General features: G+C 54.7%; 3 protein-coding genes across 5 annotated transcripts; all 3 read right to left on the bottom strand.

Annotated features, from left to right (window-relative positions):
• Positions 1 to 14,297: 14,297 nt before the first annotated feature.
• MRPS23 (mitochondrial ribosomal protein S23) lies at positions 14,298 to 16,914 on the bottom strand. The gene is made up of 5 exons (XM_066333570.1): positions 16,784 to 16,914; positions 16,515 to 16,682; positions 15,858 to 15,935; positions 15,629 to 15,752; positions 14,298 to 15,146 (listed from the first exon to the last, which is right to left on the bottom strand). The coding sequence occupies exons 1-5, from the start codon at positions 16,834 to 16,836 to the stop codon at positions 15,009 to 15,011; spliced, it is 561 nt and encodes a 186-aa protein (XP_066189667.1). The 5' UTR covers positions 16,837 to 16,914; the 3' UTR covers positions 14,298 to 15,008.
• A 3,846-nt stretch (positions 16,915 to 20,760) lies between these two features.
• Positions 20,761 to 40,670, bottom strand: CUEDC1 (CUE domain containing 1). The gene is made up of 11 exons (XM_066333569.1): positions 40,577 to 40,670; positions 27,338 to 27,796; positions 26,720 to 26,847; positions 25,795 to 25,906; positions 24,214 to 24,382; positions 23,589 to 23,672; positions 22,738 to 22,827; positions 22,224 to 22,317; positions 22,003 to 22,061; positions 21,635 to 21,705; positions 20,761 to 21,414 (listed from the first exon to the last, which is right to left on the bottom strand). Exons 2-10 carry the CDS (start codon positions 27,626 to 27,628, stop codon positions 21,638 to 21,640), a joined length of 1,095 nt encoding a protein of 364 aa, XP_066189666.1. The 5' UTR covers positions 27,629 to 27,796; positions 40,577 to 40,670; the 3' UTR covers positions 20,761 to 21,414; positions 21,635 to 21,637.
• Positions 40,671 to 45,192: 4,522 nt separating this feature from the next.
• On the bottom strand, positions 45,193 to 60,084 carry VEZF1 (vascular endothelial zinc finger 1). 3 transcript variants are annotated; one of them, XM_066333566.1, is made up of 7 exons: positions 59,801 to 60,084; positions 53,783 to 54,480; positions 53,013 to 53,076; positions 51,841 to 52,024; positions 50,164 to 50,388; positions 48,098 to 48,142; positions 45,193 to 47,742 (listed from the first exon to the last, which is right to left on the bottom strand). In XM_066333566.1, exons 1-7 carry the CDS (start codon positions 59,831 to 59,833, stop codon positions 47,315 to 47,317), a joined length of 1,677 nt encoding a protein of 558 aa, XP_066189663.1. In that variant the 5' UTR covers positions 59,834 to 60,084; the 3' UTR covers positions 45,193 to 47,314. The 3 variants fall into 3 exon arrangements, with proteins under 3 accessions (XP_066189663.1, XP_066189664.1, XP_066189665.1); XM_066333567.1 differs by lacking the exon at positions 59,801 to 60,084 and adding an exon at positions 58,469 to 58,720; XM_066333568.1 differs by lacking the exon at positions 48,098 to 48,142.
• Between the last annotated feature and the right edge of the window lie 5,140 nt (positions 60,085 to 65,224).

Genomic DNA, 65,224 nt, shown 5'->3' with positions numbered 1-65,224 from the left:
ACAGAGCAAACCCACCTGGAACACACCGAGGAACTGCTGCATTTCTTCTATTTTTTTGTTTTTAATCCAGAGATGCTTTTCTGTCTGTGATGGCACTTGAAGAAGAGCTTTAATGAGCAGCACCTTCTCAGTTCTGAGAGGCAGAGGCAGGCCAGATCACACCAGTGATCCATTAGCACCCCGTCCCATCAGCAGCCCCCGTGTTCCCCAGCCATACGGGCAGCACGGTGTGCTTCCAGAATCTGGGACATCTACAAAGGCTTTATCAGCAGCAGGCAGCACTCTGGAGCAGCCTGTGGTTCCGTGGAGAGGGAGAACATCTTATTTCAGGATCTGCTGGGTGTGAAGGACCACGGGCCGGGGGACAAGGTGACTTTGGGGACATCAGCGTCCCTCCTGCTGCAGGCAGGACTTTAATCGGGATCACCCTGAGCAAAGCACAGCTCCAGAGTGGATGCACACCCCAGCAGGGACTGCTGTCTGCCCAGGTGGGAGGCACAGCATCCTCTTTGATCTCCCACCAGATAAATGCCCCACGTGAGTGACCAGAGCTCCCAGGGACCTCAGCCAGCCGTGGAAAACAGAGTCCCTCTCCCCAGCCCCACCAGCAGCAACATCTGGGCACGGCGTTAGGTGGCCAGAAATAGATGTTAGGTGACCAAAAATAGACATTGAGACACCATGTGCAGCCTCTGAGAGCAGCAATCTGCGCAGGAGGCTCCTGGCCCTCACCAAGGCACAAGGGGGGAAAGACCCCCCAAAAAATAAGTGTGGGGAGCAGCAGCACCCCGAGGTGCCAACAGCCCCTGGGGGGTTTGTGGGCCTTGGTGGAGCAGCGGGGAATTTGGAGGGTGCATTTGGAGCAGCCCAAAGAGCTGCTGGTGTCCTTGGAGAGCCCAGGGGGCATCTCCCATCCCTGCTGAGACCACCTCCTCCTCTGCCAGCACCACCAGGAGCTGCCCCCGGGCTCCCAGCACCTCACCCCTGTTTTCTAACAAAAAAACCTCCCTCCTGACCCCCAGCTCTGCCTGCAGCTCGGTGGGACCCGGCGGGAGGGTCTGTGCTCCCTCTGCACTCACCAGCCTGTGTCAGCAGTTTGTTCTGCAGCCCCGTGGGTTCTTGGGCTTAAAAATAAAAAATAGAAAAGAGGCGTTTTCAAAGCTTTAATGGCTTTGAAAACAACACGGAGAGTTCTCTTTACTGCGGGAGAGGTTAATGATCTCCCTCTGCTACAGAACCAAACCGGACATCATAATAAATAACCATAATAAGATATAAAGTATCACCCAGAGCAGTTCAATGCAGGGCGCAGGCAGGAGTTGGGATGCATTTCCATTATTCAGAGTAACGGGTGGGAACCCTTCAAAGTGAAGGCAGTCAATTAAAAACTGAAAAGCATGATTTAGAGAGGCACTGGATCTTATCCTGCCTGCCACCACCGTGTGCCCCGGCTCCTGGTGCGGCTGCAGCCCCGAGGAGGTCCCTGTAGGGCAGCAGGGTGACACCGTGTCATGGTGCCACCACAGCCCACGGTGGCCCTGAGCTCCAGGGGACACTCACAGCAGGTGTGGCAGACACAGAACCAGGGAATGGGGTGGGTTGGGAAGGACAATAAAGCTCATCTTGCTCCAACAGCTGTGCCAGGGATGGGGACACCTCTCACTGGAACAAGCCCCATCCTTAGTTGGGTCACAGAACCCAGGAACACCCTGCTCATCCCAGCCCCATTTGGGTTCACAGAACCCAGGAATTCCCTGCTCATCCCAGCCCTATTTGGGTTCACAGAACCCAGAAACACCCTGCTCATCCCAGCTCTGGTTGGGTCACAGGACCCAGGAACACCCTGCTCACCCCACAGCTGCTTTATCCCATCCCTATTTGGGCTCACAGAACCCAGGAATTCCCTGCTCACCCCACAGCTGCTTTATCCCATCTCTGGTTGGGTCACAGAACCCAGGAATTCCCTGCTCATCCCACAGCTGCTTTATCCCATCTCTGGTTGGGTCACAGAACCCAGGAACACCCTGCTCATCGCATCTCTGGTTTGGGTCACAGAACCCAGGAACACCCTGCTCACCCCATCTCTGGTTTGGGTCACAGAACCCAGGAACACCCTGCTCACCCCACAGCTGCTCTGCCCCATCCCCAAAGAGGAGTGAACACGTTTCACCCTTCCCAGAGCCTGCCGTGACTCCACCAGTCCCGGGACACCTGGACAGCAAAAACTCCATCAAAAACAGCAGCAGGGCAGTGCCAGGACCTCACAAACCTGGGGACAATCTGGGGTGACACCGCGGCTGCCCTGTGCAGGAGCCCATCCATCAGAGCCCCGGAGGAGCCGGGCAGGGGAGGGGTCGGGGGGGTCTCACAGGGCATTCATCACCTTCCCCGAGGCTCTGCAGCCTGGACAGACCTATTAATCAGCGGCATATCAGCCCTGCAGCCCCTTTGTGTGGGTCCCTTCCCATCACGAGCTGATAAGATTATCAGTGACGAGCACGACACCCATTGAGGAACACCTGACTGGAAGAATGGGATTTTATTTTACTTTTTTATTTATCCCCCTGTCTCAAAGATGAGCTGTTTCTATTCTTGTCAAACCACATCCTTTTCTTGAAAGAACCAGCTTTAAGAATCCAATTTGTCAAGCTGGACAATCATTTGAGAATCCATAAAAAGCCTCGGTGACTTTATCAAAAAAAATAAATCAGAAGGTTTTAAATGGTAACTGAAAGGGATTTGAAAATAGGTTGAGTGGCCTACATCAATTAATCTTCAGAGAGCTGGGGCTTTGTGAAGCTAGAGTGGCAGAGAAGTGTCAAAAACTAGTTACTGGCCTTGAGGAGATGGAAGTTATCGATATTTCTCCTCTCCTTTTTTCCCTTTTCCTCTTTCTCTGACTCGGCAGAGCCCAGTGAGCCAACATCCCCCTGCTCAGGGGGCTGAGGAGGGCTGGGTGCTGCAGCCAAGAAGGGGCAGGAGCTCAGGACCACCCTCCCCTGGTGATATTTTCCCACCAACTGCTCCCAACACCAGCCAAAAGAAGGGCCAGACCTGCTCTGCCCCATGGCCCTGGGGCTGTCCCTGTCACACGGGGACACTGCTGGCACACACAGCACTCCCGAGACAGACAGCCCCGTGTTCTGGAACCTGCTGCTGAAGGATTTCTAGCCCAGGGTAAAGCCTGCGCAAGCTGAGGACCAAAATTAAAAAGCTGCTTTAATGAACACAGAGCTCAGAAGGGGCTGGGAGCAGAAGAGGCTCTGGGATATTCCCCTGGGGATAACACAGCCCCAGGGACCAGCCCCGGGGACACCTGGATGGAAACCACGGGCTGGACCATTTCCCGCACAGATAAAGAGCTCAGGAGGAATCAAAACGCTGCAAAGGGAAGGGCCACGCTGCTGCCGAGGATGTGAGGGGCTCCAGATGGCTCCGCGCTTTAGTGCAATAAAAAATTCCATCTGACAGGCAAGTGTGGGGCTGGAGAATAATAATAAGACAAATAATTTCCTTAAAAAAACCCGAAAGGAATCTAACAGCTCAAAGATATCTTCATTTGCTGCGAAGAACAGAGACCATCGGTTATTTACTGCAGTTGGGAGCACATTCACGAGCTCTCAAACGGTATTTTGTTGCAGAAGCATAATATAAGGACACTTTCCTCAGCCGGGGGAAATAGATCTGACTTGGAACTCGGCCAGAAGGGCTGCGAGTTCGGGCTCTGAAGCGAAGGTGATAACTTTACCAATTAAATATGGATGTGATTTTTTTCCCCCCCTTCTCCTTCCCCGGAATACTTTTGCACTGCCATTAGGTGATGATATAAAGACACAGGCCTCCTGGTGCAGCTTAATTGCTCCTATACAGAAAAATGATGAGCTCGATTGCGCTGCACAAGGGCTGCTGTGGCTACTTGCTGCCTTATTAATAGGTGAGAGCGACGTGGGTTTAATTCTTCAGCCCAAGGAAAAACAGGGAGACAGCAAAGCCCTGCTCAGCAAATACCTCAGCACTCTCTAAACTGCTCCACTGAACAGCGAGGGGCTGAGCAGAGAGTTTATATTTAATCACACACTTAAAGTGTTCTGCTGAGTTGATGCTCCGTGCAGGGGAGACAGGATGCACTCCCAATTAAGTGATCTTTTATTCCCATATCCTTGTGTTTTTCCTTTTTATTGATACACAGAGCAGACAACCCTGCGTTTGGCAATCTGCTGCTGAAGGATTTCCAGCCCGGGGTGAGGCCTGGGCAAGCTGAGGACCAAAAAAAAAGCTGTTGTTTTACTGAACACGGACCTCAGAATGGGCTGGGAGCAGAAGGGGCTCTGGGATATTCCCCTGGGATGGGGAGGGGACAGAAATCCCTTCAGCACACAGGGATGAGCAGGGACACCTCGCTCAGAGGTGAGCAGGAGGGAATTTGCAGGGCAGAACATGAGGAGCTGGAAAGATGGCCAAAGAACGCTGCCTGGTATCTACTATCATTATTGTTATCATAGAATCATGGAATGGTTTGGGTTCAAAGGGACCCTAAAGCTTATCCAGTGCCACCCCTGCCATGGCAGGGACACCTCCCACTGTCCCAGGCTGCTCACAGCCCTGTCCAGCCTGGCCTTGGACAATCCCAGGGATCCAGGGACAGCCCCATCTGCCCTGGGCACCCTGTGCCAGCCCTGCCCACACTCACAGGGACAACCCCTCCCTAAGATCCATATATTACTATTATTATCCACCCTTTGGGAAAGCAGTATTTACTACTGCACGTTTTCAGTCTTTACTCCCAGTCCCTCCTAAAAATCCCCATTTTTCCTCTGCTTTCTACCAGTCTCTCTAGGAAGGAGGTTTTTTGAGGGACTGACTCTGGCAGAAGCCATTGGGGAGTCCCGGCCGCATGAGGAGCAGGGGATGAGCGATTGTTCCTGCCGAGGCTCGGAGCCTTGACTTTCATCCCTGAGGCTGCGGGGAGAGGCCGCCGCTAAATTGATGGCAACAGAAAAAAGCTGGAGGTACAAATGGCTTGAGAAAAGGCGTGATGAGATGTGACTGCTCTGGGTGCTGGGACCGGAGAGAGCAAAATGGGAAAAGACCACCTGGACGAAGAGAAAATGCTTCTGATTGCTCGGGGAGAGAAAAAAAAAAAACCCAAACGGGAGTTAAAGATCATTGGAAGGGACAAGGCAATCTGGCGGCGGCGGGATTGATTCCAGGGCGAGCCCGGGCGGGGGCTGCAGCATCCTCAGCCGGGGGACCGGGGACACAAGGTCCTCCTGCCCTCCACAGAGCGCAGAGCCCAGCCCAGGGGACAGGGACCTCGGGACAGGGACCTCGGGACAGGGACCTCCCTGCCCAGCGCCAGCGAACCGGGGCAATTCGGGGAAGCGCAATTCAGGGGGTGACACGAGTTTTGGGGTGGGACCTGCCCCCGGGGGATGCTCTGTGCGCCCCGAAATGTGGAGTCACACGGCCCAAGGTTTCTCTAAAGGTTGTGCGAAGGTTCCCACCCCGATTAACAGAGCGGCAGCGGCTCTGATTCTCATTTCCATGTCTCATTGCCAAACCTGGAGGCCACCGGGCAGCTCCCCCCGCACATCTGGCCCCTCAATCCTGGAGCACATCTGTACTGATGGTCCCTCACTCCCGGAGCACATTCCAGCGCTGGGGTGACGGCACAGATGAAGATAACAATAATGATGGATCCGTTCCCTCTACCTTGGGCGTTTTTAAGCCATCTCATCTCAGAAATGAGCCAATTCCAGCGGTTTTTTGGCATGATAACCTGTTGGGCGCTCCCAGGCACAGGCAGATGGTGGGGTTGTGTTCACACATCACCAGGCAGGGCTGGGACCCCACACCGCTCTGTTTCAAGGGCACAGAATCACTGACCGGTTTGGGTCGAAAGGGACATTAAAGAGCATCGAGTTCCCACCCTCTGGAACTCCCTGGATTCGAGGAATGAAGGTCACAGCCTGACCCAGCTTCCTCTCACTGATCTGCCCCACACCCCTGTGACCCCAGAGGGGAGGCAGAGCCCCAGGGAGATGATTTTATTTGCTCTGGGTGCTGAGCAAACCTGCAGCAGGTTCTGGAGCCCAGCCTCCAGCCGCAGGGTGACACTGAGCACAGGCAGAGCCGGACCCTCACAAAACAGGCACAAGACACATTTCCTCCAAAGCCCCTTCTCATGTCACTAATTATGTCTCGGGCTACTAACCACAAGCAAATTAGGATTATTTCCTTCCCAGCATCAGCAGCCTGAGGTTTGCTATTCCCTTTCTCTCAGGTCTTCCATTAGCCTTTATAGATGATTTCCCTGTCAGGCTCCCTCCCAGCTCCCGGCATTCCAACCACCCTCACCGCAACTCCAAGTGCTCCGCTAATTCCTCTCCTCGTGTTGCAATTTCACGTTCCCAAATATTGGGTGGAATGGCAGCAGCTCTCCTGCCGCTGCCTCCAAATTAAATGAGCCAGGAGGAAAAAACATTCCGAGACGTTTGCAGCCGAGCCTTCGTGGTTTGAAGGACGTTTTAAAGACAGGGAACAAAACCTGGCTCCTGAGGATGCTCACCAGGATTTAATCACCAGATATTGCAAACGGGGGTTGGAGCAGAGCAAAGAAAGGGGTTAGGAAGACGGGATTTACTTTTCCAACCCTCCCAGTGTCCCACAGAGCAGGGCTGGGCATCTCGGCTGTATTTTTGGGGTCTGGAGAAGATAAAGAGCCAAGCAGCAGCAAAAGATGAGGCTCAAGCGACCTTTTTAACCCAAGGAATTGTAAAATCAAGCGTATTTTTATAAAAGCTGCTGTTTTGGGGAGCCCCTCGATAAAGGCACAAGGGAAGCACCCGGAGAAGAGGCTGTGGCACTACAGAAATTCCCCCCGGGGTCCCCCAGTGCCCACAGCGCCAGGGAGGAAAACAAACAGCAGCAGAAAGCAGAAAACTTCGTGTCTCTCCGCTGTTAATTATGATCTTACTTTGCACAGAGAAGCTGTCATTCAGGCGCCGGTAATGGATAGTTTCTATTTCAATTCTCCCTCCACCCTATTATCTTTTATAAAACTCAGCCAGGCCGGTGATGGATTGATAAGGGCCGGTCCCGGCGGGAGCTCGGAATGGCTCTCACACACACACCCAGCCCCTGTATCTTTTTAAATATTTCAGTTGTTTGAGATCTTTATTTCACATTTCGATTTCCTGTAGTACAGTAAATTTATCTTAGTCACCCCAGTCAAGTTCTCTCCGAGTCCCTTATCTTCTCCTCCCTGTACAGCCGAGGGCCCCTACACTATCAGCGCTGCTGATAAAACCCTGCCGAGCCCCAGACCCGCCGAGCCCGGCCCAGAGGAGACCTTGGAGGGCCCACGGTGGCCACCAGCTGGAAATTCAGTGTTCACATCCCACTGAAGCATCTCCAGGGCGGCTGGAAAGAAAAGCTCCCTGCAGACCCAAGGGACAGTGGGGCCAAGGGCAGCTGCTCCCCGAGGAGAAGCAGCGGGGACCACCCGGGATGTCCCCGGTGCAGGGACTGTCCCAGCCCGGCAGGCAGAGGTCACCAGCACAGGGATGTGTTTTCCCCCCGCCTAAAGCACAGATTTTTAAACCTCTCCGCAGCGGGGAGCAGAGAGAGCATTGCACGGGAAACGCGCCCCACCAGGAGATGGGAGCCACCGAACGGAAATAATAATGAATAAAAACAACAGCAAACAGGTAAAAACCCGAGTCACCTTCTCGCTGCTCGGCCGCCGGCAGCGCTGAGCGCGATCAGGCAGCACCACCTGGTGCCACGGCACCGGGAGCGGCACCGGAGACCGGGACTCTGCCCGGGAGAACCACAGAACCGGGACATCTCTGCCAGGGAGAACCACAGAACCGGGACACTTCTGCCAGGGAGAACCAGAGAACAGGGACACCTCTGCCCGGGAGAACCACAGAACCGGGACACCTCTGCCAGGGAGCGGCACCGGAGACCGGGACACTGCCCGGGAGAACCACAGAACCGGGACATCTCTGCCAGGGAGAACCACAGAACCGGGGACCGGGACACTGCCCGGGAGAACCACAGAACCGGGACACTTCTGCCAGGGAGAACCAGAGAACAGGGACACTCTGCCCGGGAGAGGTGGGATTCGATCCCCAGACAATGATTTTTTCACACTCCCGGGTGGATGCTCCGGAGAGGCACAGAGGGGTGGCGGGGAGAGCAGAGCTCCGCTGCCTCACTCCGAGCACAAACGCTGCTTTGGAGCCTCCCCGTGCCTCCTGCCAGCATCCAAGATCAAGGGAATCCAGGGGATTCCACAAGTGGGTGTCACGGCAAGACACGGAGCTGGGGTCCACTCCTCTCCCCAGCTCTTGGGGTGATTCCATCCCCCAGGATCCAACGCAGCAGCAGGGCACCCAATGAATACATCTGCAGGAAGGTGATTTATCTGTAGGGGAAAGCCATGGAAATTCCCAAACCCTCTTAAAATATCCGTTTCCTGGCTCTAAACCATCAGTAAGTTGCCAGCTGGGGAATGCATTTGTCTGCTCCCCTCTGTGTATTTTCTGCTTTTCATTATAATTTGCTAAATAATAGATTACAGTGAGTTATTTATCACGCTCAGCCGTCTCACAAAGCCTCCTCCATGCCGGGGAATTTCAGCCATAAATCAGACACACAACTATCTGCTGGCACGGCTGCAGGTTTAACCTTGCACCCAGCACCCTTCACCTGCCCCAGCAGCTCCTGGGCTCTGCTGAGAGGTGGGATAAGGGACAGGAGCCCCGGGGAGTGAGCAGAGGCACAGCAGGGACACCTGCAGGCCTTCTCCTGGTGTCTGTGAGCAAGGAGCTTGGCCAGCTCCGGGCTGTCACTGCTGGGAAACGAGACAGGGACAGTGCTCATCTCCAGCCCCAGCAGGAACAACAAGAGGGAGGGTTTATGATTCTTCCTTTCCAAGTCGCTGTACCCCTCCCCTTTGAAAGAAACTGGTTTGCAAATATGGATCAACTTAACTTTACACCATCCATCCTACATCAACAGTATCTGGGCCCACAGGTTGGGAAATCAAGGCGTGGAAGGGAAAAATTAAAAAAAAAAAAAAAAAAAAAAAAAAAAAAAAAAAAAAAAGGCAGAACTAGGAACAAAACCCTCTCTATGTGCTTTAACTACAAAATCATCTTTCCTCATTAGCAGCTAATCAGAACTACCAGAGGGGAAGAGATTACAGACAGGGCGGAGAGAGGAGTAACTCACAGAAATACAGACATCAGAACAGATTTTCATTTATTTACTCATTCATCACAGTGAGTCACAAGCTTCGAGTTCATGAGTCTGCATTAGCCTCGCAGGATTTTGGGATGCAATCTCCAAAATCTCCCAAGTGAACGGGTCACAGGCACGTGCCATCTCGGGAAGGAGAAATCAGCAGTTTGGGGTTGGGCTGATATTGCTTTGCCTGGTGGATTATAAGAAACCACTAATCTTCCCTCGCCAGCCTCCTAATCTCCCCGGGAGCCCAGATGCCTTATCTGGAAGGGGCTGCCTGGCTCTGGGATGGATTCCAGGGCTCTGGGAGCCAGGGAAGGGCAGCCAGGGGCGCCCTGTCTGTCCCAGGAGCAGGGTGGGCAAGGGCAGCACCAATGCCAAACTTTGGGTCTTTGTTCTTCAACTGAGCAGCTCCAGAAGAAGCCAGGTTCTGTCAGGGCTGAGCCCCTGCAGCCCTTCTGCTCCTCCAAACACCTCTGGGCACACTCAACCCACCTCTGTGGGTTTAAACACCAGAATTAACCCCCAGCACTTCAGGGGATTTTCTTCCCCTCCCTGGTTTTCCTCAAAATCATTTGCAAGAAGCCAAGAGTTTTATTTACTCCAGGCAGGGAAATGTCTTATTTCAAGCTTTCCTTTCTCTCCTTAGTTCATCCCAGCTCTCCAGAAGTGAGGAGAGAGTCCCACACCTGACCACCACGCCCAGACACTGCCCCGGGCTGTCCCCAGTGTCCCCAGAGGGGACACAGGTCACAGCAGCCCCGGGATGTCCCAGCAGGGCTCTACCTGCACAGAGCATTCCCTCCAGCATTCCCGGCCCTGCTCACAAGCCCACGCTGGGAAACCAGGAACATATTTTTAAATAAGAGGAGGAAATGGTGTCTTTGTGTCAGGCAAGTGGAAGAAATCCAGGACCAAGAGACGCAGAGCCTTTCCACTTCAGACAGCAGGTGCTCTCCAAGATGTGGTTATGGCAACAAAATAAATGATGGATAATTGCTTTTGTGACAACTTGCCAATTAAATTAGACTCAGCAGAATAACATAATGACAATTTGTTATGCTCTGGTGGGCACTAACACACCAATCATAATTAAATGCTATGACTGAAATAGAATGCTGCTGTACACAGGAATATATAACCCCAATTCCCTCCCAGTGAAACATTATAGGTTCAGACTTGATTTCAATTTCTGGAGGATAATAGCATTAGTGCACATCAGAATGAGCTTGCAATATGCAGAGAGGCAGCAGCAGCACAGGGACAGACAGAGCCAAGGGCAGCTGAGGCACCGGGCTCCTGCAGGGACCCCCCCAAAGCAGCGCTGATGCTCCAAGCAGTGGGGGACATCCCAAACCCCCAAAGGTGTCACATTCCTGCCTCGGGGCAGCAGCTGTGGGAGCGCCCCTGGCCCAGGGGAGCCAGAGCTCAGCGGGATGGGGCCACAGGAGCTCCTTGGTGAGGCACATCCCTTCCTGCCAGCAAAGCCCTCCCAGCCAGGGTGAGCCGTGGGACAGCACACAGCCTGCCCTTCCCGGAATGGATGTCAAAATGTTCATTAAACACACTGTCGTGCCCAAGAGTGAGCTCAGCCCACAGCTGGGGTCCCTCAGGGACTCAGCCCCACTGGCTGACCCGGCCAAACTGGCCCTGGCTGCCATCCCTGGGTCAGAACTGACCAGTGAGGGGCTGCCAGGACTTCACATTTACTGGTAAAACAGCAGCAGCTTCTTCAGCCACTGCTGAGCTCAGCCTGCTGCTCTCACTGGTTTGCTCTGACCCTCCTGCTTGTCCTGTATCCTACACATCCCAGAACTCTCAGGCTGGGAATTACTGTGCCATGGACATTATGGTGCTGCAGAAGCAAAACACTGCAAAGAGCAGCAAACCCAACTGGATAAAAAGCCCCAGTTTAGGACCAGGCAGGAAGCAGAAGTGACACTGCCCAGGCTTTGCAAAGCAGGAGCCACTCAGTGCCATCCCCTCTCCAGTGTGCAAACAGCCCATCAGGGCCAGCACCCTGCTCTGAGTCCACATCCATCTTCCTAACAGCCACAGAGGTCTGGAATATTCCAAAGCTCAGAACAAGGCAGCCTTGGGCAGAGGCAAATCCCAGAGGATTCCACAGAGCGGTAATGCCAACAATTTTATATCTTATTTGGAGCCGTGCTCCTTAAACATTAAACCCTTTATTATCTGCCTCAGTGAAGCTTGGCATTGGCAAGGTCAGATCACCTGTTTTTCCAGCAAAGCTGCTGAATTATTTTGGCTGCTCTAGACATTAGACCTGATCCTATTAAATCCTTAGCTCCCCTGCCCTCAACACATACCACGGCTAATCCACGGCCCAGGAACACGTGAAGGGGCTGAGCAGGGCTCTGGGAGCAGCTGCCTGAGGGTTAAAGCAGCTCCCAAGCTCCGAGCCCGGCTCTGCAGCCCTGACCCTGGGACTGGAGGTGTTTGTCCCAGCAGGACACCTCCTGCACTGGCACTGCTTGGGAGAACAGCCAAGGGATGCTGCAGCATCCCCGGGAGATCCCTCCAGTCACCCAGGGCACCGGTGTGGGCAGGCAGCTCTGCACCCCGAAACTTTCTGGTGAAAGTCTCACATTTTTAGGAATTGTCCTTGGAAAACCTTCAGCCTCCTGGCAGAGCTGTGGGAGGTGTCACTGCCCGTGCTCGTCTCCTCTTTGATAGCTCAGGAAGGAAGGTTCTGTGTAAGGGCTCCTGGGCCATTTACTGTCCCCTAAAACACTCCGGCAAACGGCGACAGCAGCCGCCACAGCAGCACCAGGAAGGTCGGGAATTCAGCCCCGGGAGCATCCCTCGCCTTCCCCGGGGCAGGAATCCCGGCAGCCGGGGCTCCCACCGCCGGGACTGCCCCGGTTCCCTCCCAGGAGAAGCCACGACGCTTTTTAAAATATTTTCCTGGCGCAAGCTCGGCCCGGGGCTCGGGAGGAGCCGCCGCTCGGCGCCGGGAGAGCGGAGCGCGGCTCCCACCTAGCGGGGAGCGCCGGGGCTGGGACCGGCCCCGCTCACACCGCCCCCGGCTCCCCCATCGCTGCCGAACCTGTCCTCAACCCAATCCCCCCGTTACAGCCCCGTCCGCACCGCCAGCGCCGCCCGCCCGGCGCGGCTCACACTCGCTGGTTTAACCGGTTTGACGTGAATCGCAGCGAATGCTCCGAGCTCAGCCCCGTGGGCTCCCCGTCACCCGGCACACCCCGAACCCACGGCACAGTGTCCCGAGCGCTGCTCCATCAGCCACAGCCCGGCCCGGCCCAGAATTCCCACATGGGCAGGGCTCCTGCTCTCCCTCCCCTCCATCGGAACGCGTTCCCGGGGTATCCCGCACACGGTCCCCGGGGGTGGCCCGCACACGGTCCCCGGGGGTGGCCCGCACACGGTCCCCGGGGGTGGCCCGCACACGGTCCCCGGGGGTGGCCCGCACACGGTCCCCGGGGGTGGCCCGCACACGGTCCCCGGGGGTGGCCCGCACACGGTCCCCGGGGGTGGCCCGCACACGGTCCCCGGGGGTGGCCCGCACACGGTCCCCGGGGGTGGCCCGCACACGGTCCCCGGGGGTGGCCCGCACACGGTCCCCGGGGTATCCCGCACACGGTCCCCGGGGATATCCCGCACACGGTCCCCGGGGGTATCCCGCACACGGTCCCCGGGGGTATCCCGCACACGGTCCCCGGGGGTATCCCGCACACGGTCCCCGGGGTATCCCGCACACGGTCCCCGGGGGTATCCCGCACACGGTTCCCCGGGGGTATCCCGCACACGGTCCCGGGGGTATCCCGCACACGGTCCCCGGGGTATCCCGCACACGGTCCCCGGGGTGTCCCGCACACGGTTCCCCGGGGTGTCCCGCACACGGTTCCCCGGGGTATCCCGCACACGGTTCCCCGGGGTATCCCGCACACGGTTCCCCGGGGGTATCCCGCACACGGTTCCCCGGGGGTATCCCGCACACGGTTCCCCGGGGGTATCCCGCACACGGTTCCCCGGGGGTATCCCGCACACGGTTCCCCGGGGGTATCCCGCACACGGTCCCGGGGGTATCCCGCACACGGTCCCCGGGGGTATCCCGCACACGGTCCCCGGGGGTGGCCCGCACACGGTCCCCGGCGCATCCCGCACACGGTCCCCGGGGTATCCCGCACGTTCGGCCACTTACCTGCCCGGTCACAAGGGGGGCACAGGGCCTGGAGCACAAACTGCTGGCACAGGGGTCAGGAGCACACACACACACACCCCGTCCCGGCGCCGTGCTGCTCCATAAATCCAAGGCTTTCTGCCCTCCCCGGCTCCCCGAGCACGAGGCCATCAGCCCGTAACCACCGACACCTGCGGCACGGGAATTAACCACCTGCAGCTGACCACCATCAGCTCCCCAGGTGTTGGAGGGCAGGAGAAGCCCCCGGGGTCACGGGTCCCCCCCCCGGGGTCACAGGTGCCCCCTCGGGGTCACAGGTGCCCCCAGGTGACAGCCGTGCCAAAGCCAAGGCTCCAGGTGACAGCACTTAGGGAAGTTGGCTCAGCTGGGAGGGATCTGCCCTCTGTGACCTCCTTCAACACGAAACAGAACCAATTCCAATTTCTGCTCACCTGCTCTGCACAGCAACCGGTGCAGGGCACACCCCAAGGCTCTGGGAGGGCTCTACATTCAGTATTTATGGCTGGATTAATGCTAAAACAGAGGGATTTTTGCTCTTTGTAACAAAACCCTGTGCTCCTCTGCAGCCACAAAAGCAGGACTGGAAATAAAGTTTGACCTTCCAAGGATAACAGTAATTCTGCTGTGATCACAGCACTGCCAGGAGGGAAGCAAGGCACAGAAACCAACCAGGGGCATTTTCACTGCCTCTGAGCTTCCTGCACCACACGCAGCAGCAGGAACACCAAACTGGGCAGGGAGGGAGAGATCAGACATCATTTACACCTGCTGGTGGCAGTCTGGTATTGAAAAGAACAACAAATCAAAGAAAAACGCACACCAAAAAAAACACAAATAAAAAGAAAAGAGACAAACCAAACTGTTTGTTTTTCACACAGCCCAAGCCAAAATGTTTAATGAATGATCAGCCAAGCCACTGGATTTGCAGCCACGGGAAGAACTCCCTCCTAATCCCAGGAAGATTGGTTGTTATTTTTTTTTTTCCATGCCAAATTTCCAGTGGCTGTTTCCCTAAGCAGCATCAGCAAAGAGCTGGAACATCCCACTTCCACACTTCAAAGGTGACCAATTCCATCAGGAATCACTAGAAAACTGCAAAGCTCCCAATTATCTGCTACTGCCACACCTCCCCCTGCCCTGAGTTTAGGCAAATATGGAATGGGAAGAGCACATTCTACCCCTTCTATAAATAGCACCTTTCCTCAATCAACTATAAAAAGATGACACTTCAAACAGCTGCTGGAATACATCAAACAGGATCTGCCATTCCCCCAGCAGGAAACATCTTCACTTCTGCAATCCAGACACCTGAACAGGCAGAACTTCCAGGGTTTAAACAAAATGTTTTAATTTTCCACTTCTACACTCAGCATTTTCCAACTGGATTTCAGAAAACAGTCGTGAACCCTAAAAAATAAGATTATCTGTGATTTTATCAGTGTGGAGCTGGACAGAGGGGAACATGTGTGACATGGAGAAGCCTGGAGGGCAGCAGGATCCTGTTCCCTCAGGGAAATGTCCCACAGGAGGGCTGGAGGCTGGCTCTGGCAGGTGACACAGCTCAGCAGGACTGTCAGGAGGGCCTGGGATTCTCCTGCTGTGTCCCTGGCTGCTCCTGCCTGTCCTTCCTCTTCTCCTGCAGCTCCTCCAGCACAGCGTGGAGCTGCAGCTGCAAGGCAGGATCCCTGGATCCAGCACCCTGCTGCTCCACCTGCAGGGAAAGGACAGAAAAAGTCACATGAAACAGGGTGGAAAAAGGGTGACAGAGGACACCCACAGCCCCCTGAGTGTCCAAGGAAAGTTCAGTTCATGCTGAGATTGTTGTGGAGGCACAACACGATGTCCCCAGGGCAGGACATTCCCTGAGAGGGTGCTGGCCTCCAGCTAAGAAATGGAAAACTTCAAGACACAACAACAAATATGCACAGTCCCAAATGCTTTAGACAGATACACCATGCATTTTTGGAATGATTATTCAATTTCATCAGCAGAAAAACACCTTTTCTGACCCATAAGCCCCTTAACCATGGCCGAGAGGAAAGGTTTCTCTGCACAGCAAAGACAATTTAGGAGCATCAGGTGTGTGACTGTCTTGCTGAGGATTTAGTTCAGATCAACTCAGCATTAAAGGCCTGGGAGTGGAGCTTTCTCAATTTCTCAATCCAAGTACCTCTGTGAATATTCAATACTCACTTTAACCACTCCTCTTCTCTGTAAAATGATCCCACTGGCTAAAAGGGCTTTTCCCGTTTCTTCAAACAATTTCTCCTCTTCGATTTTCCCTTCTTTCTCCAGTTCATTGTACTTCTCAACAAACCTGGGTTGCAAAGTTGCTCTTTTACACTCACAGTCTTCTGGTTCACAGAAGGAAGGGGAGAAAGGAGCAGTCTCAGGAACATTTCTGGTTTAATTATCACCTTACCTCTGGCAAGTAGATTTGAAGTTTAACTGTGTCAGGTTGAAAGGTCTGGGGCCATTGCCATAAACTTTGTAAAACCTCCTGCTCGTGAAAGGAAAGGGTTTAGATTTTGCAGCTAAATCAGGAGGAAACAGACAACAGCAGAGACAGTTAATTTAGGGTGCAATAAGAGCATTCACATAATTATTTCTCCTTTTCACATGAGTCTTTATGAACACTTGGAGTGTCCAAGGCCAGGCTGGACAGGGCTTGGAGCAGCCTGGGACAGTGGAAGGTGTCCCTGCCGTGGCAGGGGTGACACTGGATGGGCTTTAGGGTCCCTTCCAACTCAAACCAGCTCGGGATTCTAGAGATTCGTTCCAGCTTTTTTAATTGTATTGATAAATTCCGGTTAATCACCACCAGCCACGGGGCCGAGCAGGTCGGGAGCTCCTTCCCGGGGGTTTCAGCCCAGCCTGGAGCTGTGCGCTGGGCAGGGATCTGCCCTTACAAACATGTCATAAACACGGGGAAGAGCACAAACCCCACCCCATTTATTCCAAAAAACCACAAGAGCTAAAAGCTGGCGGCTGCTTTAGGAGCAGCCCGGGAGGGGTAACAATGGCGTTAAGGAACACCGAAGGTGCCCTGTGGGTGCCCGCGGGGCCGGGCCGGACTCACGCTCGCACGGTGTCCTCCCGGTAGAAGATGGGGGCGATGGGGTCCCGGGCGCTGCCGTGGCGCGGCCGCGGCACGCGGTACACGGGCTCCCGCAGCGGCGGGAAGGCGGCGTACACGTCCAGCCACACCGGCTTCTCCAGCAGCCCGATGCGCACCAGGTTCCGCGCCCTGCGGGCGACAAGCGGCGGCGGGGGGAGGCTCAGAGGGCCGCGGGAGAACCGGGAACCCCGGCTGAACCCCGGCCCGGCTGAACCCCCGCCCCGCCGCACCGGTTGAACACGCTCCCGGTCTTGTGCGTGCGGCTCCCGGCCACCGCGGCCATGGCGGCCCCGCAGGACGAGCCCCAGACCCGGCCCGGTGCTGCCCACACCCGGAACCGGAACCGGAAATGGAACCGGAGCGGAACAGGAACCGGAGCGGCCGCCAGGGCACGCAGCCGAGTGCCGAGCGGCGGCGGGAGAAGGTGCCCAGGCAGCGCCAGCCGATGGCCGAGCGCCGGCGCAGCCGGATCGCCCCCATCAGTACCGCGGTCGCCCCCGGCGCTGTCGCGACAGACGGGACCCGGCCCGGGTGTGTCCCGGCACCCGCAGCCCAGCCCGGGCAGCACCACAACTCCCGGGGCTCGTGGGAGCCCCGTCTCCTCTTGGCCGCGTCACGGAATCGCGGGATCGTGGGATATCCCGGGCTGGAGCCGCAGCGACGACGGAGTCCCTGTGTCCCTGCACAGACTCCAGGGGGCAGTGGGAGCAGCTCCAGGGGGATCAGCTCCAGTGGGATCAGCTCCAGTGGGATCAGCACAGATGGACAGTGGGATCAGCTCCAGTGGGATCAGCACCAGTGGGATCAGCTCCAGTGGGATCAGCACCAGTGGGATCAGCACAGATGGACAGTGGGATCAGCACAGATGGGCAGTGGGATCAGCTCCAGTGGGATCAGCTCCAGTGGGATCAGCACAGATGGACAGTGGGATCAGCACAGATGGACAGTGGGATCAGCCCCACTGGGATCAGCCCCACTGGGATCAGCCCCACTGGGATCAGCTCCAGCCGTGCCCGGGGCTGCCCCCCTGACCCCGCCCTGGGTCCCAGCAGACAGAGGCCGCTGTGTGTGTTTCAGCTCGGTGTATAAAATGCTCCATGTCCGTGGGGACACCCGTCCTGCAGCCGGCCTGTCCCGGCGGGGAGCAGCGCTGGCGCTGGGTGCAGCCCTCAGCCCGGCAATGAGCTGAGGATAAGGAAAACTCGTCTCCGCTCCCATCTCGCAGCCTGGCGAAGGAAGGGGGCAGTGCATTTCCACGGCAGGGATCCCGGGGACATCTCCAGCCCCGGGCTGCTCTCAGCCGCCTTAAAACGCCGGTGGCGGAGCGAAGCCCTGTCCCCCGGAGGAATTCCAAAGGGAGTTGTGGAGCTGCTCCAGGGGCTGGGCAGGCACTGGGCTCTGCGCTCCCCAGGGCGGCAGCCAGCCTTTTCCAGCGTTCCCATGCTTTTGACATTTAAGGCAAGAATGCCTTGACTTTTTTTCCTGGCTTTTCTTTTGCAGGGGAGGTTTCTGAGCCACACACGTGAGGCTGGAAAGCTCCAATCCCGCCTGGCAATGAAAGGTGGGTTCTGTGTCATCCCTGCAAGTGAGGGGGATGCTCCGTGTGGCCCTGGCACGGTCCCCAGGGCTGCTTCCCCAGGAATGGGTCACGGAATTCTTGAGGAAATCACTGGGCACAAGTTCAGCCCCATCAGGAGCAGGGAGGCAGCAAACCTGGACAGATTTGGGGTGTTTGCATCTGAGGGGCACAGCTGGAGCTGCGCCAGAGCTGCCCCTTTCCTCCCCAAGCCCCCTTTCTTTCTTCTTCCCCCTGTAAAGAATAGAAAAATTTTAACAGTGTTAAAAAATACAGTCTTAAGAGTACAACAGGACTTTATTATAGGAATTACTATTAAACATCTTTAAGAAAAAAAATCACTTATGGAAAGAAATTCTAAAATAGCCACACTCACAAACGTCACAGATAATTTTGTTTTGTTCTTTTGAAACCTTTTTGTAGAGAAATGATACAAACATCACTGAGAATTGTACATTTTTATGTCAGAAATGCATTTTGGCTCCCAAGCCAGGTTTGTGGCCTTCCCACTTCTCAGACCTGACTTTTTTGTTTTTTACAGGACACAGAAACAAACCCCTCTCCATCTCCATTAAAATGATGCTTTGTGCAAGATATTTTGACAGGGCTACAGAGTGACATCATCCAGAGGCTGTGCCCGGCCTGGGATGTTTAAGGACAACCTGTTGGGTGGTGGTGGTGGGCTCTGGGTGACCACGGTGTTTTTGGTGCAGGACCCCCAGCAGGGTCAGAGCCAGCAGGGCTGGGCACTGGCACCCAGCTGTCCCCTCCCCAGCTCCCACCCTTCCTTGCTGTCCCTTTCTCAGCAGGAGCAGAGGGTGCTGGCCACCTCGGGGACGAGCTCAGGCAGAAAGCAGAGGCAGCTGCTGGCCCAGGACTGCTCCAGCAGCAAACCTTGGCCGGGTCACAGAGGTGACCACAGCCTGAGAGGAGGGACAGTGTCCCCCCCTCCTTGTCCCCAGCAGGGCTGAGCTGTGGCCCTGTGCCAGCCTGCCCAGGAAAGCTCAACCCATCCCCAAACCCTCCTGCCAGCACCTCCTGGCCTGGGAGGGCAGAATTCCCTTCCCCTCCCGTCCCTCGGTGCTTCCTGTGCTCATGGAAACTTCGCCGGGGCCGCAGCCCTCGGTAGCTAAGAGGCGCTGGAACGGTGACAAGCTGATCCGCTTCCAAGTTTGACTTTCTTCCAAATATGCAGAGCTGCTTTGGACTGGGAAGGAGGAACTGCAGCCTCCTCCGGCCCCCAGGGCCAGCAGAGGGGAGGGAAGGAGCCTTTCCTTCTCTTCAGCACTCTCAGAATGAAGTCCCACCCAGGCACTAAAAGATTTTCCGTTCCCTGATTCACCCTGAGCCAGGTGCTCCTCCAGAGCCACATCCTACCCCGGGCAGGGCAGGGCAGGGCAGGGCAGCCTGCGGCATCCTGTGCCCTTGCAGCACCTCCTGACAGCTGGGCACAGCACCAGGGGTGCTGCCCATGGTGTGGGACAACCAGCGTGGCTTAGGGTGGCCCAAACCTGTCACTGTGCTGCCACGACCAGGACACGCTCTTCGATCCTTCACAAGCAAAGGAGAGGACACCAAAACCCGCTATGGGCTGGGTGGGATGGGCACTCTGCCGCTTGGATTTTAGGAACCCAAAGCTTGCTGGCATCCCGGGGTGCTCCCAGCCCTGCGCATCCTGCCCTGGGCCTCGGCACCCTGGGACTGCTCTGAGCGCTGCGGGACAGGTCTGTGCTGGGCAGAGCTCACCCAGGCCCCGCAGCCACACACACACCTGGAAACAGCCGCAGACACCTGGAAGCAGCCGTGCCCCTGGCCAGGAACCAGAGCAAAGGGGAGCTGAGGGATGATGCCCAGGACGGCTGCAGGGGACCAGAGCAGCGCCCAACAGGTGCAGCAGCTGCGGCGCTGGCGGGGGAGGAAACCTTGGCGTCCACTTCAAAGGCACACGGGCTCTGTTGGGATTGAAGAGGAGCCTGCCGGGAGCCAGCGCCTGCGACGGGGGACTTTTGTTAGCAAACCCTGCCGAGAGGCAGGGAAAACAGTTGCGTGAGTGTTTGATGGCTGGGGCTCCTGCGTCTGCCGCCTTCACAGCTCCCATCCTGCAACATTTGTGCTGGTTGGCGGGAGCCCGAGAGTGGAACAGGCACGTCTAGAGCCACCTCCTGCATTTGGCAGGGAAACGTTGTGCTGATAAAGGAGAAGAAAATGTGCTGGCGGGAGCGAATTCTGACTTGACGCTCGTCACTCGTTACTTACACAGCGAAGGAATTTGTTTATGTGATTATTTTGAGCCTGACAGCATCTCCGAGAGCTGCAGGATTCCGGCGCCGTGGGCATGAGGAAGGGGCTCTGCTCCTGCCCCACACCAAACCCAGCAGTGTCCCCAAGCCCTGGGACAAACTCCGTGCTGAGAACACCTCCTCCACCAGCCCTGCCAACCCCTGGCTGGGCCTTTGCCTCTTACCTACAGCGAGAGCATCCATCCCTGGAGCTCCCGGCCTCCAGGAGCAGCCCCAGCAGCCCAGAGCCAGGGGGATGTGTCCTTGCTCCATCAGTGAGGGTTAAACTGATGTGAAATCCAGCCCTTGGTGCTGCCCCGAGGCCGCACAAAGCTCCCCGACTTCAAGGCAGTTGTAGCAATGCCGAAGGCAAAGGTTTAATTCAAAGTGAAACGCCTAGGAAAAGAAGGCCTTTCCTTTATAAACAATTTATATTATTTGACTATTACCTGATCTGAATCTCTGCTCATTACTCCTAGCAATAATAGACAAACGGCTGTTAGCTTCCCTTTCTCCCGTGGTTTTTGTTCCGCTGTGCGCAGAGTGAAGTTCCATCAGACCACTACAGATATGTTCAGGAGTGCTCCGGCCAGGCAGAACCCCACGTGTGAATGGATCCTCGTTAGTACGGCTGATTTCACTGCTCCTGCCCCGCGGCCGGGCCGGGAGAGCAGGCGGGGCTGCTCCTCCCCAGCCTCAGCCCGCTGCCTCCTCCGCAGCCACCCGCTTTTTTTTCCTTTCTTTTTCCTTTTTTTTTTTTTTTTTTTTTTTTTTTTTTTCCTCCTTTTTGGCTGATTTGCTCGGTAGGAAAAAGTTGTTTTCAAACCACTGGTAAGAAAACGTTGTGCCTCGCTTCGACACTTGTACTTCAGAGGAGTACCAGCAGCAGAGGGGGAACAGCCAAAATCTGAGTGATTTGTTGGGTGGGTTTTTTTTCCTTTGTCAGCCATCTCCTGGTGAAGCCTCGTGCACGTCCTGTGCCAGCAAGAAACCCCAGCGCTGGGACCTGCAGGGAGGGGAAAGGGGACACAGAGAACAGAACACACTCAGCCTCAGCCACACAGTGACAGCACCTGGAGCTGTCCCAGCCATGGCCACTGATGGGGTTTGTCCCCACCCGGACACACCCCGGACACACCCTGGACACACCCCGGACACACCCTGCACCCTGGAGCCCTCCTCCAGCCAGGCTGGGCCATTCACACCGATCCCCAGGTGCCTCTCACCGTTTACTGCCCTTCCTTCGGCGTCTCCTCCTCCTCCCGGAGCTGCTGCCGCCGTGCTTGGACATCTTCATCTGAAAGGCAGAGGCAGGCGGGCTGCAGCCACATCCACACCAGGGAACCGCTGCAGCACGGCCCCAGCTCTGGGGAGGAACCCGGGGCAGGCAGCCCAGCTCTGCCCAGGGCAGGGTTTCCTCCTCCGAGAGCGAATTCCCAGTGGGACTTGGGGAGTTTCTACCGGAACACGCCTGAGAGCACTGGATGGAGGTTTTTTTCCCCACAGGGGTATTTCTGCCAGGCGTTCACACCTGAGCCAGCCCTGGGGCTGGTGTGGGGAAATCCACAGCCCAGCCTGCCACGGCATTCCTTACCATAGGCATGTCCTTCCACGTCATCGAGGAGATTGGCCGTGGAAGCCGCTGTCCCCATCCTGCGCCCTCCGCTAAGGAAAACCATTTGTGGGGTTTTCCTTTCTCAGGATGTGGCCGTGGCACCGCAGTCACCCTGCCCAGCCCACGCTCCAGCCACAGAGGAGCCCTCGGGGAGCCCCCAAGTGAAGCCCCCCCTTGCCCCACAGCTCCTTTCAGGATACACCTGGTGCTTCAACAAGTGTTTTCTTTTTGATTTCCTCATCTTCGTCTTCTCGGAGAAGGCTCTGGCGAGTTCAAACAGCTTCTTGCGCGTGGCTGGAGGGAAGCAGCTGGGTGAGGGTCTCACCCAAAACCCTTCCCAAAGCTGCCACGGGAAGGAGAGGGGCAGGGCCAGGGGTGTGAGAGCCACCCGCACCCCAACACCCCGTGGTGATGCCCTGGGTTTGCCAGTCTCAGAGAGGGAGACAGGGACACCTCCATCCCTGGTGGGAGGTGCTCATGTTTTATTTTTGCTGGGATTTTCATGATCTTCCTTTACCCAGCCCTCCCACTGTCCCCAGTGCCTGCAGCCCAGCTGAGGCCACCCAGGGACCCAGCTCTGGTTTGTGGGAAAAGCAGGCTGTGACTTCCCAGAGCAAGGATGAGTTTGGGAGAATGCCAGGTACTGCTGTCATCTCCCCCTGCCCACCCACTCCCAGCTCCCCTCCAGCCCTGCCGGGGCCTGCCCAGACTCACATTTCCCCATGTGTTTGAGTTTGTCCCGGAATAAGGCATCGTCGGACACGGCACCGCCGGCCTCGCTGGTTGCAGAGGGAGCTGCATCACCTGCAAGGCAAACAGCTGCTCACCAGGAGTGTGGGTCTGCTCAGGGGACCTGGACAAATCACTTCCATGAGCCAATTCCAGCACCAGCAAAGGGCAGAGCTGGGCAAGAGCAGGGGGGATGAGGGTGCTGGCACGTGGGGCTGGCTCTGCATGGGGACTCTCTGGGGACACAATGCCTGGGACAGGGTGTGCAGAGCCGTGGGCTGGCAGCACACCTTCATGGGTGCTCAGCCCCTGCACCAGCACCTCCAGCCCCAAATTCTCCCCGGGCTGTGACTGAGCTCTGGGTATTGGATTGTGCTACCCAGGGGATCAGGAGCAAGCCCAGGGACCCCCAGGAACATCCCTGGGGTCTGTGAGCCCAGCTGGAGCCCTGCCAGGCTGCCCAGGCTGCCCAGCCCCGTGCAGGGCCATCGACAGACACCGGCTCTAATTCTGACTTGGGCAGCTGCTCTGCTCCGAGGTTAATCAGGATTACCCGGGAACAGTCATTATGGCTCCAGGCACAATCCTCTGCTCCAGCCCAGGCACGGGAGGACAGGGATGGATGGAGGCAGATGGAGGAGCACCTCCGTGTGGGGAGGGCAGGAGCACCCATCCCCAAGACCCACCAGCTCCTCCCCTGTGCTGGGAGGGCAGCAGGGAGGGATCAGCCAGTTTCCTCCCTCCACAGACACTCTGGAGGCAGAGGGATGGGAATGCAGGGGCCACGGGGGATCCTGCTGCGGAGAGACAATGCTCACGTGTGTCTTGGAAGTTACCTGATAATACTGAGGAGAAACCAAAGTCGTTGCTGACAGCGACACTGGTCGACTTGGATTTTTTTGACTCATATTTCAATCGATCTGAAAAACAAAAAGCGCAGGGCCAGCTCGATCAGACCCTGGGGGCAGAGCACATGCCTCTGCTCCCCTGTGCCCTCACAGCCCCGTGGCTGCCGAGGGACAGGCTGGTGGCAAGGGAGGGAGCTGGGGCTTTGCTTCAGCACAGCGACCACAAGCACTGGATGGGAGCCCGCAGCAGCACAGGAACTGCCCACCCACCACAAGCACGCGACGAGAGCAGCCATGGTTTTCCTGCCACCTGCAGTGACAGTGCTGCCAGGACCCTGCAAAGCACCACTGACACGGCTGGGGAGGGCTCAGAGGGCATCTCCAAAGCTCCTTGTCATGGGTTCTGCTGGGCTCTGCCAGAGATGCTGCAGAGGGGAGGAGAGCAGGAGTCCAGGGAGAGCCCACCAGTGCAGGCAGCTTGGACCACCAGCCCCCAGTACTGGCTCTGCTTTGGCACAAGCCCTGATCCCACGGGCAGGGCAATGCTGCCAGCAGCCAGGGTCACGGCAGGGCACACACTCAAAAAGCAGAAGTTTCTGAAGGGCCTTTTCACCTCTCTCCAGGGCGAGGAGGAAATCCCGGTTCCTCTGGAGCTCCTTCATGAACTCTTCGTTCTGCAGGAAGAGGGCGATGCGCTCGTCCTCCAGGTACTGCTTCCATCGCCGCTCCTGCTCCAGGCAGCCCTGGCCCCGTGGCACGGGCTGCCGGCACCCGTGGGAGCCCTGGGGGAGGCAAACACGGCTCAGCTGGGCGCTGGTCTCAGGGGCTCCCTGCAGCAGCTCCTGGGGCTGAGCTCGGGTATTGGCCCCTCTGTTACACCACAGCTCCCCCAGCCCCGACTGCTGCGCCCCAGAGGGGTGCCTCCTTCCTCCATCCAACAGCCCAGGGCTAAAGGGACACAGGGACACAGGGACACAGGGACACAGGGCATGGCTGCCTCTGCCCCTTGGGAAGGCAGAGGGGACAGACATCCCACGTGGGAACCTTTCGGAGCTCCTTCTGCCGAGCACAGGCTGGCACGGATTTTTTAACTTTAAACCGAGGGGTTGTGCCTTTACCAGAAGCTGGTGTGGAGGTGTGGAGGCAGGAGAAGGGTCTCAGCAGCATGGCTGCTTTATCTCCCATCTCTAAAGAGCAGAGTCTGCAATGTCCTGCTGACAAATGTCCCTGCACCAGGCACGTCACGCCTCACACCTGGGCAGCAGCACAGCCGCACGCAGCCTCATCCCTGCTACAATATTTATCTGATTTGTAGCTGCTCCCAGAGAGCCATAAAAAGCAAAAGCACACAATTACTGGGGAAAGAAAAGGGCAGCTGCTCCTCTCCTCCCCCTGAGCCCAAATGAATTGGCACGCTCCTACTCCCAGAAAGGTAATAGAGCCCGTGAAGCTCAACTTGCAGGGCAATCATTCATGAAAACGTGGCAGGCTGCCTTTGGAGACGAAACAAGAGGGAGGAGCAGGGTGCCTGCAGCCCCCACGGCCCTCACCATGCCAGGAGGGTGCTGGATCCATTTAGGGGTTCCTGTGTTAGCAAAGGGCTGAGGCATGCCCCAAATCGTGGCTGGAGCTGAGCTGGATGCCCAGCATGTGCTGGGGCTGTTTGTTCCCCATGGGAAGCTGCCCATTGCCTGCCCTGCTGCAGGCACCCAAACCTTGTGGCTTAAAACAGTCATGGAGCACACGTGGACTCTGATTTCCCAGGGGCAAATCCTCTGGCTTGCACTAGGTTTCCCACCCAAATTCCACTGCAGCAGCCCTCAAGTTGCCCTGGCAAGTTCTCTTCTTAGGAGCATTACTGGTCCTGCTGCTCCTCACCAGTGGGCAAGATTTTCAAAGAACAGTGGGCAAGATTTTCAAAGAATCAAAAATATTAGGTGCTTATGGCAAGTGGCATTTCTGGCACTAATCACTGGGATAATGGCAGGAAAAATACCAAAGCTTTGCTGAGAGCTCTTTCACACCTTGCCCACTTCAGTCTCTTGAACAGGACACGCTCCAAAACTTTTGGGTTAGTCCACATCTGGTACCCAGATGCTTCCAGCGTGCTGGTGCTGCAAGCTCAGGGTGGCTGAGGGTGAGATCCCGGCCCAGGGAGCTGAGGTGCAGGCTGGAAGGGGTGGCCAAGGCTCACCTGTGTGCCAGCCTGTGTCTGCTGGGGCAGGATGCGCAGGAAGTCCTCGGGGAGGTTGCCCAGGAGTGGTGGGTTCCAGTTCCTGTAGTGCCCGGGGCCGGGCACATCCGTCCTGTGGGGCAAGCACAGGCAGCACCTCTGGTGAGGAGAAACCCACCAACACCTGCCATGGCAGCGTGGCACAGGGCCTGGCACAGCAGGGCCTGGCACAGCAGAGCCTGCCCAGCTCCACCAGCCATCCTGGAAACCACAAAACCCCAGCACATCCCTGAACCTGCAGCGTTATGGCATCAGCTCTGGAGAGTGAAAGGTTTTCCAAGAGTGTTTGGAATCTTTGGGGGCTGCATTTCAAGCCTTGCCCTGCAGCTCTGTACACTGCTTTCCTTCTCTGTTTCCCCAGGCTCCCAAAACCCAGGCTGGTGCAGCCCCAGCACTGCAGGGATTCACCCACAAAGCTGACAAACACCTCTCACCAGGTGTCACACCCGGCCTGCACAGAGGGCAGGGGCTGCCACAGAGGTGCCCAGGGCTCACACCTGCTGTCCCACAGCCCCAAACCTGCAGCCAGAGCAGTGCTGCCAGGGCACAAGCGAGAGCCATCCAGGGAGGTGTGTGGTGAGGAGCCAGCCCAGGGCCTGGCTGCCCAGCACCTGGTGTTTTCCAGCAGAGGCGAGCGCTCCCCGCCCCCAGGAGCTGATTTTTGCCATTCCACACGCTGCCAGAGCAGCTTTCCGGCCCCTCAGCTGTTCGTGTTCAGACCCTCACAGGGATTTTTGAACCAGCTGTGAACTTCATTCATCTCCCTTGGCTTTGTCTCACTGGACCCTGTAAGGAACGGGGCCAGCTGCCGGCACAGACCCCGTGTGCTGGTGGCACTGGGTGGCACTGGGTGGCACTGGGTGGCCCGGAGCGGGGCTGTGCTCACCTGGGAGGGGGCGTGGGCGGGGCACGGGGGTAGCGGCTGCCCAGCACCTGGCTCTCGTAGGCGGGAGGGGAGTACACGGGAGGCGGCTCCTCGTCAGAGCTGTCCGGCTCCAGGGTGCGCTCCAGGATCTGCGGGGTGAGAGGATGGCGCTGAGGGCACGGCAGGGAAATGCTCCCCACCTGCAGCAGCAAAACGGGGATGGCACGGGCTGAATGCTGCTGCAGAGAGGATGGGGAAACCTGCTGGAACTGCACCTCCTGCACCCAGCGGGGTTTTGGTGGAGTTTGGAGGCGCTGCTCTCGAGGGAAAAGGATGGGTGAGCCTATCCTTGGGTGCACACAGCCCTGGCGAGTCTCTCTGGCTGTAGCAGAAGGGTCTCTGTTGGATTTTGGGGCGAGGGAGATGGGAGAGAGCACTTATCATGAGCCTGAAGCACTGCCCAAGACAATTTTTGGTGCAGCAGCCCAGTTGATCTGGGCACTCAAACCTCTGCCTGCCTGCAGCAGTTGAGTGGCACCGTGCCCAGGCAGGAGGAGGCAGGACCAGACTGAGGTGCCCACTCATGGTGACCCAGCTGAGGAAGGAAGAGCCCAGAGAGGAGACCCCCAGGCAGGTTACCTCGGGGGGGATGCTGTCCTCCGAGTCCGAGCTGTCGTCGCAGCCGCTGCCGTCCAGGTTCATCTGCAGAAGCTGGTCGATGGTGGCGTCCACGGCGCCGTTGTTGGCCCTCAACACGCACTCGATGATGTCGTAGTCCATGTTGGGGAACATGGTCTTGAAGTCCTCCATGGCCTGGTTGAACTCCAGGCGCCTCACCTGCCTGGCGGGGCGGCTGTTGTTGAGCTCCTGCGCCGAGGAGCCGCCGCGGGAGCCGCCGTTGCTGCTGCTCCGGCGGAAGAGGCTGGTCATGGTGGGGCAGTGGGGGTCCTCAGCGCCCGTGGTCCCGCCTGTGCCCGTGCCCCTGCTCACGGGGGGCTGCCCCGGCTGCCAGCCCGCACCATGGGTGGCTGGGTGGGTGGGCGCCGGGGGTCCCGCTCCCCACGGCTCAGCCCCCGGCGCGCGGCTGCATCCTCCCACCTGCGGAGGGGACACGGGACAAAGTCACCCCACGGATAAAGTAACCCACCCCAAGGACAAAGTCACACCCGGGACAAAGTCACCCCGGGGATAAAGTCACCCTCGGCATAAAGTCACCCACCCCAGGGACAAAGTCACCCACCCCAGGGACAAAGTCACCCACCCCAGGGACAAAGTCACCCCGGGGATAAAGTCACCCCAGGGACAAAGTCACCCCGGGGACAAAGTCACCCTGGGGACAAAGTCACACCCCCCAGGGACAAAGTCACCCTGGGGACAAAGTCACCCCAGGGACAAAGTCACCCACCCCCGGGACAAAGTCACCCCGGGGATAAAGTAACCCATCCCAGGGACAAAGTCACCCCGGGGATAAAGTCACCCCGGGGACAAAGTCACCTCGGGGATAAAGTCACCCCGGGGATAAAGTCACTCACCCCCGGGACAAAGTCACCCCAGGACAAAGTCATCCTGGGGACAAAGTCACCCACCCCAGGGACAAAGTCACCCCGGGACAAAGTCACCCTGGGGACAAGGTCACCCCAAGGATAAAGTCACCCCCAGGGACAAAGTCACCCCCAGGGACAAAGTCACCCTGGGGACAAAGTCACCCACGGGACGGCACCCAGAGGTTCTGCAAGGCCTAATGTTTCTAAAGGTAAAAAAATTTTTTAGCCCCCTGGCATCTGCTAAGTTTTTTTTCCCCCTCAAGGAAAAATTTTCTCAAGAAAGTTTCTTCTTAAAACAATCGTGGCAAACCACTCTCCTTTCTCAAAGCAATCCATCTCCAGGTGGTGTTTTGCTGTTTCTCTGGTTAACCAGTAGGATAAAAAAAGTGTCATTCCTATTCACCAACCACGTTAAGTCTGTATGGGAACACCTTATACAAGGTAGTAAGAATTAAAAAATAAAGCCTTCTTTTTCTATGCTCTTTGCCTTCTGAAATACTTGGAGTCTTTCTGGGCAGGGGACATTTGGTTCTGTTGCACCCATCCCACAGTGTCCTCGTGGGACTGAGCCATCCCTGCAGCGGGCCCAGCACACAGTGCCAGGAGCTGTACCAACACAGTGCAAGGCAAGAAAAATGGCATTACTTCCAGTGCCGAGGGCTGCCCAGATTTAACGTTTCCAGGTCTGACATGTATTTATAAACACTGTAAAAATCACTCTTTAAAGTAAAACATGGAGTCGGCTCAGAGAGTGTCGGAGCAGGGGGCTAGAATTCTCTGCAGCACGGCAAATCGACCCTTTGGAAAAGCCACCAAATCCAAGATTAACATTCACTTTAAAACCATAAACAGATTATACAGCTACTGCTTCTCGTTTGAAAATGCAGGGCCAAATTCAGTTCTGGATTAACTCCACTGTTTGAAACAGAATTACCCCAGGAACACTTTTGATCCACAATATCATTTTCAAAGGCTTTTTCCTAAGCGGCAGGCAGAGAGTTCAGGATAACTGTCCCTAAATGGTATTTAATGCAGAAGAACGTGGCAAGCACATTTCTTAGCAAAATGGTATAATCAGATTCCAATCCATTAGGAGGAGCAGTCACCTCTGAAGGTCACCTGGGCTGTCCCCTGCTCAGCAAGACTGTGACAGCCATGTCCCCAGTGCCCGGCCCCTGTGCCAGCCCACACCCCTGAGCTGCTCCAAGGGCTTTCCAGGGCCTTCCAGAGGCTGCTGAGCAGGAAACACACCTGCAGTACATGGGGAACTCGGGGAGAAGTTAATTTTTAGCCCCCATCTTCATCCCCAGGGACAGCGTTGCTCTGGCTTGGTACCAGAGGAATCAGGGGGATGGTTCCTGCTCCAGGCACTATCTGCTCTCCTTCCCTGGCTTCTGTGTAATGCTGGGAGCGTTTGCGTTTGGATGCACCACAACAGCGGCCCTGGGCAAACACCAGCACCCAACCAGTCATCACACCTGGGTCCCTGGGCTGAGCACGGTGCCAGGGGCCATCCAGTGCCACCATCCCCAGGCAGGACCCAGGGAAAAGCAGCAGGAGAATTACTGTCAGGCACAAGGGGCCATTTCCAACCAGCACCAGGAGCCCCCAGCTCGCTAATAATATCCATTTAACTGGTCTCTCAGCCAGGATCTGTCTCCATCCCAGTAATTCCCAATCCCCAGGATCAGCTTGCCAGGAGCCAGGCATGGAGCAGCGCTGTGTGAGCAGAGCAGGAACAATCCCGACAGCTCTGCCCGGCTCTATTCACTGAGGACAAATAAATCCGCTGGAGTCAATTAATAAAACACTGCTGCTCGGTTCCTCCTCCGCTCCCCTGACTCATTCCCAGCAAAGAGCCGGCATTGTTCACACCTCTGGAATTATACTTTAATTGCAATATTGCATGGCTGGTTTAGTCACGTATTAAATTGAGTTGTAACACATGCACGGGGTACACACCTCCTTACAAGATTTGGCTACTCCAAGAGGATGGGGAACGAGCCTGGACACCCACGGGAACACAGCTTCCACTGGATACACACAATCCACGTATGGAGATGAGAGCTCCTGTGGAGAACCACTGGCTCAGCAGTGCTGTGCCAGCCCATTAACCTCAAACAGCAAAATAACCCCTCAAAACCAGGTTGGAAATCCTCAGATCTCCATAAAGAAACCGAAGTACCTGTGGCTGGGGAATCTTTGTCTCCCAGCATTTGACCTCTGAGTGTGTATTTAAAGGCTTCCCTGTAACCAAGAGGGCCACGGCTGTGCCAGGCACTGGCAATCCCTCTGGGACAGCTCCCGGGAAGTGCTGGGTAGTGGCTGAACACAGACACGTGCTGAGCCACGGAAATCTTCTGGTCAGAAGATAAGCAAAATTAGGGATGGAGACAAGATATTTTACACCAGAAAGGCACCGCTGCATATCTGGCTTCCAAGAGTCCCAAGGGAATGTGTTGGGACCTTCCCTGCCCTGAGATACAGCCCAGGAATTCAGGGCTGGCAGGGGCTGCTTCCAAGGCACAGACCAGGGCACTTCACATGCCCTGAAGCCTTTTAAACCCACTTTTCAAAGTCCTGCTGCTTAATCCAAAGAAATGCAAATCACTGCATCAGCACGAGTTAAACCCCAGGGAAAAGCAAGCGGCCCTGTGGGCAGGAGCTGATGTAAAAGACCATCAGGTAGCCGCATTCCGAGGACCGTCCCCAGGTCCCGCTGTCTGCGGCAGGTGCTCAGGTGAGCAGTGAGGAGGACCCCGGGGGCAGCCGGGGAAGGGGCTCAACATGTTCCTGGCCCTCATTTCTGTGATGTCACTGAGGGGCTGGGAAGATGCCAGGAAAAGCAAAATCCTCGGGATTTCCCAAAAAAGGAAAGAAGAAGCTGGTGTGTGACTGCAGCCCACAGCGGGGCACGGGCTGGGCTCCTCTTCCCCTCCTGCCCCAGTACACAAGGAGGTTGTGATGACTCCTTTGGCTGCTGCCCGATCAACTTTCTCCCTGCCTGACAACAGCTCCTGTTTTCCCGCAGCAGGGAAATGAATGCTGGTATTCATCTGCCAAACGCAGGCACAGCCATAATCCTTCGCCCTTCTGCTGCGCCCATCACACGAGGAGCTTAAAGGCTTTGCAAGCTCCCTGTCTGCGTGTCCCCGTCCCACAGGTCGCAGGGACACTGGTGTGGCTGGCACTGTCCCCCGTGGTCTGTGGCTGGACCACCAGCCCTGGCAGCACGGGATAAATCCTGCAGTCCTGGTCCTGGCTCACCCCAGCTGACCTGTGCCAGGTGACATCCCAGGGCCAGGCTGGGGCCAGGCACGGAGCCAGCACTGGGTTAGGAAGGGCTGCTATGATGCCACATCCCCACCAGCTTTTATCTAAGTGCCTCCACATGCTGGAAGGGGGCTGGCACTGAAAATGCAGTGTTTTGGTGGCACTGCACAGCCAGGACACTTTCCCACACACCTCCACACTGCTGTCTCACTGCACACTGGGCCAGGCCCTGGCACACCTTTGGCTGCAGCCCTTGCCTTCAGCTCACCACTCAAAACCACAAAAAACAACCAAACACAAGCTGGCCTTGGGGGTGGCTGCCTCCTGCCAGCCCAGGGCTTCACCCTGCTCTTTTCCCACCCAAGCTGCCAGTGACTTGCACAATTCGGAGCCACCCTTGCCAGAGCCAAGATGAGACCAGAGCCAGGAAAACGCCTCAGTCGGGCTCCTGGGAGGGATAATGCTCACAGCCTGGGAGGAGCATCCTCCTGTGCCCCCGGCATCCTGCCTGGGCACGGCTGCTCTCACCCAGCCCAAAACCGGGCTCTTCCCATGGAGGGACGGCCCGAGGGGAAGCTCCGGGGCAGGTTTGGTGTGAAGAGCAGGCTGCCGGCCGCCAGCTGCCCGGGCAGAGCAGCTGGATCATCCCGGGGGTCGGCCAGAGTGGGAATTCAGCGTGCTGGAAGCAGGAACACAGCCCCGCCGCAGGAGCCAGCAGCTGGAACAGCGCTGGGACTGATCGCTCACAGCCCTCTCTGCTCACAGCAGAGCCTTGGCACCAAGTGCAGACCAGAATATTCCCTTCCCCAGTGTCTGCTGCGGCTCAGACAGCAGATGGGATTGCTCAAACACTGCCCAGCCCCTTCTCCCCTGCTCTTCTGCCACGCTGTGTTCATGGATCTCCCCTGAAAACACGCTGGAACTGAGACCCCTCCTCTCTGCAGGCAGGATGGGGGTGACACCACCCAGTGCTGGGTCCCCCCAGCCCTCAGGACACTCATCCCGTGGTGGCTGCAAGCCCAGGCCTGTGCTGCCTCAGCTGGGGATGCAGAACACACATGCAGGAGCATTTCCATGCTCAGGATTATTTGGAGGAAAGGGCTGACAGCTCCCCCAGTTCCTGGAGGGAAGACTCTTGGAAGAAGTCTCGAAACTCAAGGATGTTAAAGGAGAAATAGTGGCTCTGTCCAGAGCAGATGTGCTGAGTTCTGCTGCAGCCAGGCCCCTGCAAAGGGATTGCTCAATGTGGGAACGGGAAGTCTGGGAACGTGACTGCTCAGCAGCTGCAGGTGTGACTATAATAGGACTGAAAAGTAAATGATCAGGAACAGAAATGACGCTATTCTCCACCACCAAACGTACCAAGGATGTGCAGGACGGGCCCCTACCAGTCTCTCCTAAATCCCCTTGTCACCTTCTCTGCCTCAGGGGATGCTGTGCACCCCTCCTGGGCCCACAGCCTGGGAAAATTGCTCCGAGCAAATCCTTTTTCATGGAAACAAATAAGCACCTGAGGATCTCCTTTAATACTTGTTCTACCCAGTATTAAAATGGCTGGGTTTAAGCCCTTTTCAAAAGCAAAAGCAATCAGGGAGGCGAGCACAAGTCAGCCCTGCTTGGGAACCTGTGCAGCTCGTACCTCTCTGCACCAGGAAATTCCCCTCTTGGCTCCGGGGGCAAATGCAGAGGAACCAGGAGAGCCATGGAGTGATGATCCCACCACGGCATCAGCATTCCTGCCCAGCTGCTCTGACCCCACTGCTGCTCTGGGGAGCCCGTGGACACTGCAGCACTCAATATTCACGTTTAAGAGATGCAGCCATGCCCTCCTCCCGGACAGATTTATGGCAGCCCTTTGTGAAGGGAGCAGATGTCAGCCCTCCACAGCACCCAGCTGGCTCCTAAACCAACAACACCCCGATAAAACTGGAGGGAAAACGCTCAGCTGGGAGCGGAGAGCCAGGCAGGGCTGCCCTGGGGACACATGCACCTTCCCCTGGCGGTGCCCACAGGACTGCCCCAGCCCTCTGTGCCAAGCCAGGCAGAGCCTTCCCCCGGCCCTGGGCATTGTGCAGCGCTAATCCCCGGCTTTCACACGTTCTCCAAGGCAGGACCACAGCCCCCGCCCCAAACTAAGCCCACATTAATGAGGCAGCGCTAGATCCTCGTCCAAAAGTCGCCTTGCCTTGGGCCGCCTTGCACTGGTTTCATTGAAGGTAATTTGATCTTGGTAGGACGGCATTCCTAAAATAGTTGAGGGAATTCAAACATGAAATAAGGTTTCCAGGAAGGGATTAAAAAAAAAAAAAAAAATAGGTCAAGCAAGTGTGAGCGATTAAAGTGACCCGGCATCCCTTTGTACGGTTTAACTGCAGCTCAGTTCAACTCCATCTCGCATCAAGGTGTAATAAATTAGATCCAAGAGGTTGCCCAAAGCAGCCAGGCCGATATAAGATTATTGCAGGAGGTGGCTGGTGTCGGTGACCTTTCCTCCCCTGCCTTTCACCGCCGACATCAAACACACAGGCCCCAGCTGAACATCAGCTCAGAGCTTTGGAAGGGCTGGGAGAAAGCACTGCCTCCGTGCCACAGGACAGCCCAGCTCCCTGCCTCAGTTTCCCCATCCCCAGGGAGGCAGGAGGGGAGCCCAGGCAGCCCTGTACCCGCTGGCCACAGCCTTCGAGCCCTGTGTCACACAAAACCCATCTTCAACTGCTCATCCCTCCTCTCCCTTTGTGCTCCCGGCTCGGCACAAAAGCGCTGGGAAGCAGCTGGGAGTGAAAGAAAAATAAAAATTCCTGCGGGCACCAAGGTGTGTGACATTCCCTGGGGAATGGGCTCAGGGCAGGGCGTGTGGAGGACTCGCTGCCAGGCAGGTTTGGGGTTAGGTTTGGCCAGTGATGATAAAGGGGAGTGGGGGAACACGAACCTGGCTGGGCACAGGGCTGAGCCCGCTCCTTGGATAATTAGTGTGGTGATTCCAATTGCTAGTTTGATATTCTTGGTCAAGGGTCACAGAAATTAAAGGATGGGAGGGAAAAAGGGAAAAAGAGCTTGAGTAGAGGCAGTTCCTTCCCCTCCATCTCTCTGCAGGCAGGGACATACTGGAATGGACTGGGATTAGACTGGGCTGGCCCTGCCCCAGGCTGGTGCAGAGCATCTCTGCAGGATTTGGCCCTGGGCACCCCAGAAAGGCAGGGACAGGCAGGGACAGGCAGGGACAGGCAGGGACAGCCTCCAGCAGCTCCAGTGGCTGCTCTCCTGCCACCGGGGCTTAAGGGCCGTCGCTCAGCGTGCAAAGGAAAAATCCCGTATTGATTCACCCCAAGCTCTGGAGCACAGACCGCACGAGTTTCTATGGAAACAAAATTAGTGGAGTAAAACTCTCCCTGCCAGCACACGGTGAATTATTCACCAGGACAGGCCCCTGGCCAGAGGGGCTGCTGAGAAGATTTAAAGGTGATCACAGAGCGGCTGCTGTGATCCCCCTTCCCTCGGGGACCAAACCGCAGGCAGGGAGGATGAAAGGCCCTGGGTTTCCACGCCGTGTGTGGGGTGGGAAGGTCCTGCACCTCCCTCAGCACATCCACAGCCCCAGGGAGAGGAGGAGGGCTTCCCCTCGCTTTTCCCACTCCCAGCCCCTTGCAGGACACCAACACATGGCACAAAGTGTCATTGGAGAAAAGAGGAGGAAAGGAGAGGAGAGGAGAGGAGAGGAGAGGAGAGGAGAGGAGAGGAGAGGAGAGGAGAGGAGAGGAGAGAGGAGAGGAGAGGAGGAGAGGAGAGGAGAGGAGAGGAGAGGAGAGGGAGAGGAGAGGAGAGGAGAGGAGAGGAGAGGAAGGAGGAGAGGAGAGGAGAGGAGAGGAGAGGAGAGGAGAGGAGAGGAGAGGGAGAGGAGAGGAGGAGGAGGAGGAGAGGAGAGGAGAGGAGAGGAGGAGAGGAGAGGAGAGGAGAGGAGAGGAGAGGAGAGGAGAGGAGAGGAGAGGAGAGGAGAGGAGAGGAGAGGAGAGGAGAGGAGAGGAGAGGAGAGGAGAGGAGAGGAGGAGAGGAGAGGAGAGGAGAGGAGAGGAGAGGAGAGGAGAGGGAGAGGAGAGGAGAGGAGAGGAGAGGAGAGAGGAGAGGAGAGGAGAGGAGAGGAGAGGAGAGGAGAGGAGAGGAGAGGAGAGGCTCCCAGCACCGTGCTCAGCGCTGCAAGCCAAGGGCTGGGGAAGAAAAGGCCTAATGAAGTCACAGAGCGAGGAGGGTGTTTTTATGAGTCACTAAGCCATATGGTGGATACAAGCTATCCCGGGAAAGTGCCGAGCCAACAATCCAGCGCTGCTCTGCCCTCCTTGTCCTGGGACACAGCCTCACGCTGTAATTGTGCCGGGCTTTTGTCCTCCCTCGTGCCTGGTGACATTGCTCAGCAGAGGAGAACCTGCCTGAAAGGCTACACCTCACCAGGGACAGGTATTTAATTAAAGCCCTACGTCAGGCCCCTCCTGCCGACCAGCACAGGCTGCTCCATCCCGGCGCAGCCCGGATTGTGGGGCAGAGAAAAGCCCTGGAAGGAGGAATGTTGAGTTTGCTCCATCACAGCACATCACAGAAATTACACGGGACACTAACCTGGGTTTGAAGCCAGGCCAAGGCTCAGAGAAACTCTCTTGTCTCCTCAGCAGCAGAGTCACTCCTGTGCCAGCACAGCCCAGTTCTGGGTGGCAAAGGGACCCAGACCCCCAGCAGTGGCTCTTCCTGCTGTCCCCTTTCCCAAAAGCCACCACAATGGGTCAAATTCTTCTTCAAAACCCCATCTTGCTTCTCTTCTGTTATTTTCCAGTTTGCATGACTAATTCAGGTACATCCCATCCCAGCTGATTTGTGCTGATCGTGGCAACCACCAGCAGGGAGGTTAAAGCCACAAGGATTTCAGAAGGAAGAGTTTAGGCTCCAGGAGCTGGGGATCCTCCCCAAAGGCTGTCCCCCAGCTCTGCTTACAGCCCCAGCACGTGCTCCCAGTGACCCACCTCCATCACCAGAGCTCCAGCCACCGTTCTCTCCATTTTCTGAGGATTTTCCCCTATTTTCCCCTGCTCAGCCCTGCTTCCCTGTGCCAAGCACAGCGGCCAGGCTCCATCCCAGAGCCTGGGCTGTATGTGCCCAGTGGCGTGTGCCTTCCCTGGGGAAGTGAGAGCCAGGGCAGGGATCGACCAGCTGTCAGGCAGAAGGAAGAAATACCACTTCCAGGAGTCAGAGCTCATTTCCCAGCAATAAAAGCAGGCTGGGGCTGGGAAAAAGTATCACTAATGGGGATGCACATCCCACACCACTGCAGCCGACAGGAAAGCACCCAGGGGCTGCAGCTCGAATAAAAGCCATCAGCAAGGCTTGGTTTTAAGCAGCACAGCTGTAGATTAGGCCCAGATCAGGACATGAAGGATCTGCCATTCCCCACACGGATTATTGCTGTGGATGATGCCCTGCACGGGCCAACCTCAGCTCCTGGCTCTGACTTACGGCTCCTTCAGCAGATGGAAAAAACCTTTCTGCTTCCTTCCAGGGAGAGGAATTGCTCAGATCAGCATCCACCCTTAACTGCTGCACTCTCCATCCTCCCCAGCCCCATTATCCCCACTCCACACACACACACACACTGCTCTGGGGACCCGAGGAACAGCCAGCGCCTCCAGTGCTCATAAATGCCACCTTGCAAAGAAGACCTGAAGAGTTTGTGTTTCCTGGAGTTATTTGTGGGTGGACTTTATCTCCTTTCCCAGCTATTCTCAGTGTGCTGTGGTGAGGAGGGTCCTCACTGCCAAGGAGGGCAGCCTGCCTTCCCTGTGCCGGGCTGACACCCTCCAGGAATGGCTGTGAGACACTTCTACCTCCCCAAAACAACCCCGGGCATCCAGGCACACCCCAGGGACCGCGCCCAGCCAGGGGACAGCTCCTGCAAGGCAGTTACCCTGGGTTTGAAGACACACTTGTTTGTTTGTTTGTCACTGGGGGCAACAGAGAGGATGGAAAAAATGTCAATGTCATATTGTCACCTATGAGTCACCGCTCAGCACGGCCGCTCCTGCCACCACCGAGCACGGGGAGGGCACCAAGGTCCTCTTTTGGGGTCAGGCACCCCAAAAGCAGCTCACTGCAGCTCTCTCTGCCGGTCTGGCCCTGCTCTGACACCTTCCCCGTGCCCACGGACGGGGACTCGAGTGGCCTGGGCACATCGGTGGCCCAGCGACAACTCCCCGAGCCCCTGCAAGGCGAGGCAGGGATTTGCATTCCTATTTGCATTTCCTAATTGCGCCTGCGGGTTTCCTGGGGCAGCGGCTGCCTCCGGTTTCCATGGCAGGTTTTGTGCAGACCTGGAGAACCGAGGGGAGGCACAAAGAGGCCACAATGGAGCTGCCACTCAGGCGCATCAAAGGCGGCGGCCGGGGCAGCGCAGCCCGGATCCCCCCGGTTCCCCCGGTTCCCCCGGTTCCCCCGGCTCCGGGGAGCCCCTGGCCACGGCCACAGGCTGCCCGGTGACCCGTGTGCTGCGACAGCCGCGGGCCCGCGGTGGGGACATGCCAGCCTGCCGGAGGAGTGCGGTCACCAGCGCTGTCGCCCAGAGGCAGCAGCTGCTCGGCGCCCGTCGGAAGTGGTGCAAGAGCTGGACCCAGATGTTCCCCCTGTTCTCATTTCCTGTTGGGTTTTTTTTTTCAGCCAGCTTTCCACCCAGCTGGGTGGGTTGCTTTCTCCTTCCAACTTCCCTCTCCATTCAGGGACCATCCAGAACAGCCAAATCAGGGACAAACGTGGGGAAACCTGCTGCAAGCCACTGAGCAGAGGAGAGGCTCCTGCCACTGTCCCTCCACTCCCCTGGCCGTGGTGACAGAGGTGTTGCCACCACAGCGAGAGAGGGACCCATCTCTGCCTCGCACACCTGTGAAGGGCTCTGTGCTGTAATTTCAAGGTTTTTTTTCTTATTTTACAGTTCTCGGTTATCACCATCACCTTGTGCTGTCCCAATGCCTTCCAGCTCTGACCACAGCTGAGTCCACCCACAGGGGCAGGGCAGAGCTCCCTTCCCACACATCCCACCCCGGGATTTGGGATTTTACCCTCACGGCACAGCCCCTGACCATGAATGACCCTCTGGATCCCCTCCTGGCTCTCCCACTCCGAATGCCAGCCTCCCCGTTATCTGTGCCCGTGCACAGGGTGTTGCTGCGGGCAGATAAGCACCGACATCCCCCGACATGCTGCTGCTGCTGCTCCCCAGGGCTCGGGGAACCACAGCACCACAGCAAAGCCGCTCGGCCACGCCACCAACACAGTCAGGTGTCAGGTGTATTGTTCATTTTCTTCTCATTTGAAAGTTCTTCTGTAATAAAATGCTGGAAAAGTCCAAACTTTCCCAGCAACTCTGCGGCTGGGAAGAGGATGGGCACCTCTGACAGCAATAATTTTGGCTGTCAAAGGCTCTGACACCAGGAGTGGGCTGTGGACAGCCAGGGATTGGCGCACAAGGCTCTGCCAGCATCAGGCACGTCCTCACCACGGGGTGGTTGGATAACACGGTTGGGTAACACAGCTGCCAGGAGGTGATGGCAGGGTCTCCTCTGCCACAGAGACCACCAAAAGCTTCCCAGTGCCCCCAGCAGCAGGCAATCCCCACTCCCAGAGGGCTCATTGCCCCAGCGCCGCACTCCCGCCCAGCGCTTCCACAGGAAAACCTCGGTAAAAACCACAAAGAGCTTCTCAGCGGAGCAGATGCCGCTTTCAGCCCGTGTTCTTGGAGACGGAGGAGGAGGAGGAGGATGTGAGGAAAGCCACAGCTTCCCCAGCCGCGGGGCAGCCCCGCCAGCAAAGCCCCAGCGGCAGCCTCGGGGGTCAGCCCAGGCTGGAGGTTCTCCCGTGGAAATCCTTACGGCTCCAGCCCCCGTGTTTGTTGTCAGTGGCAGCAGCAGGAGGAGGTGTGAGGAGGAGGTGCAACTCCACTGCTTTTTAAGAAAATAATAAAAAAGAGCCTTTCCAACCCGCCTGAGAGACAGACGGTGCAGGAGAGCATTGCTTTGAGAGGTGACTTGCACTTGTCCCCTCCATCGCTGCCTGCCCACAACCCTCTGGCAGCAATTCCAGCGCCGGACAGGATCCCCAGGTGAGGAGCAGCCCGGCAGGACGGTGCCCTCCATCCTCATGGAGGATGACAGATGTGCCTGAGCTGGGCACCCGGCCGGGGGCTCACGAATGACCCTGGAGGTGACCACCAGTGCTGTGGCACACCAGGGCCCCAGGAATTCCTGCACCGAGGCACGACCCAGGGGGCGGCGGCGGCGGGGTGCGAGGCGCGCTGCTCCATGCCCGGAGCACAGGGCACAGGGCACAGGGCTCAGGGCACAGGGCTCAGGGCACAGGGCACAGGGCACAGGGCACAGGGCACAGGGCTCAGGGCACAGGGCTCAGGGCACAGGGCACAGGGCACAGGGCACAGGGCACAGGGCACAGGGCTCAGGGCTCAGGGCACAGGGCACAGGGCTCAGGGCACAGGGCCCAGAGCCCAGGGCACAGGGCACAGGGCCGATGTCCAGCAGCAGGGAGCCCCCAAAGCCCCGGCGCACGGAGGGCTCCCGCTCGGGGCCCGGCGATGCTGGGGGCTGAGCGGGACGCGGCCGCTGCCCCAGGGCCGAGCCCCGCCGCCCGCGCCCGGCCCCACGCGGGGACGGCTCCCTGGGCCCCGCACCGGGCCGCCGCCGCTCGGGCTCCGCCGCCGGGAGCCTCGGGAGCGCGGCGGGCCCGGCGCAGGCCGGCGGCGGGGCCGAGCAGCCGGAGCGGCGGCGGGGCCGAGCCGGGGCCCCCAGCGCCGGGCTCCGGAGGGGCGGCCGCTTCGGGCGCGGCCCCGGCCCCGCCGCTCCGCCCGGGCCCCGCTGGAGGCCGAGCCGGCCTCCGCTCCCAGCCCCGGCGGGGCCCGCACGGCTCCGGGCCCGACCCGCGCAGGCCGAGCGGCACGGCCCGGCCCGGCTCGGCACGGCTCGGCACGGCTCGGCCCGGCTCGGCACGGCGCACAAAGAGCCCCGGCCCGCCCTCCCCTTACCGGCGGTCGGCGCCGCGCTGCGGGGGCGGCGGCGGGCGGCTCCAGTCACGCCGGGAACCATGGAAAGGAGCCGGGACGGGAGACGTACGTGGCGGGCGGGCGGGCGGGGGCGGCCGTGCCCGGCAGCGGGGGGCGGCGCGGCGGGGCCGGGGCCGGGGCCGGGCCGGGCCGGGGGGGCGCGGGGAGCGGGGCCGGGCTCACGGGGGCCGAGGGCCGTGCGGGGCCCCGGGCACTGCCGTGAGCACCGGGGCCGGGGTCCCCCCGCGGGGAGCGCCCAGCTCCGTGCGGCCCGGCCGGGGCATCGCGGCCCCGCCGCTCCCCGAGGTGAGGTGGTCCTGACGGGGTCCTGCGGATCTCGGGGTCCCCTCGTTGTCCCCGGGCTTCCCCAGAGCCTCCGGGCAAGGGGTCGACAGCTCCGGGCCTGAGTGGCCTGGGCGGCAGTGTGCGGGGGGAGCAGTGTCCCGAGGATGGATGGATGGATGGATGGATGGATGGATGGATGGATGGATGGATGGATGGATGGAGGGATGGATGGATGGATGGATGGATGGATGACAGATTTCCAGGCTGGCTCTCAGCCTCCTCCACACCTTTGGGGTGTCCCAGGCTCCTGAAGCTTGGATCTCCAGACTCGTGGTAAGGAAGGGGAGACAGCACTGCGGCCCCAGCGCTGAGCATCCCAGACGGGTTGTAACCAAGTGTCGCTCCGAGCAGACAGAAAACAGCCGTCCCCGTATCGCAGGCTCTGGCTGACAGCTCAGGACGGGAAGCGATCTCCTCTTACAAATTACAGGAGCCCGTTTGCACAGGGCAAACACTTCCCGTTCCGTGGAGACCAGAGTGAGACCGCCAACGGCAGCAGCTCAGAGCCGCCACTTCCCTCGTGCCTCTCCAAACCTTCCAGACATGCTGCAGGGAGAACTCCACACCTCTGGGCACCACGGCCTCCCACAGCACCCTGCCGCAGCCGGAGACTGCTCGGGTGCACGGCTGTGGGTGCTGGAACCCGAGCACACGTGTGGGATGGATGGTCCAGAGCTCTCACAGGACAGCTCTTCATGCTGAGATTTATTTCACCACTCCATCATTTCGTCTGTGTCTGGGAGCTGAGCAGTCCTGGGTAAAGATGTGGAAGGCTCTGACAGGGAGCACAGGGTAAGAGTGGAAATACTGGAGGCAAACCTTCGGTTTTCAGCACCTACCCAACATATGCCTCATCACTCTCTTCCCCAAGTTAGCACAGATCAGACTCCTCCGAGGCACAGCGCCTCAGTGAGCTTTGGTGGCTGCCATCTCCTAATCCAGGCTTGTTTCAGGGAAAACAGGCAATTTTATATCCCTTTGATAAGGGTCTTAGCTGCTAATGATGCTAGGAAGTAAAAAGAAATGGGCATAGAAATACACAACTATGAAGAATTAAAATAGTGAATTTAATTCAGCCAGTTCCAACAAAATTGGTAATTCCCTGAAAAACAACCCTTGCACAGAAAACAGAGAACAGAAATGGTTTCATCTTGACAGCTGGTGAGAACAACTGGGTGAAAAGGTGAATGGAATATTTCTGACTTCTCTGGAAAACAAAATGTTTCACACATGCTGAAAATGCCCTATTTTTTACTAAATGGGTTGGTTTGGGAGGCAATGACTGTAAACGCTCTGCAAGGGAAGCGCAGGTCTGTGCTCTGACACAACCAGCGACTGCAGATGCCAAATGTCTGGTTTTCAGAAAGCACTGATGCTTCCCCTAAAGGAAAAGCTGGGACTTCTAAAAATCACAGAAACATGGAACAGTTTGAGCTGGAAGGGAAACTCAAAGCTCATCTCATTCCAAACCTCCACCAAAAGCAGGGACACATTGCACTAGACTAGCCCAGAAACCTGAAGAACAACAAGAAGAAACCATGGTGTTTTTAAGCATCACAAGTGGCCCTGCTTTGGGCTTCAGGGCGATGCAGAGTCCGGTGAGAGGACACGAGGCTGCGGCTGTCACCAGGCGTGTGGAGGGAGCTGTGCCTGGGCAGCCTGCCCCAGCTCCTCCAGCACTGAAATACTCTTTCCAAAGCAATACCAAAAAAGGTTTGTTTCTAGGTCAGGACCTCAGCACTCAATTTTAACCAGGGGCTGACAGTCCAATCTGAACACAGCTGTAAAATGGATTCGCGGGAGAAGCTTTGGCATTCCTTTTGTAATTAGGAAACAGCCACTGAGCCGTGTGCCTTTAAAGGTGAAAGCTATTTTTGACATAAAAATTAGCACGTAGTTCCTCTGTCATCCCTCGGCTGCTGCGCTGGGAGCTGTGAGTGAACAATCCAAAGATAAGCAAGAAGTATAAACACGCTGAATTATACAAATAGGTAGAAGGGGATCAGGTTTAATTTGTTTTATTCTCTGACAGGAGACAAAGACATTTATTTTTACAATTTTTTTCTCCTAAAAAGCACTGGTTAAAAGGTCCACTTAAGCACTGAAACCCCAACGGCATTTAAAAACTCAAAGTGCTTTTAATAGCTGCCTTTTGAAAATACTGTTAAATCTATTTTGGAGATGGATAAACTAAGCTACCAATGAGGCAGGGCAGGAGTTTTTGGAAGGGCCCAGCAGTGGGAAATTGTCATACACTTCTCAACAACTCAGCTCGTGTACAGGGACCCTGAGATAAAAACTACCACAGCGCTTGATGCTTTAAAAACCTGAGCGTCCTTTAAATTCCAATTTTCTCTCTTTGGTGGCAATCTAACCCCGACAGCCCAGAAAATGAACCCCAGGCAGTTTTCAGGATACAGCTCAGAGTGGCTGCTTCTAAAATAAAAGTGAGGGAAGAGCGAGCAGAACTCGGGAGGCTTATCAGCACCCGGAATGCCCCGGCTAATCCTCGGCAGCCCCGGCCCCTTTATGTAACCTGGGATTGCTGCAGCTCAACAGCTTACTGGGGTCTGGGTGGTTTTCTTTAAACCTCTCGTGGACAAATGCAAACACATTAAATACTTCTTTCTTCTGCCTCTCTAAGGAAAAAAAATGTTGTTAGAGGGGAAAAAAAAATGTTTTATTTGTATCAAGGGCTAATAGAATTAAACTGATATGCTGACACTAAAATGTGTTTCTCTCTGATCCATCACGACTTTACAGAACCATCCCAATTTACAACACTCGGGTGTAACTCTTTAAAAACAGGTTGAATCCCAACACTCTCTGGAAGTGTCGGGGTGTTCCAAACAAAGAGAAAAGCGGCCCCTTTAGAGGCTGTACACATTTCTGGCAGCGTGGCTGGCCGTGCTGCAATACTTACGTCCCTGTGGCCGCTTCCCCGCGGCTCTCCTTGCCTGGAGGACGCCTCTCCGTGCCCTCCATCTCACTGCTCTGACTTTCCACGGCACACATCCTTCCAAGGCAAAATCCAACTCCCAAACTCTCGGCCGGTGCTAAGCCATTCACCTCAGGCTGAATGCTTTACGGAAACTTCAGAAGGAAAAAAAATAAACCCCCTATTGAACTCCTTGCAATCGGAGACCTGAATGGGCTCGATATAAACCCCACTCGAACCAGCGGCAGCAATAGGCTTCCCTGGAGGTTGGATTCGATCCAGCTTAAAAGTTTCCATGAAACAAACTAGGCTAAGCACATCAGCTGCATAGAAACTAACTCGGTGTAACAGGAGCATCTGTTCTTCACATCCACCATTTTCTCAGAGCCTTAGCTCGGCGGCGCTGCGGCGGCGCGAGGTGCCAGCGGGTCCCGGCACGGGCACGGACATGGACTAGCAGGGAGCATGCACGTCGTATAAACTACTGGACCAGGTAGCTTTTGTTTGTCAGAAAAACAGCTTAATGTATTTGCAAGGATGGCATTACAGAGCGAAGTCAATGTCCGCACTGAGACAGCGGAGGAGCACACCTCGGACCCATTAATACACGGTACAAAGCAAATGTTTACCCAAGTACAAATGAAACAGGTCGACAATTAGCTAATGCAGCTTTGTGGACATAAACCAGGTACAGTTGAGCAGAACCAACATAAAATAAAAAGGAAACAGCCCTTTTCCTACGCCACACTAAGAGCACCGTGGTTAGTGGTTTGGGAAGCCTCTGTCACGGTGAAAAATTTCCTCGCCGGTGTTTAATGTGTTTATTCTACAGCTACACTGCTGGGATAAAAATAACAGCTGGCCGTACACGGGACCCACTGTCAATACTGCAGTAATTGACAACATACAATTAAGTCTCACACCTGTTTATTGTAAGTAATTCATAGATAACCACTTCTAGTACACATTTTCATATTGGCTTTTAATGCTTTTGTTCTCTTTTTGTTTTTTTTTTTAAGCTCAGGGATACCCAAATTTCACCTAAGGGTCATCGCTGTGGTTACCCAGACCCAGAAGGCTATACCTACTTTGGGAAACTGGTGCAAGGTGGTGTCGTGGCCAGGGATGACAGAGATGGCTGGGGAACGACAGGTCCCAACATGCAGGACGGTGTGGAGGTGGCAGCAGGGCTGGGGCAGCGGGGTTGGGGACATGCTGGCGGGCTGGCCCTGCACACCGGGCTCTACGCAGGGCCAGAACAAAGACCTCTACACACCTGGAGTAAGAACAGTGGTAACAAAGTCATAGCTACATATTCTTCTCTACATTTTTGTTTATTGAGACAAACTAATTAAAAGGCACAAACATAGGGCATATGTTTACATGGACATTATAACAAACATATACATTAAAAGTGTAGGAATGTGTTTCCTTTCTGCTAAACAGAAAGTTCCTAAGCTTTTATATATACAAAAGTTGTACAATTTGATGTCCTAAAGTACAAAAGATCATTTATAAAATTATTTTACACTAAGCTCTATTATTTTTTTCTGTTTTTTTTTGTTTTTTACTATGTAGTCCAAGCCCCTAGAACAGTTTCACGTAAGGATACAGATACCTGTCACCTGAGCCAGCAGCCTGGCAATCACTGCTCGCACGGACACGGCCGGGGAGGAACAGAAGCAGTCCAGTGTGACTGGTCAGTCCTGCTAGCACTCTGTGAAAATGCACACGCTAATCTCCAGAGCTCTCAACTTCATTAAGATAAAAACATCTCAACTGTAATTTCTCTTTTTTTTTTTTTTTTTCTCTCCTCTTTTTTTTTTTTTTTTTTTTTCCTTATTTAATGTAGAGGTTGGGTTTAGGGTGGTTTGTTTTTTTCTTTTTTAAACAAAGTTTTAAAAATGTGAATATGTGACATGATAGTCTAAAAAGTATATCTGTTTCCCTAGACTTTGCTTTCTACTTTATGTACAGATAAACAGGTTAAGAAAAAAAAGCACATGTAGCTTAAACATGTGTGACCATTTATGAGCAGTTCTGGGCTGGACAGCTCAGCACCCCAGAACTCCCACAAATTGATAGAAATGTGTTAACACAATAGAAGAATAACGTAAAAATGATGATGTTTGCAAATATTTACAAAGTTGAACAGATTTGCACAACACTTGATTAAGAAATAGGGGAGAAATTAAAAGACGCTCTCTGCTTGTCCTGGAGGGGCATCCTACCTAGTTAGTGGTTAGAATAAAAACTGTATACAATTTAATATAAGACAAAACTTCTAGTGAACAACTAACACGTCTGTCCCCTGCTGAAACACCAGCAGGCTCTGATTGGGAAGCAGAGGGCATAAAAATCACACCCAGGGCCTCCAGAATCTTCCAGCTTAAAGCAATTTTCCTTAAGTTTCCAAGCACTCCTTTTGCTCCTAGATAAGAGTCCCATGGGGGTCTGACTGTTCAGAGACCATGTTTACAGACATTTCGACTCCTCTTCTGTCAGCCATGGCTGTTTCTCACCAAACAATAACAGTTTTTTTTTAAAAAAATGTTGACTACAATGCTCTATTCCCTTAGGGTAATATGTTGGGTAATATTTACATCTCCAAATATCAGGTCACAATCCCTATTATATGTTGAAGTTAGAATGATAAGTTATCATATGCTTTGCATATCAGAGCTGGTATCACCTTTCCCATAGGGAATGCTGCCTGAAATTACCATATTCCCAAAGGTAAAATGCATATTTTCTCCAAAAATGCATTTTTTAAAATGACAACATTGTAATGCATTTACTCATAAAAAAAAAAAAAAAAAGAAAAAGAAAAAAAAGAAGAAAAAAAAAAACCAACGAAACATGAACACAGACAAAGGTTCTACACTAGCTCAGAAACAGTGGACTTGCCTGGCAGGTTAAAATGAGCCATCCACCCTGTCACAGATACAGAGGGGTCTTCGCTAGTGTTTAGATTAAAATAATTTTCTAAGTTATAATTTGAGGGGATAAAACATAAAACTTTTTTTTTAATTACCTTTTTTTGGGGTTTTTTTTCCTTTTTTTTTTTTTTTTTAATTTAAACTCTGGCAAATAAGTATCTGCTCTAATTCAGCATCAGTCAACTACAAGGTAAAACTTACTTTAAATGAAGTGCTCCAGTGAAACTCAAGCCTGAACCATGTGAGCCAAATCAAGGGGAAGATGCTACTGTGGTCTCTGATGGTGTTGCCCCAGTGTCTTAGTCTGAATTTATTATTAACTAAAACAAAACAAAACCAAACAAAACAAACCCCCAACAGAACAAAACAAAACCAAAACCAAAAACAAAACAAAACAAAACAAAAAAAAAACCCAACCAAACAAACCCCCCAAAAAAGAACTGCTGGTAAAGGATTCCATTTTAATCCTTTTTTTTTTAATACTGTTTTCGAACTTGTTTACCAGGGCGGAGAGGTGGGCAAGGCCTGGGGCAGGAAAGGCATGCTCTCCACTGGTCTCATGGCTATGTTGAGGGGACCAGCCAGCGTCATGGGCGTGGGCAGGTTCATGGGGGACGTGATGGTGACGGGGTGTGCTATGTTCACCGGCGCCGTCACCGGGGTGGGCAGGTTCACCGGGGTGGTGAGCGTTAACGGGGACGTCATGGACAGAGGACTGGTTATAGTTACAGGATGCCCTAAGTTCATCGGACTGGATATATTAACTGCACTTGATACATTTACTGGACTTCTCATGCTCATTGCAGCTGCCACTGTGACTGGGTTTGTGATAGTCCCAGAAGCCACAGAGGACGTTATATTGAATGGAGTAGTAAGAGTCACAGGCGTAGTAGCAGCAGTGGAGGTTTGGCACAAGTTAGCAGCTTCTAAAAATGAGACATAAAAAAGACAAAAAGTTTTTAACACGTAAAAAAAAAACCATGGACAAGATTTAAACAAAACAGAACAAAACAAAGAACCCAAAAACTAAACAAGAACAGGTACAAATTCTGGAATCATTTTTTTTAGGTATTATTAGTAAGTTAAAACTGTTAACATTCTATAGCCTACAGGAAATACAAACTCTCATGCAGGTCATTTCAATTGGGGTTTGTTTTTTTCCTGAGAAGTCAGGTGAGGTTGTCTTAGCAAGAGGGTTTCCATGTTCATAAAAACAGTACTGTACAATCAAAAAAATCCTCCCAAGGGGAACAGTAGAAATAGAGGAGAGAGTGTACATACCGAATGGTACGTACTCTATAGCCTTCTCAAAGGTGAACTGACATTCTGTGAAGGTTTTAAAAAGTCATTATTAGGGACTGATAAGCACAGCTCATTTCAATATCTACCTGCTTATTTCAGTCTTAATTATTGCTACTAAATGCTCCACTGCTCACAGTACCTGTACTTCAAGGCTACCCCAGCAGCACACCCCTCAACCCCCATCAGCTGCTCAGCTTTGCCGTGAGCTCCAGCTCCACACCATGTTGGTTTGGGGTTTTAGGGGGGGTTTGAGCATGCAGGACAGAGGTGCAGAGCAGGGCAGACCCAGGAGGCCGGCCCGGGGGACGCGGGGGGGACAGGAATCACTGCACATCCATCAGCACCACCTGCCGGCTACCCACACCGGGAACAGGGAACGGGGAACAGAAACCAGGGAAAAACACTCTGCATTCAGCGCTACTAAGCCGTGTCTGATGCCACATTTGTCGGGCAGGACCCCAAGCTCAGTCACACCCACGTGTGCAAAGAGTCCACTTTGCCTCCGGGGCAATACAAATGTAAACTTTGAAAGCAACATTAGCCCCATTCAAGGGTTACTGTTGGTTCTTCAAAGTCCATGTCTAGGAGGGGTGGAGAGGAAGGGAAAGAGTAAAAAAAAAAAGAAAAATTTGTGAAAATAAATTGTACTAGACCAAAAAATAAATAAAAAAAAACCCATCTAGTGTTGTAAAGCCACCACAAGTGGAACTAGCACAGGAGAACCAGCATGGAAAGAGCAGCTCAGGCATGGCACTGACTGGTCTAACTTCACCTTCAAGCACAGTCACATCTGAAGACACATCCCACCCATGCCCCCTCCCCAGTTACCTTAAGCTAAAAGCACCACTGTGACACCAGTGCCACCCACCCACCTCCCTCTCCCCCATCCTGCCCCAAACCACTCTTCTGTTAAAGCATATTCAACATTCTCAATAAGAAAGGAAAAAGAAACAAGATATAGGAAAGAACAAGCAGAAAATAATTCTTGGTCATTTTCTAAATCCAACATCATTTGCTTTATCTACTTAGTGGCCTGATGATACGTAATGTTTCTGTTATCACTACATTTTAACATGAATAAGCTGTTTCTGTACTGTCTGATCACAGAATTCAATTACTGGCATGACAAGGGGAAAGGAAGCAAGCAGCCTAAAACACAAACAAGAACCTAGAAAACAGAAACAGACTGAAGAACTGAAAGGCAGGTTGAGAGAAAAGGAAAAAATAAGGTGAGTCAAAAACATTCCTAAAAGCAGCCAGTGAAAAACAGCAAGCAGTGGTTATTAAGAACTTCTAAAACATGTAATCCACGAAGTCACATGATGGACATTAATAATCAAACTGTTGTGAAACAAATAAGCAGCAGTAATGGGAGAATTTAAACTTCTGTATCCTAAAACCACTAATCTGAAGCAGACTGTTCTCTACAAACTGACACAATGACCAACAACAGCAATTCCACTTCAATTACAGCAGCACAGGAAGAGGTAAGCTGTGAGCCAGCAGTGATGAGGAACAGCATCACTGATTACCTCATTTTGTAATGAAAAAAAAAGCAACAGAGAGAGAAAGTTCTCTGAGGTGTACAAAACTTCATGCAAAGACAGTTACATGATGACAGAGCAGATGGAATAAACTGGGAGAGACAGGATGAACAGGACACAGCAAGCACACACGTGCACCCTGGTGCTGATGCAAGGACAGAGGGTGTGTGTGTGTGTGCACACACAAGTGAACAGGGTAAATAAGCACCAACACAGCCAAAAGCCACATGCCAGTCAAAGCCCACAGTCCTGCCCTGGAGCAGACACAAGCTCCCCTCTGTCACTGATGGCTCTAAGGACACGGGCAGGCACAGACACCAAAGGAGAGCAGGTTATCTCCCACAGCCTCATCTGGGGCCTGTTTCCTCCCGTTCCCTCTCAGCTATGACTTCTAAGAACGAAAGTGTCGTGTAGGACGTCCTCCCTGACCCAGAGCTCCCTGTATGACTGTGAGCTGCACTGCCTCACCAACCCCACGGCGTCCACACCCCTTTGTTTTACCTTTCTTCCTGGCTTTGACGGCCTCTTCCCACAACCTCAGGGTCTCTACCTGCTTCCCAGGCCAACTTGTGACGTGCTGCTGCTGCTGCTGCTGTTGCTGCTGCTGCTGTTGTTGCTGCTGTTGTTGCTGCTGCTGCTGCTGCTGCTGCTGCTGTTGTTGTTGTTGCTGCTGTTGTTGCTGCTGCTGCTGCTGTTTCTGGTTGCTGGTCTCTTCACTCATGCATGCTATGCCAATCAAGTAAGAACACAAATTCACCTTGAAAAGTTACTCTGCTTTCTGCTGAGATCACAAAGGCAACTTCTACAGAGAGCATGTGGAATCTCACAGGACTCCAAGAACAAAATCCCACAGGTGTTCAGAACAGTATCATTAATTCTCTGCTTCATAGAACTACCTTTCCAAGAGCTAAAAACCAGTCGAGAACAATAAGTCAGGAACAACTACTTAAATGCCAAAAAATGTCATTATTTAGCTTGTATTTAGGAAGAATAAAACTAAAGACTCCAATGAGTCTCTAGAACTCAAACTGATTCCACTTTTCCTAAACTTTAGCTCCAGCTTAAGAAATTAAAAATAAAAAAGCCTTTTTATTGCAAGTATGACTTAAAAATTTCAGTTTACATCACAGAACAGCCTGTCATTACTCTCTGGCCACAGTACAGCTCATCATTTCCACCTCTAACAACTGCTCTAAATGCCTCATGTGAACTGGCTTAGCACCACCAAAACTGGCTTGGGAAGCCAGAGTTGTAACCCTATACCTTGAAAAATACTTCACATCCAAATTTCCTACTAAGCTCAACAATCAGGCATTTCAGACATTCCCAGTATCTTCAAATTATCCAGGAGTAACAGGAACTGCAAAGATGTTGTAAATTAATACAGTTTAAAAGGCTTTAAAGACAGAGTTTCCAAAGACATTCCTTACTTCTGCCTCTTTATTCCTCTGAAAACCCGTTTTATATTACTAACCATGTGGGTTAACTTAAGTTACAGGTATTTTAACAGGGAAAATTTGAAAGTCAAGTCTTCATTTGCTTGCTAGGCATTTCCAGAACCAGACTGCAGCACTTCCAGAGAGTTGAAGTCTAGAAGGAGCTATTACAAACATCTCATCTGACCTCCTGCACAACACCAGTCAGATGCCATTAATGCCCAAAATATATCAGGGCTGGATTTAAATCCTTTTCTTGTCAGCTACTGCCTGAGGGAGGAAACAGTGAGCCCCAGGGTCAAAGCTCAGAGAAAGCAGAGAAAACTTTCTCCTGATTTTGATGAGCTTTAGATGAGACTTCAGACCCAAAACCTGGCAGATCTTAGCAGATCATAAATAGTCTAAAATCTCCAATCTATCTGTGGGACTTTTAGGCCTGCACAGTTCAGGAAGCAGCACTGAACTTTAAAAGGCAAGAAAACTTAGAAACTCTTTTCTTCAAGAGATGGGTCACTGTCATGAACTGCAGGGCATTCCCAAGGGATAACAGCACAGTCTTGCAGCAAACCAACTCCACACATGCCAATTCTTGAGCTGAAGCAGATTCTGTTACTAAAGATCTACTTCTAAGAGCTGTGAGCACTCAGACTGACAGACAGGTAGCTCAACTTTAACGTCACCAAAGGCAATTCCCTTCGCAAACACAATCGTTATTAGAAATGTTTGTAAAACGTTCACCTACTTTTATTGATGCCTTGTTTACAGGTATTACAGTTGATACTTTGGCTCTGCCCGTGTGTCTTTAAGTGGCTGGTGATATATGCTGCACTCAGAAGTTTACCACAGATATTACACGATACCTTTCCTTCATGGCGCACCATGTGTGTCCGCAGTCTGTCTTTGGTGGCAAAGGCAGCAGTGCACGTCTAGATGAAGGACAAAGTTACACTTGAGGTGCAGACAGAGCAGTACAGCATCACCTGCAGGCCCACTGGGAGCCCCTGTTGCCTTGCAGGTACTAACAGTATCCTAAGGGTATTGACAACTTTAAGTTTTACCCGTATTTATAGAGAAACAAAAATCAAAGTACTCAGCAGAGACCGAGAATGGAATTTGCTTCTGAGACAACCAGGACAAAAATCATACTTTATACTGCTTGACCTTTCTTAAAACAGTGGGTTGCCTTACCCACCAATGCAAGAGGGAGCTTATAAAAAAAACTTACAATAGGCAAAGTTGGTTTCTAATGTAATTTTACTGTACAAATATGAACTTGGTACCTTACACTGCTCAATTACTTCTGTTCCCATTCAGAGCAAGGAAACAAAACCTTTTCCTAACACTATTCTTTTTACCCAAGGCTTTTATTTAATAGGATGAGTCACTAAAACACAGGTTGGAATAAGCATGGATATTCCAAGCAAAACAGTTAATTGTTCAAGGGCAATCAAATTTTTGCTCCTAGACTCCAATCATCAACTTATGACAACCTGCTTTCCCCTTCCAGCAAAGTAACAGATCCAGTATCAACCATTCCCACCCATTTTAAATAGATGTGCTGAGAAAGACATTTGATTTGAACATGCTGAGAAACACACTGCACACATTACCCCAGAAATGAGCACTGAGCTGAGGATGCTGCTACAATCCTACTACTAAGTTAAGCATATGGTAAAACAGAGCAACTACGCTGTTCTCCAAGAAAGAAAAAGCCTCTAATCTTCCTAAAAAAGCAGCCATGGCATCTTTTTAAAGTTCCACCAGAACTCCAGCATTGTGGTGTGGTGGCGGATGTGGCTTTACTCCTAAACTTGCCTTTCAAAAGTGCAGCAGCAAAAACAGTTCTGGAAAGATTCACCTCAGTACTACTGACACAATAAGGCATTGTTCTTAATAAACCATTTTAGCCCTTACTTGGCATTTGAAGGGTCTCTCTGTTGAGTGAACATGTTTAACGTGACAGCTTAAATGATCAGGCCTGCAAGAAAGAGAGGGACAGGAGAAAAGCGCACACTGTTACAAACACAGAGTCGGGACACCTTGGCTAGAGGTGCTGACACCACGCTGGTCACTCCCTGCAGCCCCCATCCCTCTGCCAGCCAGGGTAAATCCCTTCCCCTCACCTACCAGGGGCTTCACCTGCAACAGCTCACAGCTTAAAACCGACCTGCGGTTTCAAACTTAACTCTGTTCTCCTCACACACCTGAAAATGGCACGTCTGGTCACACCTTGTGTAAAGGTGGGAACGCAACAGCTCTAAAGGTTGAAGTTTTCTCTGTTGCAAGCACAAGTACAAACAGAGCCGGCAGCAGTGCTCTGTCAGTGCCCTCCACCTGCTGTAAGAGCAGGTGACAGTTTCCCTGCCCCATTTGGTCACAGACCACGGCAAAGGCTGGTAAAGGGGCTCTGTGCCCACCCCCAGTGACACAGACACGCATCTCATGGGACCTGGATGAGGTCGAGAAACCATTTCAAACCAAAAAAAGCGACCACTTCTGGCCACTGCTGACCTTGCTCAGATGATTGCTAACCTCGCCCCATCCTAAAGGCAGACAAGGCTCTTGATCCCCTCACCAGTCTCCTCAGGAGTTTGGTTCTCCCAGCTCCTCACTACCATAGCTCAACCCTCCTTGCTCACGAAAAGCCAACAGCGGAGCAACGCCTGGGATTTGCTACATGGTACCTTGAGAAGCCTTTTCCACAAACACCGCAGGTGTAGGGTTTCGTGATGCCACCCTCGTGGGACCTCACGTGGTAGGTCATGCGATCCTTTCTCTTGAAGCGCTGATTGCAAATGGGACATTCGAAGGGTTTCTCGTCCGAGTGGGACAGCTTGTGCCGGTTGAGGTGGTAGACGTCCCTGAAGGCCTTCCCACACATCTCACAGGCGTGGTTCTTCTTCACGGGCTTGCTGGGCTTCTTCACCGTCTGCGTCACCGCCATGGCCGTGGCGCCGGCGCTGCTGCTGGGGTTGGTGGCAGAGGAAGACGTAGTGACAGTGGACAGGATGCCCGCGATAGTCGACACCAGCGAGCTCCGGCTGTTGTCACCGGCGATGGTCGAGATAAGGGGCACCATTGTGGTGGGAGTTTTCTTTGGCCGTGACACTAACTTTATCCCTGTGTGGCAGGACTCGTGACGCCTCAAATGGTAGCTGTCCCTGAAAGCTTTGCTGCAGTAAGTGCACACAAAGGAGGTTTTAGGTTTTTCCTTTTTAATCCCAACAATAGCATCCTTTAATGTTTCTGGTGCAGGCTGAGGTTTCTGCGTTATTGGTAAGGGCAGAATCGGCTTCTGATCGGGCGGCTCAACAGCAGAGCTCAGGAGAGGCAACAAACTGTTCTGTGCTGCCTGCTGTTGGTGATGGGAGGCTTCGTGTGCCTAAAACCAAACATTCACACTTAAATTCTCTGGATGGCTGCTCGCTCTGGCGCGGTGAGAACATTTACAAACGACAGGGAAGCGCATTCTAGACCGAAAGCCACGGAAGGAACAACAGGGGAAGGTTACATAATGCTGCTTTTGGACAAGATAAACCGCTCGTGCTGTGGCTGTGCAGATCCTGTGGTAAGTGCAGGTACGGCACAACAGTCAAGGAATTATTAAGTTTCTGGAGGGCAACTTTTTTACGGAAGACAACGAGGTGCTTGTCAGATCTTTTAGCAACAGCATTTCATCTTTACATAACAGGTAACTCATTTGTTAACGATCGTATCAGATGGCACCTCAGGACTATCTCTGGAGAGGATGAAGGTACTGACAGGAGTTGCAAAATAAGGCCCCACCTTTAAGCCGAGCTTAGTGCACGCTGAGAATTGAACTGCAGCCACAGAGAGCCAGGATGCGATAAGGCGTCTTATTTAAACAGTGTGTTCATACCCCTGTGCCAGCACTGAAACCAAAGCAACTGGAATCGGGAGCTGTCTAAAGCCACATCTCTATATATAGCAGGTTCCTGATGCATTTATCCACTGACCACTGTGCTCTCTGCCTCTGGAACTAACAAGAATAGCGGCACGGCCGTTTTCTCTTTGTCAGCAGCTACTTTGTGCTGGGAAGAGAAGCTGATCGATACACACTGGGAGACATCTACAGAGGCTGGAGAACACGGTTTGGGGGCGCTGGGAATAGACCCTGAAAGCTGTTTGAAAGCAGCCAATACCAACTAACTTTGAACTGCAGAATCTCAGCTGAGCTGCAGCCTGCCTGCCACGGGCTGTGCTGCACCACGCGTGGTTATTCTAAGGCAGAAACACTGTTATTAAAACTCATCCAGTCAGACTGGGACAAAACCCTGGCAGATACAATTTTAATGTGGTTTAGAAACCACACAGACCAATTCAGCCTAATGGAGCATTAAAATAAATCACTCCAGCACCTTAAGCCAGTTTAAGTGCATCTGTATTCAAGATGTGCCTCGGTCTCATCAGACCAGTTTTAAATCAGGCTCGTTATTAACACAGCGTGCCAGGCCTGAAGCTGAGTTTGGGGAAACTTGCATTCCCATTAGATCAGTACTGCAGCCTTCCAGGACTCCTTTCCTACGGCTTTCCTCACAAAATAACGTGACTCAAAGCTGTGAGAGCTGAATAAAACATTGTGCCAGTGCACGACCCCAACCTGTCTACTTTTACGTCTGTTGGGGTGGACAGTGCTAGGAAGCACACTCAGGCCAATGCTCCTCCCATGGGAATCCATTTCAACACGTCCTTTGGACAAGCCAGTACTGCTAGAAGCTCACTTTGGGCCTTTTTCCTAGTTGCATCCTGGGTGCTTTGCCTCTCTGGATCGCAGCAGGGACCACAGCCCCCCCAGAGCATCTCTCCCTTGCTGTGGAGCAGCTCCTGCATCACTCCAGTCTCACTTTTTGGGAGCGTGATGCTGGTGATTTTTGGATAAAAGCCATGGGTGGACACCAGCACTACACCCCACGTGGGAAGGAATACAAGCTCCCAAACACCCCAAGCCTATCTGACAGGAAAGCAGTCGACAGGAGAAAGGCTGGACTCCGGACAGGAGTTAAACAGGAGACAAAACTTGTGGGAATCATTAGGAGGAGCCAGGCCAGGCTGTCCATCTGCATCTGCCTTTTAGATCCTTCTGTGCAGAAGCTCAGGATGCAACAGGTAGAGTGGATATTACCACACCTGCCTGCCCACAGCAGCCACCCCAAACAACAGCCCAAGGGGCTGATTTATTTCAGGGAGGGATTGCTGAAGAGCTGGATCCAGAACTCTCCTGGAGGCGACGCTGCTAAATCAGGGCATGGCACAAGCCCCAGCAGCTCCATTAAACTTTTCCCTGACTTCAGTGGCAACTGTGGGTTTTCAACCGTTTATTTTCCACGTTTTTAAAAAGGTTTTGACACTTCTACATTGCAGGAAAATAAGAGTTTGCATGATATACACACTGACAGCACAATACTGAGCAAGTTGTGCACTTTAACACAATTTTAACTTTAAAAATTCTGAAATGTTTTACAGCTTCAAATCAGCCTTAAACAATGTTGTTAAACTGCACCAGAAGACACTGCAGAGCACCTAATGATAGCTCCAGAGATACAATTTCAAAGGCAGAGCTAGCAGATCGGATAATGGAGAGCCCAAATCCTTTGGACAAGGTTCAAACTTAGGCAGTTTATGGATATTTTTAAGCCTCAAAGAATCGTCAGCACTTCAAGGTAATGATGCACTTATTCCCACAGATCCGATGGAGACAGTGGACATAAAACAAAGTATATTCATCAAGCTACGGGCTACGGAGCTGCTGCTTATATAAGTCTGTTTATCCTGGTTCCCAGGGAGCCAGCATTATTCACAGCACCATGCTCCTCGCAGCCCCTCTGCCACGAGCCGTGTCCCTCAGTTTCCAAGGGCCGTTAAAGCCTTTTAAAAAAGGATCAGGCAGCATTTTTTTTTTTAACTCCCCGCTGGAGAAGGGAAGCCAGCACCTGCTGCACGCCTCTGGCAGGCGCAGCTATGCAGGCTCCACGGTTTTACTTGACCCAGCATTAACGCCAAGTCAACATTTTGGAGATATTTTGATGGCCTGGGACAGGCTCTCGTGCAAAAATCCCTTGTTCTGTCACTAATTCCTTCTCTCCTGGGGGGGCATTAAACAAAAAAAAAAACCCTGCAATTCGTGACCCGGAGTGTAGGATGTGGCATTGTGAACTTCCAATGCCAGAGGCTAAAATATTTTTGTGCTCCAGCCTTAATGTGAGAGCAACAAATTAGCATGAGTCATATCTTGAACACTCCATCTGATGGATGAGTCCTCCTCACATTAACAGATACAACTTTCGCTTCCCGAGCACATCCTAAAAAGTGGTTTCCAAACTATGCATTTTGGGGACTAAGAAGATCCAAACAAGAACTGCTTATTCAGTAGCACGATTGTTTCTTTAGAAAGGGATACAATTCATCAACATGCCACCTAAAAACAATCCAACAACTTTATTTGGAAGGAGCGATTTACAGTCGCACAGCCCACTGCTACAGGACTAAAATTAAGACGTCGAAACCTCCTCTAAAAACGTTTGGCTAAAAACCACAACTTTATATTCCACGTATTAAGCTGTTCCCTTAGGAATCCTGTCCCAGCTGGAACGCACACTTGGTTTAACACTCCCTCCAGGAAGAACGAGTGTGAATATTCAGTCACTTCCATTTGTTATTTAACTGACACTGGGGAAAGGCTTTTAAATCCACGCTTTTTAACTAGTTTTAACTAATCAGCTGGATCAGGGCTGATGTGCTGCTGTGAGAATGGGAAGAAGAAAAATGAAAGTCACATCAGGACTACCTCAGTGCTGCTTGCTGCTGGGTGCACTGGCATGCTCGCACCCCAAATCACCTATTTTAACAAAACCACTCGAGAAACAATATCCAGCATTTATTACGAGCTCTGAAAGCTTTATTATTTAGAGAGAGGGGGGAGAAAAAAAATCAGAGGAAAATTTCCACGTCAGTTTTTATGAAGATGCTTCCGAGTCGCACGTTCGGAAAGTGAACTGCTGACTCCTTAATTAAAAGCAGCAAAGCTGACTCCTAAATCAGCGTGTGACATCACTACTTCCAAAACTCAGCACCTTCAAAAAAAAAAAAAAATAAAAACCACGGCCGAGCAGCGAGAAGCTGGACACGTACTTGAAAGCATTACTTGGCATTTCTCAGCCTGCTGCAATACAGTCCTGCCAGCCGAGGAAACATTTCCCCTGGAAAACGCTCAGCTGGGAGGCAGCAAGGCTCTAAAGCAGCCCCGGCTCGGGAGGGAGATGGCCCTAAACTAAGGAGATTAACTTCTTAGCGTGAAGTTTCCTACGTGCGAATCACAACTGCCCACTAGAGTGAGAAATAATTCACCAGACCTCGGCCAAACTCGATGGCATCACCCGCATCCATCAGGGACAGGCGGAAAACCCAGCGCCCAGCTCCCGGTACCGGCGGCCCGGAACATTCCCGGCGTGTTTTCGGAGGCACAGAACCCGAGCGAGTGACTCATCCCTTGGTACTTGCAAGGGACGGAATTTTTTTCCTCCCTAAAGGAATGGTGCTCGCTCTTTGGCGGATTTATTCATTCAACTCAGGTTTTCAAACTCGTGTCACGGGTTGGGTTCGGGCTTAATTCCGAGGAGGACAGGGAGGAAGCGAGCGGCCGCCACCGGGAACGTGCAAAGAGGATTATTTTACCTTGAGAAAGGTGATGTGCTGGGCGCTATTTTTTTTTTTTTTTTCGCAGCCGCTGCTGCAATCACACATTTTACGTTTTCCAGCTCAAAAAAATAAAAATAAAAAAATAGAAAAAAAAAACCCAGGAGAAAACAATCTGGTGCGAAAGGGCTCGCGAGGCTCACAAAAGCCAGGCGAAGATTTTTTTTTTAGGTTTTTTTTTTTTTTTCTGGTACACTGGATTTTCCTCGGAATTACATAAACAGCGGTGTTTTTAAGTCAGTCTTTCACGGCCAGAAAGGGGGAAAATTGTGACTCAGTTGGCCAAGGGAGGGGTTGCACGCTCCACCGTCCCTATTCCTCCCCATTCCCGTTAGGATTTCGCCAGTTTTTACAGAAATCCGGCCGCTCGCGTCCTATTTTAAAAGAAAACAAGCTCCCTCGTCAGCCGGCCCTGAGTCAGGCTGTTTAAAGAGGGATTAATTTATTCTCCCAGACACGGCGTTTGTTCCATCGGGGTTTTGTTGGAGCCCCGTGGAAGCTTGGGGCTGTTTTTTTTTTTTTTTGTTCGTGCCTTTTTTTCTGTTGTTGTTTTTCTTTTTGGGCGGGGGGGGGTGGGAGAAACAAAACCAAGTAAACACCAAAAAAAAAAAAAAAAAAAAAAAAAAAAAAAAAAAAAAAAAAGCGCGATCTCATGTTTTGCGTGGGAGAAAAAAAAAAGAAATCATAAAAATAAAACACCAATGCGACTATGGGTGGTTTGTAATGAAAGCGGGAAGGGAGCGCGCTGCGGGGCGGCGGCGGAGGGAGAAAGTGCAGGAGGAGGGCAGGAGCGAGAAGCGGAGCGGGGCCCGGGCAGCGCTGCCCGCGGGCCGGGTCGGGCCGGGCCGGGCCGGGGGCGGGCGGGGGCCGGGCGGCCGCGCTGACTGACAGCCCGGCCCGGCGGGGACCGGCGGGGCCGCGGCCGTGAGGGAGGGAGCGAGAGAGGGGGGGGCGCGGGCAGCGCCGCCGCCGCCGCCGCGGGGCCTCACCTGAAAGAGGAACGCGGTCCAGTTGGCCTCCATGGCGGGGGCGGCGCGGCCCCGGGCGGCGGCGGCGGCGGCTGCGGCGGGCGGTCCCCCCGTCGCTCCCTCCCCCGGGCCGCAGCTACATGGAGCCGACAACAAAGCGGCGGCGGCGGCGGCGGCTCAACATGGCAGCGCCGAGCGGCCGCTTCCGCTAACCTCGGGCTGCACCACTGCGGCCCAGAGGGGGGAGGCGGCGGCGCGGCGGCCCGGCGGGGCGGCGATGGCCCGGGCGGCCGCGGCGCCGCCCCCGCCGCTCCCCTCGGCGCGGGGCGGGCGGCGGGCCCGGGGCGGCGCGGCGGGGCGGCGGCGCGGGCGGGCGGGGGCCGGGGCGGCGCGGCGGGCCGGCCGCCCCCCCCCGCGGGGCTGGCAATGGGCCGGTCCCGGGCTGGGGAAGCCGAGCTGTGGCGAGAGAAGATGGAGGAGCGGCCGAGGTGTCCGGGCCGCCGCCGCCGCCGCCGCCCGCCCCGGCTCGGCCCCGGGGCCGCCGAGCCGCCCGCCCGCCCCTTCTCCCCTCCCCGCCCGCCCGCCGCCCCCGCCCGCCGCGCCGGCAGGAGGGAGCGAGCCGCGGGGGCGCCGGGGGGCGGCTTCGCCCGCGGGTGCGGGCGGGCGGCAGCGCCGGGGGCGGACGGCTGCTGGTGCGAACTCGGGGCCGCTCGGGGGTCGCCCGGCGCCGCCGCCGCCTTGGCACAGCCGGGCTCGCCCTCAGCCCTCCGGGGCTGCCGCCGCCTCCCCGGGCCGGCCGTGCCTCGCCCCCCGCCTGGCCGGGCTCGGGCGGGCCCTGACCCTGCGCGGCCCCGCACGCCTCCGCCGCGCCGGCCCGGGGGAGTCGCCCCTACCTGAGGCGTCTTCGGCGGAGCGCATGCATGCAAATCGTAGCCACGAGCAATTAAATGCATACGTACCGTTAATTACGTGTTTACATACATCAAGCACGTCCCTGACAGGCAGCAGGATGGGGCCCAGGGACGGCTCGTGGCACTTTTTTCCTGATGCTCCCAGGACAGGGAAGGATGTAGGGGACACCTGCGCCCTGCCTCGGGTGGCATCTGAGCGACACCCGGCATTTCTTTGACACCTGAGTGTGGCAGGTTTAACGCAGTCACGGGAGGGGGGTTTTAATCCTGACCTCCCCTCGCCTTCCCTGGCACTGGGGGGATGAGAACGGGCTTACAGCACTTTATTATTTCTTTTCCCCCGGCTCTGGTCAATCCTCTTTGCTCAGGCCTGGAGCATCCGAGGCCTCGGCGGCAGCGTGCAGGGCTCAGCTTGGCCCCCGGGACTTCCTCCTCGGTGTGGGACAGCCGGCTGGTTTTCCTTGTCTCCTCTTACAGATAAGGCAAAGGCCGGTCCTGAAGCCGCAGCTCAACCCCGTTGCAGCAGGGAGGAGGGACAGTGGGGACAGAGCAGGGGACACTCAGCAGTGGGGTCCCAGCCCGCTGTGGCTTTGTGCAGCGCTGGGCAGGTCACCTGGCACCTGCAGCGCTCCTCCTCAGGCGGTTCTTCACCTTCCCAGAGTGTTGCAAAACAGTCGTTGTTCTGTTCCGAGAGATGCCTGCGGTTCTTTGACGCCTCTCAGACTTTTTTTTCCTTGAAACTCCAGTGCCAGAGTCAAGTGGTTATGTCAAAATCTGTTTGCATTTGAAACAAAAAAAAAAGAGTTTCTCAGTCTTGCGAGGCCAGAGGGAAGTTTGTGACTACGTGCCCAGGGGCTTGGCTGGAGTGGCCCAGCCTGCTTGGGAGCACCTGCAGCTCCAAGGGTCTGTCTGCCCCGGGGACTTCGGAGCCTGTTGGTTTTGCCCCCTGTGTCTGCATCACAGAAGAGCTCTGTGCTGATGCACAGCACTGGAAACTGCAAAATACTGCCTCTTGCTCTGCAGAAGCTCCTGATTGAGGAATAAAAAAAAAAAAAAAAAAAAAAAGGGATTTGCCAGTGCAGCGCTCCACCAGCCCGGCTCACCCGGAGATGGGCTGTGCTCATCCCAGATGTGTTTCCTAGCCGTGGCACGATCCAGCTGATCAGCGCCGTGTCCCTGTCCCGCCCTGTGCTGTGACCCCGGCACTGTCCCCAGGAGAGCCCGGAGGAACCCCGCGCTGGAGGACAGGGGACACACCACTGCCGCCCCCGGTTATTTCCCTCCCGGTGGCTCGGTTATTTTTGTTAACGCTTATTAAGGAAGACTTGGGAGAGCTCTTTGTTAAGGGCTCACACTCACTTCAATTAAAGGCTAAGAAAACTACCCAAGCGTATCACTGACTCATCGGAGAAATCCCGACGAGCACGTAGCCGCCTAAACTCGGGTCTTGTTTTCGCAGCTAAAGGACCGAGAGGGGACACGGGAACAAAACCTGCGAGACTCGCAGCTGACTCAGACGAGAAGGAAACGGAGTTGGAACCCACTTCCCTGTGGGCAGTGCCCTGGGCCCCCGCAGCCCCTCTTTTACCTCGGCAGACCCCAGAGCCGGGCTGGGGGCACAGCGAGCCGAGGCGCTGCGAGAGTCCCCGGGGGGAAGGACTCGCAGCAGCTCTATTTAGAAAGGGCAAGTCTGTGCCAAACCTGACGAACTTTCCTTTACCCAGAATTATAACTGGAAGTCTAAAAAGCCACAGTGTTTGAAAACACATATTTACATTATATATGCCCCAAAGCAGAATAAACAAAGGTTAGATTTGTAAACCCTCCATCTTAATTAAAGCAGCGCTGCTTAGGACAAACCCACATAACAGGCGGCTTGGAGTGTTGTGTTATTTAATTTATACCTTCCAGCTCCCTTAGTCATGGAGCTGGGACAGCGATAGCATCAGCAGCCACCCCGCTGTGCAGCGCACAGGGAATTTCTAGGGCACTGGGAGCCCTGTGGCCCAGTTACCACCGTCCCGAGGCTGCGCTTTCCTGCCTTTTCAAACTCAAACCTTCCCTCCTTCTCCCTCGGCACTTCCCACGTCGTTAGGAAGAAGGGAATGCTGCTGGGTGTCTCCTGCCTCCAGCGCCAGTGCCGAGGCTGGTCGTGGGGCCAGGAGCTGCCCCTGGGTGCCACAGCCTTGCTGTGCCCGATGCCAGCACCATGTGTGCCCCTGCTCCGATTCTGCTGGGCCAGCAGTGCTTGCATCACTTACAACAGAAATTGTGGTCAAATATTTCAGCTTTAGAGGAAGTCCTTTCTGTTCATGCTCTGAGTGCCACAGCGGGCTTTGAATTTCGCAGCTCTGTGGGGCTGGAGAGCCCTCGAGTGTGTAAATAAGCTGCGCTGATGGTGCTGAGAATGTGCTCCCCGCAGGCAATTTCCCTTCAGCTGCTTCCCAAGTTCTGTCTTCTCTGGTTTTCCTCTTTGCAGCCTCGATTCCCTCTCACAGTGATCAGGGACACTGAACAGAGACAGTGAATTACATCTGTGGGAAGCAGGTGTGGAGGCAGAGTGTGCCTGCCGGGAGGAGCCGTGGGCTGATCCAGCATCCTCAGAAAAGCATCCCAAGGTCTCTCACTGCTCTCCCCTGCTGGACCAGCCCCCCTGACCCGCAGCAAAATGAGGGTGGAGGGACAGATAACCCATTTACTAGGCAGAGGGAAATGGAAATGGGAACAGAAAGGGAAAGGGAAAAGGAATGGGGAGAGGGAGAGGGAGAGGGAGAGGAAAAGGGAAAGGAAAAGGGAAAGGGAAAGGAAAAGGAAAAAGGAAAAAGGAAAAAGGAAAAAGGAAAAGGGAAAAAGGAAAAAGGAAAAGGAAAAGCTCTTGCCAGACGGGTGGCCACAGTCAGTCTCCATCCTGCCCTCGAGGATGCCCTGCCCATGCCAAGGCCACCGCCCGCCGGTCCCGGCAGCTCAGCGCTGCCACTGCCGAGAGCGCCGGAGCCGCCTGAATTAGTGCAGCTGAGAGAGAGATCGCTTCACTTCTCCAAAGAGGGACATGGGAAGCAGGAAATTACCAGCCAGCTCGGCTGAGGCACCGAGGGGCAGGAGGGCGATGAGAGGGGAAGCAGCGAGGAGCTGCCCCAGGGGAAGGAGCGTTGTCACCGGGGCTCAGCGGGGACGGCCGGGCGCTGCTCCCTGCTCCGCTTCCCAGCCTTCAGCCCCGAGCTCTGCTGCGCTGATGTGGCAGTGAGGGAGGCTGGAGGAGCCGGGGAATCCCAGGGCGGTGGGGCTGTGGTGCCAGGGCCGCTGTGACAGCCCCGTGTCCGCCCGGAGCTGGGTGTCGCTCCCAGCGCACTGTCACCACTCAGCGCTCCCCGAGGGCCGAGTGATGATGCCCCTGCTCCCGCCGGGCAGGAAAAGCCTCGCCGTTACTCCATGCTTTAAACATTCCCTGGTGAAAGCATTCCCATGGCAAACTGCCCTGCCATGGTCACTCCCTTCCCTGCGGCGCTCCTGAACTCTTTCCTCCCTGCTGCACCTCGTGCAGCCCCTGTGCCTCACCCCGCTGCGCCTGCCGTGGGAACCCCTCCCTGCCTCCGTGCCATTTCCTCATCATCCCTCATCTCTGCCACCGCGGTCAATCCATCCCCGACTCCTGTCCCTGGGGCTCCCGCTCTCCTCCAGCCGAGGGTGCCTTTCCCCGGGGCTGGCCGCCTTCCCCGGCCTCGGACGCTCCGTCGGGGCTCAGCACACGCCGTGGCCGGCGGGAGACGCTCGGAGCTTCCTCCGGCCCGAGGCCAGCGAGCCCCGGGCTGTGTTTAGCCCTGCGGCCACACGCCGGGAAGTGCCCTTATCTCTTCCCACCTCCTTGTCCTCAGCCGTGCCTGGGCTAATCTCTGCTTGGCACCTTGAGCGCCGCGGCCGCCCCACGCCGGCGGCACCCAGCGGGCTTTTGTTGTTATTTTAGTAATCTCCGTCACAACTTTTTTTTTTTTTTTTTTTTTTTTTTTTTTTTTTTTTTTTTTTCTGTCACCGGCGCCCCACGGGCAGGAGAGCTGCCCCTCGGTGTCCACTCCAGTCCCGGGGATGCTGCTGGGGTCACCCACAGGGTCACTGCTCCTCTCTGCCACTGCCCACTCTGGGGACACCCACGGGGGTGCACAGGGCTGGGCACCGCTGTCACACGGTGGGGGTTGCCCACGCTTCACATCAAACCCTGGAAGCGTGGAATGCTTTGGTCTGGAAGGGATGTTGAAGATCATGCAGTCCCACCCCTGCCATGGCAGGGACACCTTCCACTAGGCCAGGTTGCCCCAAGCCCCTTCCTTGAACAGCTCCAGGGATGGATGGGGCAGCCACAGCTCCTGTGTGTCCTTAGGATTCACAGGGTGTGCGCACACACAAGATCTCAGCTTCTTCCTGCCCGGTTGGGACATTTCAGAGCCCCTCTGGCAGGTGCTCACCGACCCCTGCTCACCCCCTGCCCCGTGCTGCCCTCAGCACTCTGCCTTTGAACCTGCTGAACTCTGCTGCTCTCCAG

The sequence above is a fragment of the Sylvia atricapilla genome, chromosome 20, assembly GCF_009819655.1.
Source record: "Sylvia atricapilla isolate bSylAtr1 chromosome 20, bSylAtr1.pri, whole genome shotgun sequence".
Lineage (NCBI taxonomy): Eukaryota > Metazoa > Chordata > Aves > Passeriformes > Sylviidae > Sylvia > Sylvia atricapilla.
Note: the sequence above shows the minus strand (reverse complement) of the source record. Positions and strands in the feature narration are given on the sequence as shown.

What these genes read in the sequence shown, in the direction of transcription:
- MRPS23 (XM_066333570.1), bottom strand. Translation starts at nt 16,836, where the DNA reads ATGGCCGCGGTGGCCGGGAGCCGCACGCACAAGACCGGGAGCGTGTTC. An exon ending in CGGGAGGACACCGTGCGAGC is followed by an intron (nt 15,936 to 16,514) that starts GTGAGTCCGGCC and finishes TTTCACGAGCAG; the next exon opens with GAGGTTTTACAAAGTTTATG. An exon ending in AGAGAAGAGGAGTGGTTAAA is followed by an intron (nt 15,147 to 15,628) that starts GTGAGTATTGAA and finishes CTTTCCCTGCAG; the next exon opens with GTGGAGCAGCAGGGTGCTGG.
- CUEDC1 (XM_066333569.1), bottom strand. Translation starts at nt 27,628, where the DNA reads ATGACCAGCCTCTTCCGCCGGAGCAGCAGCAACGGCGGCTCCCGCGGC. An exon ending in CCGCCCACGCCCCCTCCCAG is followed by an intron (nt 25,907 to 26,719) that starts GTGAGCACAGCC and finishes CTTGCCCCACAG; the next exon opens with GACGGATGTGCCCGGCCCCG. An exon ending in AGACACAGGCTGGCACACAG is followed by an intron (nt 24,383 to 25,794) that starts GTGAGCCTTGGC and finishes TGCCTCCCCCAG; the next exon opens with GGCTCCCACGGGTGCCGGCA.
- VEZF1 (XM_066333566.1), bottom strand. Translation starts at nt 59,833, where the DNA reads ATGGAGGCCAACTGGACCGCGTTCCTCTTTCAG. An exon ending in TGTGGAAAAGGCTTCTCAAG is followed by an intron (nt 53,077 to 53,782) that starts GTACCATGTAGC and finishes TCTTTCTTGCAG; the next exon opens with GCCTGATCATTTAAGCTGTC. An exon ending in TAAACAAGGCATCAATAAAA is followed by an intron (nt 50,389 to 51,840) that starts GTAGGTGAACGT and finishes TGATTGGCATAG; the next exon opens with CATGCATGAGTGAAGAGACC.